At 34.6% G+C, this 72,089-nt stretch overlaps 3 protein-coding genes and 2 long non-coding RNA genes across 15 annotated transcripts; 2 read left to right on the top strand and 3 right to left on the bottom strand.

The window, feature by feature from the left end:
* Positions 1 to 31,161: 31,161 nt before the first annotated feature.
* LOC104902922 (uncharacterized) lies at positions 31,162 to 32,319 on the bottom strand. The gene has a single exon (XM_010690864.1). It carries the CDS (start codon positions 32,317 to 32,319, stop codon positions 31,162 to 31,164), a length of 1,158 nt encoding a protein of 385 aa, XP_010689166.1.
* A 1,855-nt stretch (positions 32,320 to 34,174) lies between these two features.
* On the top strand, positions 34,175 to 46,187 carry LOC104902875 (BEL1-like homeodomain protein 8). The gene is made up of 6 exons (XM_010690802.4): positions 34,175 to 34,574; positions 34,813 to 34,888; positions 34,982 to 36,000; positions 42,516 to 42,910; positions 43,000 to 43,060; positions 45,180 to 46,187. The coding sequence occupies exons 3-6, from the start codon at positions 35,041 to 35,043 to the stop codon at positions 45,669 to 45,671; spliced, it is 1,908 nt and encodes a 635-aa protein (XP_010689104.2). The 5' UTR covers positions 34,175 to 34,574; positions 34,813 to 34,888; positions 34,982 to 35,040; the 3' UTR covers positions 45,672 to 46,187.
* A 3,093-nt stretch (positions 46,188 to 49,280) lies between these two features.
* Positions 49,281 to 50,467, bottom strand: LOC104897818 (uncharacterized). Its single transcript, XM_048637310.1, has 2 exons — positions 49,867 to 50,467; positions 49,281 to 49,618 (listed from the first exon to the last, which is right to left on the bottom strand). Exons 1-2 carry the CDS (start codon positions 50,465 to 50,467, stop codon positions 49,281 to 49,283), a joined length of 939 nt encoding a protein of 312 aa, XP_048493267.1.
* Positions 50,468 to 55,718: 5,251 nt separating this feature from the next.
* Positions 55,719 to 58,579, bottom strand: LOC104896105 (uncharacterized). 11 transcript variants are annotated; one of them, XR_007269631.2, is made up of 5 exons: positions 58,205 to 58,576; positions 57,996 to 58,114; positions 56,908 to 57,900; positions 56,179 to 56,221; positions 55,719 to 56,011 (listed from the first exon to the last, which is right to left on the bottom strand). It is a non-coding gene; the product is annotated as an uncharacterized LOC104896105 (long non-coding RNA). The 11 variants fall into 11 exon arrangements; XR_007269630.2 differs by having other exon boundaries at positions 56,913 to 57,900; XR_007269626.2 differs by having other exon boundaries at positions 56,179 to 57,900; positions 58,205 to 58,579.
* Positions 58,580 to 65,802: 7,223 nt separating this feature from the next.
* On the top strand, positions 65,803 to 68,425 carry LOC109136115 (uncharacterized). Its single transcript, XR_002040953.3, has 2 exons — positions 65,803 to 66,489; positions 68,079 to 68,425. It is a non-coding gene; the product is annotated as an uncharacterized LOC109136115 (long non-coding RNA).
* The last annotated feature ends 3,664 nt before the right edge of the window (positions 68,426 to 72,089 follow it).

Genomic DNA, 72,089 nt, shown 5'->3' with positions numbered 1-72,089 from the left:
GTCCGAGTCCCGGGTCTTAAAATTTTGGACCCAGACCCGACCCTTAGACCCTAAATTATTTAATATATACATTTTAACTTTTTTAAAAAAAACAAACTGATTTTCTAAAAGACTAAAACCTTAAACAAACACCAAAACACCCATTCTGAACTCTCATGTAAGTTGTTTGTTTCTTTTTCAGTGTGTATGTTTGTATTTTGTTCGTTTTTTTTTTCAGTTTATATGTTTGTGATGTGTTTGTTTCGGTTTTTCCAGTTTATAAGTTATGTTGTGTTTATTTCGTTTTTTTTCAATTTATATGTTGTGTTTGTTTCATGCGGATTTCAGATGATTATTGATATTAATAATGCTGAAAATTTGGCAAAAAAAAATTTAGGCCTGACCTCCAGACCCTCTAGACCCTCCAGACCTAAGGGTCCGGGTCAGGGTCCAATTTTTTCAGACCCTTAGGGTCCGGGTCTGGGTCTGCAAAAATATTAGGGTCCGGTCTAGGGTCAGCTGGACCCGACCAGACACCTACCCTTGCCATCCTAATTCTAAGTAAAATTCGCAGCATTCCCTTCAGTTCTCCAAGTACACGATAAAGATAATTGTTTATTTATATGTACCCGGAGAACAAATTAGGAAATGACTAACCGTATTTCACTTAGAATCAAAGAATCAACACACATTCACCACCTAAGTGAGATGTGACGTTTAAGAACAGTCCAAAACGGGGACTATTCAAGACTACTCCTAATGATAAGTCTTGAACGGGTATCTAGGCAATATGATGTACATAAATACAATCGCATTCAACGATTCCAAATATTCACCAAACAATAATCGCATTCAAGCGATTTCAAGTTATCATCAAACAACAAGTACCAAACCATTCCTTAGATTTCCCTTCCCCTCCCACTGGTAAGTCTATCAATATAAAGGTCACTTTAAACAAAGAATTGCAAAAACATCACAATAACTTAAGCATAAACAATCACGTATAACATATTAGGGCATACAAAAACTAAAGCAAAATCATCACAAAATTAGTTTTTAATACTCAAATCTTATAACTAATCATATATACTTTATATATCATTTTAAACTACAATTTAAGCTAAAATTTTCATTAAAACACTTATTAAGAAAATTTTAAAAAAACTAACCTAAAATTGACAAACCCTCGCTAATTCGGAGGAGAAGCGCCAGTGGTGAAGTAGTGGCGCCGGAGGTGATTGACTGGCGCCGGTGAAGGAAATGCCGGAGTGTGAGGAGAGAGAGAGGCTCGCCCACCCAAATCGCTGGAGTGTGAGAGAGTGTGAGGAGAGAGAGACTCGCCCACCCAGACGCCGGATTGTGAGGGTAAAAAGCCGGCTGCAGTCGCCGGAAACTCGCCCACCCAAACTGGAACCAAACGTCGCCGGTAACAAATCGCCGGATTGTGTAAGAGTGTGAGAGTGTGAGAGTGTGAGAGTGTTAGAGTGTGAGAGAGAGTATCGATTTTTTTTCGTGTGTTTGCTTAAGGAAACCCGCCGCGTCTTTTTTTTTTGTGAGAGAAGACAATATTGCTACGGTTTTTGGCGAGAAACCGCGACAATATATTTAAAAACATTTTTTTATTATATTGCTGCGGTTTCCCGCCCAAAACCGCAGCAATATTAGCCTCTCAATGTCCCACATTTTTTTCAAAAAGTAGCCGTTGAACAATATTGTTGCGGTTTTGGGCGGGAACCGCAACAATATTGTTATTTTTTGTTTTTTATTTTCTTTTTGCGTGTAATATTGCTGCGTATAGGTAAAACTGCAGCAATATCAGCGCAGCAAATAGCATTTATTCTACTAGTGTGCCTCTCTTTGTTTCCATTTTATTATGTTTGTTTTGTTTAAATAAGTTAAGCCCAAACATAGGTCATGTTACTCACTCAACTTATTGGGCCAACAATCTGATTTTTGGTTTCAATTAAAACTAAGCAACAATATTCATCAACCTATTAAGCTTAATGGACTAATTAATTAGGTTATATCTTTAATTAGTTGTTCTAACCAAGCAATAAGAATTAAACTAAATTAGATAATTATATATCACCAATGATTCACCTTATTTTTGTAATACGAAATTTGTTAAATTTACTTAAATTTATAAATTAAATTATAAATTTATGACAACTATTTATGATTATATTAGATAAACGTATAATATTACGAATTAACGAGTGACCTTAGCAATAACATCACTTAGTAATAATAAATTATTAATAGTAACTAAAGGTCAGTTGTTAAAATAAATCGAATATTTATATTTTGTTGTGTCATTTCATGGGTAGATTAAACGGAAAGAATATTACAGCCTCCCCCAACTTTCAAGGTTATTAAGCAGGAATCGAGGTAACATCCATTGCTAACACCCACGGTCCCCAACGAAATGTGTTTGTAAAATGATGTTGATAATTACGTTAAGGATTTTGTGATGTGATTATTTATATGGATTCTGGGATACTCAAATTGTTTTCGATGAGTTTCGTAAATGACGATCTTATGAGTTATTGATGCTCAAGTATGATTCATGAAAGATCTATGGCTTATGCCGATGAATGCAAAACAAACAAAATATGATAAATAAAAGTCAAAGAGGTTCTGGCAATATAATGTTACACTTTATTTATGGTCGTCACACTCTTCGACCCGTCGTACACCCGAAAAGGGAGTTTGGCTCCTTGAGAGGTACCGCATGTTACGCTACTACTCTATTTTGGTGCGAGCGGTGTATCCAACAAGGGAGTTGGGCTCCTTGAGGATCATGCATGTTGGTGTATCCGACAAGGGAGTTGGGCTCCTTGAGGATCATCACATGATGGGAGACGTACCGCATGTCTGTACTTGCCAGTTACCAAGCTAAAAGATGAAAAGATAATGGAAACTTTTGAAGTTTCAAGACGCTACTTAAAATTGTTCCTTGTCATTATTTCATTATTTGATTTCTAATGTGTTTCACTATATTCTCTTCTCCCTGTTTGCAAATAAAATGAATTGAAATGAATTTATGTTGTTAGGGTAGTATGTTACTGAGCCTCGGCTCACGATGTTGCTTTTGGTTTTAGGTACCTATGAAGATGACGGGATGGTGTAGAAGTGAGGATGATCAAGTACTTTACGTTATGAAAAACTATATTGGTTATGTAATCTAAATTTATGATAACTAGAACACGAACTTAGTTTAACTATAACTACGTAAAATTAATGCTTAGCTATTTATATTTATATAATTAAGATGCTTGTTTTAATACTTATAATATGTTTAGTGTCATGAACGAATGTTTGCCTTGTATTTTCTCGAACGGAAAATACGGCAGTAGCGCACCGACCATCTAAGTTCCACTGCAACTAATGGATTAATTAACTTAAAACTGATGTTTAGAGGTCGGGGTGTTACACCAATGATCTTGCGCCTAAACATCTGGACTGTTTCGTTTGGCAAGAGAGTTAGGGACAACAAGATCTCCTTCTTTTGGTAATTGAAAGATGTCATAAACGTCATCTTCAGTTACATTGCATCCCTTAGTTGCATCAACTATAAACATGTTGATGGACCCATTGTACTGTTGTATATGCTACTCTACCACTCCTTGATAATATGCATGCATTTTCAGCATAAGCAATACTCCAAATCCCATAAATTTCACATGCACTATTTGTTCTGTAGTGAGTTTCTTATTCAACTTGAATAGTCCACTAGGGGAACCATATGTTGAAATCATAACTTTTTTAGCCCTATTAAAGAATTTGGAATAATAACAAAATCACAACCACATTGATCATCAGATAAATTAAACTGGTCAATAATTGAGGTAAAGTGGATACAAAATTACCAACTTTGACAACAGAATGACTTAATGTAGTGATAACCCTATTTCTATTCTGCAACTGATTTTTTCTAAGAGGTTCAAGTTTTAAAATTGAATAATGGACACAAAAATATAATTTAAACATAAAAGTTGAATGAGCCATAAGTATCATAGAAATATGTATAATTTAAACTGGTCATTAATTACGATAAAGTTGATACAAATGACCAATATTGACAACACAATGACTTAATGTAGTGATAACCCTATTTCTGTTTTGCAACTTATTTGTCTAAGAGGTTCAAGTTTTAGAATTAAATAATGGATACAAAAACATAAAACATAATTTAAACATAAAAGTTTAATGAGTCATTAATACCAGACAAATAGGTATAATTTAGTGGCATAAGTGGTGACCAATAGAATTAAACTATACTAAAGGAAGAAAAAAGCCAAGGGCAACTGTCAAAAGTGGTCTAAGTGCTGAGTTTTTCAACCACAACCCTTGACATAGCAGCCCTTAACAACTTTGAACGGTTGCAGTTATTGACCACATCCCTTACTATTAAGGTTAAGGGTTGCGGGTATTAAAAAAATCGCAACCCTTAATTGATAAAGGATTGAGGTTTTAACCAATAACCGCATCCCTTTATCAATTAAGGGATGCGTTTTTCACTAAAAACGCGGCCCTTAAGACCTAAAAAATTTGGTATTTTTATGCCAAAATGGCACATAAACAATTATATATAGATAAAAGTTAAAGTTTTTACACAAATTATGCTCATAATACTATGTAAACAAAGATATACAAAAGTATGAACAAAAGGGAAAAAAGCTCAAGGAGATAATAAATTTAAGCCTAGCTAGTTACTAAATGACATAAAATGTCAACTAATATTGTATTATAAAACATGAATGAAATACTTGTGCAAAGGAGACAATAAATTTAAACCTGGGTTTACGGATTTTTTTTTTACATAACCATCTTGTCATTCTCTATCACAGGTTGTTTTCCTTCTTTCTTTCCTTTTGCAAGGTGATTGAGGTATATCACTTTTTTTTAGCATTTTTAGTAGGTTGTTTCCTTCTTTTCCCTCCCTTTCTTTCATGTGATGTAGTGAATCCTTTGTAGAAGTGTCCAACTCAGTCCCTGGAGGAGTTTGCTTTCACATTTTTATTCTAATATCTTGAGGTGACTGTGGCGAATCCTTTGGAGAAGTGTCCATCTCTATCTCCAGAGGAGTTTGCTTTTGTGTCTTCATTATTTTTCCTTAAGCTGGCTGTGATGACTCATTTCACTAGTAGAATAATTGCTTATTGCTGCGGTTTTACCCATATGCAACAATATATCACGTAAAAAGAAACATAAAATGTAAAATAAAAAAAAAATTGCGGTTTCTGCCTAAAACTGCAGCAATATGGTATCAAGAGAAAAAATTTTGAAAAAAAATTTGACTATTTGACCAGACATATTGCTGCAATTTTTGTCAAGAACCGCAGCAATATATTAAAATAATATTTAAAAATATTATTTTAATATATTATTGCGGTTCTTATCAGAAACCGCAGCAATATCATTAAAAAAATATAAAAACCATCAATTAGGGTTTTTTTCCTCACTTTCCCTCTCTCAACCTCACACGTAACCTCTCAGCATTCTCTCTTTCAACCTCACATGCAGCCTCTCAACCTTCTCTCTCTCTCAACCTTGTCTCTCTCATCCTCTCAACCTTGTCTCTCTCAACCTCTCTTCATCTCTTCCTCTCAACCGTCACCACTCACCAGACCGTCGGCCGTTCTTCTTCGTCGTCCACCGTCCTCAACCGCCTCCCGTCAACCTTCGAACGGAGTGACACGGCAAAGCCGCCAAGCCCACCGCCCTCGACCAAAGTGTTCATTAATCCTCTACTCCATCGTTCGATCCAGATGGTTCGTCGACCGCAAGCGACGCCAATTTTCCGCCTCCGACGAGTTTCCTTCTTTGCTTTTTTTTCGTTTTTGTTTTTTGTTTCCTTTTTTCCTTTTTTTTCGTTTTTTAGATATGTTGGTAGATTATTTAGATCTGAATTTTTTTTCGTTTTTCTCGTCGTTCATCGTACCAGCGCCATCTCCGTCGACGATTCGTCGTTGTTGTTGCTATGTGACTCCGTTGTTGTGGACATATCTTTTTTTTGTGTGTAATTTCGTTTTTCATATACTTTTTTATTTTTTTGTAATTCCTCTTTTATTTCTGTTGTTGCTATGTAATTTTACAATATCGCTTGTTGCTACAGAATCGCTGTTGTTGCTATGTAATAGAAATTCGTTTTTCATAACACTATTTTTTTGTAATTCCTCTTTTAATTCTGTTATTTTTTTTGTAATTTTACCATATTTAGAATTTTTTTGTTGTTTTATGTAATTTCATATTCTGTTTTTTCATCTTTTAGTTTTTTTTTTTTGGATTATAAGTTATCGATTCATTTACATTTTTTGATAATATTTTCTAAAAAATGAAAATTTTCGACTTTGTTGTTGAGTATAAGATGTCACTTCATCTTTCGTTCGTCTATGAATTTGGTGGATAGTGGATGGATTAATTGTTTGGTTTTAATATTTCAAATTTGATTGCAAAATACAAATAAAAAAAAAAAATTAGCTATACCAGTAACTATTGTTGCGGTTTAGGCAACAACCGCAGCAATATGCATACTTTTCATTATTAAATACAACATATTGCTGTAGTTTTCTCTAGGAACCGCAGCAATATCCATTATTATTCTTATATAAAATACATATATTGTTGCGGTTTTACCCAGAAACCGCAGCAATATCTTCCGTCCAATGTTGATGCGGTTAAAAACTGCAACAATATATTATTTACCTATTATTGCACCCTTAATTGTTGTGCAGCCAAAACAGCCGCAATAGGCCACTTAATGACCGCAGCAATAAGCATTTATTCTACTAGTGTTTAGAGAAGTATTTTTCTTAATCTCTGGAGGAGTTTGTTTTTCCCTTGTTATTATTCTTCTTTGAGATGACTGTGGTGAAACCTTTAGAGGAGTTTTGTTTTTCCCATTTCATTGTTTTTCCTTGAGGTGACTCTTTTGGGGAGTGATCTTGTTCTTTTTTTATAGTAGGTTTTTTGCATCTTTTCCTTCCCTTTCCTTGAGGTAGTTCTTTGGATTTTTTTTCATCTGCCCCTTGTTTGGCTCACCTTCAACTTTTTCTTCTTCAGTTACTGGCTGAGAGGTTCTTGCCTCACTTTTCTTTGGTATCCTAGGTGGTTGCTGCCTTTTTTCCCTTGGCTACAGCTCTCCTATCCTTAGCTGCCTTTTTCTTCATATCAGCTAGCTTTTCTGCCACGGTCTTGTATGAATCTGCTTTTTTGTGTCTTGATTTTGTTGATTCGTTAAAAATAATGGTGATATTGTAAATTAGTCAGTCAATGACATCAACTAGTTACAATACAAATTTAATTGTTAGTAAATGAAATAAAATATTGCAATGTAGAATAGAGTCCATTAAGCAGAAAGATACAATGAGCATATTGGTGGTTGTTATAGATACAAGTTTTGAACATTTAGGGGATTGTTAACCTGGTTTATACTTTGCTTCTTTTTATCGTCTTTCTCTATGTTTTGTGTATGTTGGAGGTATGTGTCATATTTGACACTAATCACTAAACGACTAAAACTGATTACTTATACAAGTGTACTGGTCACTAAATTCAATGAAGTAGAAAATTAATGTTCTTAATAAGATATTGAAACCAAAAATTACACCAGTATTTATGTAATTAGTTCTATTATATGACCTAAACATCAGATGCAAAACTTTCCAATCAACACAAACAGAACAGTAGACACAAAATCATCTCAAACATTCAAAACCAACATCAATTTCATAAACACCAAATTCAAAACCTAATACTAAAATTTATATGTATCTTTAAGTTGATTAGTAGATGCCCTCTAAATAACACATGCATAGCAAAATTATGTAAGTGTGATCCGAATTCAAAACCTAATACTGAAATTTATACTGAAATTCAGAATATATGTTCTAAATACCTTCATCGGTGGACGATTTTTACTTGCGTCTTACCATATTTCGCTATTTGTCTCTGAAAATGAACACCAAATTTGTCGAAAGTTTGAAGATTCCAGATTAATTCTATGAACAAAGATCAAAAAATCGCAGGTGAAAAATTCAACAAATTAGTAGAAATTTACATATTAACGAACCACAAATTGAAGAAAATAAGATTCGAAATCCCAAACCTAAGTTGATGTAATTGATTTTTTGTATGAATTTTGCTCGTTTCCCTCGTTTTTTGAATTTCTTCAGTTGAAATTTTGTGAAGTTCAGCTTTTTTTTTTGGAGAAAGATAAGAGAGGATGAACAGTAACTATTAGGTGAAACACAATAAATATGTCGCTTTTTGAAAGTTGTGGTTAACTAGAATAATACAAACTTTTAGTCGTTCGCTCACAATAATACAAACTTTTGAATATTATGTAATATATCAAAAAAAAATTAAAAAAACTCCCCTAGTAGGTCAATACCGGTTGTTAATTTGTTGTAACAGGTCACTAGTTCCCCGACCCCTCCCCACCCAAAACTACTTCCCCAATACTGTCGCAAACTCTCCTCTTCTCAGTCGTTCTCCCCTCCGCCTCGCATTCCCGAATGCCGAAAAACCCTGGCCTAGTTGGTTAAGCATGAGTGATGATTTTCGCGATTTCAAGTGGTTGAGGGAGAGGAAGGAAAGAGAAAGAGGAGATGGGGATCATTGGAGGTGAGAATTCGTGGGAGGCAATAAGGGTGTGGGGTGGGGCTACTGGTGGTCAGGAAGAAGTTGCCTATTATGGTGGTCGCGAGGTGGGGGTGGTTTGTTGGTGGGAGGGGCTGGTGGGATCAGGGGTGGTTCAGTTGGTGGGGAAAGGGGGGGAAAAAGATGTTGGTGGCAGTGAAGAAGGGTGGTGATCGATGGGGTTAGGGAGGGGTCGTGAGGTACTGGCCGGGGTGGTTCAGGTGGCTTTGGGATTCGGGGTGGGGTTACGGTGGTTTTTCAAGTGGCTGGAGGATGGCTTTGGGATTCGGGGTTGCCTGTTATGTTAGTCGTGGGGTGGGGGAGGTTTCTTGGTGGGAGAGATTGGTGGGTTTGGGGTGGTCCAACTGGTTGGGGAGGGGAAGGAGAGAGGAAAAGATTTTGGTTAAATTCCTGTTTTACAGGTTACAAGTCACATTGACCTACTTTAGGAATTTTGATGTAAAGCTTGTTATATTCAATAATAATGAAAAGTTTGTATAATTATAAGCGCATGACCAAAAGTTTGTATTACTTTAGTTAAAAAATCCTTTTGTTTTTTGGGTTTCAATTTTGTTTTGGATTGTTTGGGTTTGTGGAGTGGGTTATAGGTGTTATTGGGCCTTTTGGGCTACGCCTAAATTTAGTCATAATTTTAAACCATCTCTTGCAAGACGAGCTGTTCGTGTGAAGTACATCACTAATATCTTGTTTTAGTTTAAACTAGTTATTAGCCCGGGCTATGCCTCGGGTAATAAAACATTTTCATTTATTAATATAAAATTTTAAAATAATAACACTAAATACAACTTAGCCTAGTGGTTAAAACTTTAGTATATGTACTTGAGGTCTTGGGATCAAACCCTATACTATGCAATTTCTTATTTTTTTTTATTGTACATGGATTACATGAATTAAAACTCCCTAGGGAGAGTGCCACATGACACATTTTCTTATTTTCGCACGCCTTTTAATATATTTGTATTGATATGTGTAGAATTATTATGACGTTAGTTAAAGTTTGTTAACTTAATATGTGTGAGAGGTTAAAATCATTTAAGTTTTGAATATCATATAAACCTCTTTATATGGTTTCAATATAGTTCGTATATAAACAAAAAGAACTTATTATGCATTATACACAGGTTTAAATTATATCTACATAAGATTTTTTGTGCATTTTTATACGGGTTAAAAACTAGTACCACTATGGCTCCATTCTTTTGGAATGAGAGAAATTAACTAAACTAAAATTGAACTAATAAAAGTAACTGAACTGAATTGAATTAAAAATAAATAAACTAAAGAACAGTTCTTATATCATAGGATAATACATGTTTTGCTTTACGACGTAACTAAATTTTTATCGGTTTTTTCACCAGGTACCCCTGTACTTTAACAAAATTCATGGGGTACCCCTAACTTTAAACTAATGCACTAGGTACCCCTGACAATTTAATAAACAGCAATAAATACCCTTACTCATTGACGGCGTTAATTGCCGTTAGTGGGTTATTACATTAATGCCCTCATTAAGGCGCTAGTAAACCCAATCCTTCGAAAAAAAACCCTCCAACTCCCATTCATCTTCCCTCTTCCTCTGTTCTTCTTCCTTCAAGTCGGTTAGCAAAAAATTTCCAAAAAAATCTGGGTTGAATTATTCTGCGAACAAATCAAAATCTTTGCACTTGGAAGTTGACGCGAAAAAGGGAATCGTGCTTGGGTAAGCTAAGGAAGTGAGTTCGCAAATTTTTAGGGTGATCTTTTCAAAATTCCACAAAGGTAAGATTTTGTAACTCTTTTTTTTGAAATTTTTGCATTATTTAGTTGTTAAATCTCACTGGGTGTGTTATTTATGTTCATCCATGCTATATTTCAGAGTTTCCTGTTTAGGGTTATTTGATATCACAAGTTCTTTCAGTTTTTGGTAATTTTGCTGTTTTAGCAATTTTTTTGCATGAATTCCGTATAATGTTGAATAGGGCCAATATTTATTTCTTCATGTATGCTGAAATTATGTAGTTTTTGGTTTAGGGTTCTCTGCATTCTCAAATTCTCTTCTATTTTGTTTGTTTGATTTCATTTTAGATGGAAGGGATGTGGTTGTTGTGTGATTATAAGGGTAAGCAGTTTGATGTTAGGGTGGAAGATGTAGACTTAACTAGTATTATTGATTTGTTCAATGAGATACATGATGAGTCTGTGAAGCAAGGTGTGTGGTTGCCTGAAAATTTTAGAGTCCATTACAAGCATCCAAGGACCAAAAAACTAGTGGAGTTGTATGATGATCCACATCTTTCAAATATGTGGGGTGGGTTTGTAGGATTGGATACTGTTGAGGTATTCATAGAGGATACACAGCAACCTCCTAGGTTTGTGATGAAATTAGTGAAGGACTTGAGGGAAGAAAAGAGAAAAGCTGAGGCTGAGAAACTAAGAAAGATTGCTGAAGAAAAGGAAAGAGAGAGGGAGGAAGAAAGAAAAAGACAGGAAGAAGAAGATGAATTGAGGGAGTTGGAGGAGCAAATGCCCCCTGTGGCAATTGAAATTCCAGTTTATAATCCTGATGATATGAGTGTGATGGAGTATTTAAGGATTTTTTCACAAGAAGAAGTGGTGATGGGAGAGTCACAACCTGAAGCAGAGTCACAAGCACACTCCCCTGCCCCCCCTCCACCACACACACAATCCCATGTCCACCCTTTCCAACCACCCCCATCTCCTCCACAACCCTCTCCTCCCCCATCCCCTCCCCAAGCTTCCCCTCCTCCATCCCCACCACCTGAAACACAACCACAAACACAATCCCCTCCCCAAGCTTCCCCTCCTCCATCCCCACCACCTGAAACACAACCACAAACACAATCCCCTCCCCAAGCTTCCCCTCCTCCATCCCCACCACCTGAAACACAACCACAAACACAATCACCTCCCCAAGCTTCCCCTCCTCCATCCCATCCAACTGAAAGACAAACACACTCAGATCCCCAATCTTCCAAACCTGCTGCTTCAAAGAAAGTAGGTGCTGCAAAGAAAAAGGGAGCAAAGAAGGGGTTTAAAGCTGCTAAAACCACTGCTAAGAGGGTTGGTACATATGTACCAAAGACTAGGAGATCAGAGAGGGGGTTAGGAAGCCTAGAATGCCTCCCCAACAACCTGAGCATCAACCTGAGCATAGGGAAGATGAACTGGAAGAAGAATCTGAGGATGATGAGGCTGATGATGATTATGTTTGGGAAGAAGGGAGTTCAGATGATGAGGTTTATGATTTTGAATTAGAGGGTGAAGTTGAGGATGAAGAAGTGGATGTATTGCTAGAGAAAGAATTTGAGGATTACTTGGATGGGGGGTCAATTTTAGACAAGTTGTACACAAATGGTACAGTTGTGGGAGAGATGCTTTTTGGGCAGGTGAAGCTTGATCAGTGGATGATCTTTTCAAACAAAGATCACTTCCTTGGAGTGTTCAAGGACTATTGTATTCAAGAGAGGTTTGCAGTGAGGGTTGAGAAGGCTGACAACCTTAGGTTCACTGCTAGGTGTATAATAGAGGACTGTGAGTGGAGAATTCATGCATCCAAACTGATGGATGGCATTAGTTGGGCCATAAAGTCTGTAACAGGTGAGCATAAGTTGTGTGGCAGAATGGAGGAGAACCCAATGGTTACCAGTGTTTGGTTAACAAGGCATTTGGGTGATGTAATTAGTGCAAACCCTGATGTACCTGTGCACTCATTACAGAAAATGTGTTTGGAAAGGTTTAGGATAAGGGTGAAGGAAAGGTTGTTATATAAGGTGAAGTGCATGACAAAGGAGCAGATGTATGGGGGCTTCTCTGAATCTTATGGGCTGCTACCAGCATATGCAGAGATGATAAAGAGGACTAACACTGGTAGCTATGCTTTGGTGACTTGGACAGCCAACTCTTCAAACAGCACACCAAAGTTCAAGGCATGTTTCTTCTCATTTGCAGCTCAGTTCAAGGGGTTTCTAAGAGGGTGCAGACCTCTTATTGGGTTTGATGGGACACATTTAAGTGGGTTCTATAAAGGAATCTTGTTGACTGTTGTGGCTATTGATGGAAATAATGAAATATTTCCAATAGCTTATGGGATAGTGGACACAGAGAGTAAAGATAGTTGGAGCTATTTTTTCAGAAACTTGAAATTGGTTTTCCAGTCACAAGGTGTTAACAAGGATGACTGGACATTATGAGGGTAACATTTCTTTCCTTCCATAATTCAATATCTAACTTATCTTTCCTTACATCCTTTTTTGTTCCAAACTAACTGATTTCATTTATTTTCTCTTCCATGTAGGGTGTTGAGGGAGCACTGTTGGAGGTGTTCCCTAAAGCTACTAGGAGGATTTGCTGTCAACAGCTATATTCCAATTGCAAGAATGCTGGATTCACTGGCCCTGCTTTCCACAAATCTTTTTGGATTACTGCTAATGCCTACAACCTTTATGTATACAACAAAGCCATGGAGAAGATAACAAAGGTTGATCCTAAAGCTACAGAATATCTGGACAAGGCAGAGGAGCAGTGGTCTAGGCATTTATTTGACCCTGTTGTGTGTTGTGATCACAACACAACAAATTTTGTTGAGTCTTTCAATGCGTGCACAAAACCTTTCAGAGATCTCCCTGTCCTCACTTTGTTGGAAGGTAAGGAAATTGTTTTGTTTTCTTGTTCTACATATGCCTCTTATTGGTGCTTATTTGTTGTTCTACATTTGCAGAAATTAGGGGTTGGTGTATGAAAAAGGTGGGGCTAGATTTGACAGAGCTGTTGACATGGAACCCACTGACCTCACTGACTATGCCACTAAGTTGTTGGAGGTCAGGGCTGATGAAAGCAGGTTCTGCCATGTTGTGGAAGCTGGTGGAGGGGAGTTTGAGGTGCTGGATGATCATGTGCACTTCCTATTAGGCTAGAAACTAGGACATGTGGCTGTGGCAAATGGCAGGGCACTGGTATACCCTGCAAACATGGTTTGAGGGTTATTTTTGACCAGAGGCTTAACCCACATGACTATGTCTCTGACTACTACAAGGGGGCTGCATATAAAGAGACCTATGCAAGCCACATACACCCCATGCCTGACTCCTCTCAATGGCCTGAGTTTGAACTCCCTATAATTGACCCTCCCCCATTCAAAAGATGTGCTGGAAGGCCTGCTAAACAGAGGAAGAGAGGTCCAAATGACAAGAAAAAAGGGAAGAGGAGCAGCACTATTAGGTGTGGCAAGTGCAAAGAAATAGGCCACAATTCAAGGACATGCAAGGGAGGGGCTACACAGAAGCAAAGGAAGGAATCTGGTGCATCAACATCCCAACCACAACAATCTGATGGGATACTCAGCATGGAAGGAAAGAAAGGCTGCTGCTGGTCCATCAACTTCCAAGGGTGGAACCAAAAAACAGAAGAAAGGCAAGGATGCAGTTTGAGTAATTAGGGGACTAATCTTTAATTTGCTAACTATTTTTTTGGGTACAAATTAGCATAAACAATATTTTGTGGATGAAATATGGTAAAGTGCAAACAATATACTCATCTTTTTTTGTAAAGTTACTTAAAGCTTAAATATTTTGTGGATGAAATATTGGGATCGTTTTTGTAAAGCTACTAATATTATTGCATATTGAATGTATTTGTTACAAATTTGGTGCTACATTACCATTCTTCCTTCATTTGTTCATTACAAAAATAAGTAACACAAACATAAATACGCCTATTTTTATTGCTCCTTGCATCCTTTTTTGTTGTTGTTTGATTCTCTTCTTAGTAGCTTCATTTCCTCCTTCAAGTTTACATTACTTGCCTCGTCTTCCTCTACTTGTCTCACAATGGAGTTATGGTCAATAATACCAACACACCACCTAAAAGTGTTGCAATCATCGCACTTGTAGTACAATCTTTCTGGATTCATTGAGGAATCCGAGCTCCGGATTGCAAATTTTTTCCTACATTTGCAAGTTCTATTAGGAACTCTAATGTATGAGGATTCTAAGTAACTAGAAGTGTGAGATTGTGAGCTCATGAGTATTATTTGAGTTGGATTGAAAAACTATACTTTGGATGAGGAGGGCAAAATACCAAGAGTAGGACTGCTTTTATAGCAATCCCAGGTATTGCAACGGTCAGAAAAAGTAATTCAGTTTAAAAAAACTAGCCGTTATCAAAATTTGAACATATTAGTAAAACCTCAGGGGTATTTCGTGAATTAAAGATTGAGGTTAACGGTCATGTAACGCCGTTCATCATTAATGGCATTCTGGTCATTGTTTGCAAACATCAGGGGTACCTAGTGCATTAGTTTAAAGTTAGGGGTACCCCATGAATTTTGTTAAAGTACAGGGGTACCTGGTGAAAAAACCGAATTTTTATTTAGAAAATTGTTAGCGGGTCCGTGTGTTAAAAAAAAAAATACAAAAGGATCAATGAGCATGATGTTAGTAGGAGCCAGTAGGCATCACTTGTCGTCAATCCCCCTGCATTTTTAGCTCATCAATAATTATCATAATCAGACGGCTGACATTAAGTACCAAAATAAATGTTCAAAGGTGGGGAATGATAAAAGTGACTTGCCTTTAATTCCTACTAATTTTGTTAATCATCCTAATACTGATGCGAGTTTTCAGCCTCATGGTCTATCTCTTTCATTGTCATCGAATGATATATGTGAATATTTCCAATATTCACATATTTCCAATATTATCCATGATTATTTCATGGTACTTCTGTGAATATTTGCTAAGGATGCTTTTAACTCCAAAAAAGCATGGTTACTTCTGTTAATATTTGTTTGGTAGATATACGAATTCCATATTTCCAATATTATCCACGGTTACTTCTGTGAATATTTGCCAAGGATGCTTTTAACTCCAAAAAAAGCATGGTTACTTCTGTTAATATTTGTTTGGGCAGATTTATGATCTATCTATTTAGAAGTGTTTATCTAGACATATATATCTAAAAATGTTTATTTAAATAATCGAAATTTTATATGGTGGCCTCCAAGTTTCACTTTTTCTACATGGTGGCAAAGCAAAAAAATTATTATACAAAGTGACTCCTAACTTGAGGAGATTCTACATACTGATCAATTTTTAGTAATTAATGGTTCAATAACTAAACTGTATCATTTCTCACTTAGCCCAACACCTTATCACTACCAACCAACCACCAGCCATGGCCACCACCTTCTTAGTCCATAACCATCCACCGCAGCCACCAATCTCTGCCACCGCCTTCTTCTTCCATGACCATCCACAGCCGCCACCTTCTTCTTCTTCCATGACCAGCCACTGCCACCACCTTTCTTTCTTCTCTCTCTTTGGATTCTCTCTGTTCGAATTCAGGTGAGTGGGTTTATGGGTTTGTGGCGAAACTGGATTTGTGGGCGGTGGGTTTTGGAAGGGTGGTGGGTTTCGAGGGTAAGGGGTTTCGGGGGTGGGTGAATATGATTTGGTTTCGTGAGTTTGTGAGGGTGGAGTTTCAAGGGGGTGGTTTTACGGGGTGGGTTTTCAGGTTGGTGAAGAAGCTGGATCTTTGGATGATGGTTTTCGGCAAGGTGGTGGGTTTCGTGGGTAGAGGGTTTGTTGGTGTGGGGTCTCGTCAGGGCGGGTTCGCCGGGGTGAGTTTCGTGGGTGGTGGGGTTTTGTGGGGGTTTTCAGGTGGTGGGGTTCGGTTGTGGTGGTCGGGTTTGGGTTAGGGTGGTGGGGTTTGGGTCAAGGTGGTGGGGTTTGTGGGTGAAGTTGGGTGCTTGGGTTTCGTGGGGGTTTTCGGGGAGGTGGGGTTTGGTTGTGTTGGTGGGGTTTGGGTGGGGTGGTGGTTCTTTGGGTGGGTAGGATAATGGTTGGGTGTTTGTGGTGATGGTTTGGTTGTTTTGTGGTTGAGGTTAGGATAGGTAAGCTCAATTATAAAGTCACTAGGTATAATTTCTCAAAGTTGAGGGTCACTTCGTATAATATTTTTTTTACCTACCACCATATAGAAAATTTAAGAATAGGAGGCCACCATATAGAATTTTCCTTTGAATAATAATGTTTATTTAAACCTTTTTCCCTTCAATCTATTTTGTCATGGTATCAAGAGCCAATTGAGATCTTGGGTCAAAACTTTAAAAAGTTTCTCTCCTGCCGGTGGGTTCAAAACTCCTTCAATCTATTTTGTCATGGAATCAAGAGCCAATTGAGATCTTGGGTCAAAACTCTTAAATATTTTCTCTATTGTCGGTGGGTTAAAAAATCGAACCCACCGACCGGCCGAATATATTCTCATAAAGTCGAGATTTTTTCCCTATTGATGAATATGGTTTCATGAGGGTTTTTTTAGCACACCACCACCATTGCGATCAAACATAACATTGAAAAACATACGATTCAAAGAGATGTCTTGAATCGCGGGAGGGAAACAGAAGAAACGTGACAGAAAGAGAGCGACATTTTTCATGGATTGATATATATATGTGATAAGAGGTTCGAAAAGAATGGCGACCCTCGTATACTTAACGGGTTTGAAAAGAATGGTGTTCTCGCTTTATTAAAATATTTGGTGAATTCAAAAAAAATGGCGTTCTCATCAAGAAGAAAAAATTTAGGTTCGAAAAGAATGGTATCTCTATTTGACTGATGATTAATGGATTCGAGAAGATTAATGTTTTCATCATCAAGAATAAGAAATAAAAATGTTGAAGTTGACATCACCGATTTTGTGCATCTCGACTTCAACAAAGAAGACGAAAAAGTTCCAGTTCATCCGAATCTGGTGCTAAAATATAAAATATTTTTTTGTTTCTCCAATCATAACGTTTGTGGTACTGCCGTTGCGATTGGGGAGGGTGTTAGGATAGTTTTAGGATTTATCTATCTAGAAGTGTTTACCTAGACATATACATCTAGAAGTGTTTATTTAGAGATGATATTTATTAGTATTATATTTAGTTTAAGATATATATTTTTAGTTCTACTTAAGTTAGGCATGATATGATGTAATATAAATAGCCTTTGGGGTAATAATGATTCAAACATTTTCCCTTCAATTTGTTTTATCAATATTAGTTAAGGATGCTTTTAACTTATGTGAATACTACTTCCGTATTTTTTTCATTCGCAACATTTCCTTTTGTTGCACTATTTATCAATCAACTTTGTTAAACTATCTCGCATCAGTATATAAGAAAAAACATAGTTAAGTGGGTCTTGTTAAATTCGTCTGAATGCGAGGATTTCAAATATCAAATTTTTATAAGTTTTACTTACACTCAATAAGAGATATTAACGTTCAAAGAAGTGTGTCGTCAAATGTGAAAAAACAAATTATTCAACTAAAAAAATACAGAAGTAGTACTCCCTCCGTCCCATTTTATAGCTCCCTTTTCACTTTGGATATGAGAATTAAGGAAATAATGATTACTATGTACTTATATTGGGAATTGTGTTTTTTGGAATTATTGTCATTGAAAAATGGAAAAAAAAAATAGAACATTAAATGGTTTGCATGTAAGAAGAAGAGAGAGAAACTAAAAAAAATATGTTTTATTATACCTAATCAATGAGATTGAAAGAACATTAAATAAAGGTGTCAAAAATCCATGTGAAAAGGTGAAGAGAAAGAGTAAAAAGTGACGTTCAAAAATGGAAACAAGAAAATGGGAGTAACATTTTGGGACAACAAAATGGAATAGGAAAACTATAAGTGGGACGGAGAGAGTATTACTTAAGGAATCTCTAATACTTTTATTCGTCATCACTTCTGTTGAATGGCGCATGCAGTGCTATATACTAAGCAAAGTGAGCATATAGGAGTAGTTTAGCTAGGAATGACAATCCAATCGACTCCGACAAAAAGATAATATGAATCCGACTCCGTTTAAAAAGTCCGACTCCGAGTCGTAGGAGGATCGGAGTCGGATCTCATAAAATAATTCGACATCCGAAAGTCAATTAATCTTTTATTTATGTTAATGTATTATTTACGTATAACCTGACTTCGATTTTCAGCCAATTATATTATATAAGATTTTTCCATTGAAGAAATGGTTGTTAAAAATAATAGTAATATTTAGATTATTTGTACTATGCTCCTATAAGATTTTCATATGATTATTAGATTAATTGTATTATAGAAGACTTTTCTATTAAAAAATGGACGGAAAAATAAGTGTGATCGGGACCAGAGTCAGATGTTCGGATTTTAAGTCGGATAATCGAATTCGAAGTTTGGTGTTCGAATTTTAAATCGAGTTAGATTCGAAGTTGGATATTCGGATTTTGAGTTGGATCAGAGACGAGTGTCGGAACCGGATTTAAAATCCTATAGAGTCAAGGTTGAATTATGCAGTCCAAATCTGGCCCGTTACCCTCCTAACTTTAGCAATTTCACCTGAGTTAATAACACAGGTACGTAGGAGTATAATGTACGCAGCTAGCTAGGGTTCCTTTAGGCTTAAGAGAGGGAAAGAGGGACTGTGAATCTGCAATGAGCAGCTTTTGTATTATCGATAATTGCTAAAATTTGCTACTGCCCATAAGCAAAAGATACGATCACTGTAAAAATTTAAGCTTAGATTTTTGGTCATGTGGAACTTAATTGGGCGAGGGAGTGACGTTAACTTCAGTTTCACTGATGAACCTATCCTGTACTGTTTCCACTCTGCCCAACCAAAATTGAATTCTTTTTCGCTGCTTTGATTTATTACTGTCTAATGTCTCTATCTCACGTTGGTAACGGTGAAAGGCTTTTGGCAATGTTCAAGTTCCTCACTTCTTTAATTGATTTTCCATTTCTTATTTTGACACTATTTAAAAATAATAAATTTTTCAAAAAAAAAAAATTCAATTAACAGAAAAAACAAATTATGTAGGAATTTTTTCCTAGACAAAATATAATTCTAACTTTACACCAAAGAGAAAATTAATTCTCTTTATACCGTCCACGTAGGACAAAACATGAGGGTTATTTTTTTAAAACAAAACCGCTAACTACATTAGCAATTATCGTAAGAAGGGTAATAAATTAGCAACTACTCCCTCCGTCCTCTATTAGTTACCCCGTATTCCTTTTAAGGGTGTCCCTTATTAGTTTACCCCTTTCTTTTTTTTGCTATTTTTGGAATGAGACCACAAATTTTTCATCAAATATACATTCAACTTTAATATAAAATAATAGTTTCTCTTTCTTTCTATGACCCATAACATTATTTCTCCCAAAACTCTGTGCAAAAGAAAGAGGTAAACTAATAAAGGACGGAGGGAGTAGTTATTATGCCCGAGCTATGCCCGGATAAGAAAAAATTTCATTTATTAATATAATACTTTATAATAATAACGCTAAATACAACTTAGCCTAGTGGTTAAAACTTTAGTATATGTACTTGAGGTCTCGGGATCAAACCCTATACTATGCAATTTCTTAATTTTTTTATTGTATATGAATTACATGAACTAAAAACTCCGATTACATAAACTAAAACTCCCTAAGAAGAGCGCTACGTGGCACAGTTTCTTACTTTCGCACGCCTTTTAATATATTTTATAGATTCAATGAAGCTTGACTGCTAATTAAAATAGCGATTCGGTCTCTTGAGTCTTGAGTTGACACTCACCTACTTTCTCCTCTACTCGTTTGTGCAAAGTTGGAAGTAATTTTTGTCCTAGCATTATCTAGGAAAAAATTCAATTATGTAGAGTCTTCTTTAATTCGTCTCATTGTATATATTACGAAAATCAAATTTTTACAATTTTTAGGATTTTTTATCCCAAACTACTTCTAACTTTCAGGTTTTTAAAAGAAGTGTTATGTTATATGCAGCCCTTAGAGTTGCATATAAGACAAAAATACACTAGTTAAAATGAAAGTAAGTTGTGAATTTATGGAAAATTTTTGCATCAACCGACGTAATAAATGATCAATTAATGTAACTTATTTTCATTTTTAACTTCATATATACAGCCCCTAAGGCTGCATATAGTTTTTCCCTTAAAAGGAACTATCTTATAAATTTATTTTTGTCTCAAACTGCCTTACTTTTACTATTTTGTTGTTGACAGCTACCTTATATCGGTTTCTGGCGTTGACTTTTTTTTTTTCTATTCATTTAATAGGGTCTTTGCTCCTGCACAATTTTAATCCACTTTAACTATGTGGCTCCATCAATTAGATGTTTCTTCTCAGCCTCTACAACTTCTCATCTTGCTTTCCACATAATTGAAGATCCTTTCTGTATTCAATTAGTTGATTAGAAACATCTCTCTACCAATCAAGGATACCACATAAGCAACTCATCTTAAGTATCGGCATCGATTACCATTAGCTTTCTTATAAGCGATATAACATTTGCATCGTACAAACCTCCTTTCAAGATTACTTAAAAGCCAAAATGAGTGACTTTAAAATAAAAATAATTTTAAACTTTAAACATGCCACATCTTTATAAATGAAATTGACCAATTTAGAGCAATAAAAAAGCACAAATCATCACTCATATTTCTCTTTAAAACCCCACCCATCACGAAAACCACCCCTGTTAGCTGGAATATGTAAAATGGCACAGAGCAAATTGCGGATGCCGACGACATTACATTTATAGCTGGGTAAGAAGTAAGAATTCATATTATGCTGAAGTTGTCGTTCTTCAAGAAGTTGAAGAAGAAAAAGGAGTGGTGGTTTCGGGTGCTTGGTGGTGGTTAAGAAACTATTAGTCTTATTATTTGAAGCTAGATGGCATCATATTTCAATTTGTCGTCATTTAGTAACAAACTACTGCAACAAAAAATTAATTTGTTGACACATAAACATTATATTACTACAATATTTGTTTCTAAAAAACATCATATTTTAAATTTGTTGTCGATTCGAAAAAAACTATGGTAATATGTATTTCTATTGAAAATTAAGTCATTTTATTATTTGATGCTAAACATAATATTTATTGTCCCACATTGCAGAAATAGTACTAGCACTAGTGGAAAGAACCTTATATGTCACTTAGTAACAAATTTGGTTTTTGTAAAACCACATCCGAAATTCAACATTAAAAATGGGAGGGAAAGTTGGGAGGACAAATTGATGCAGTCCTCTTGTGGACCACATCAGATTACAAAAATTGTTGCGGTTTGGTGGACCGCATCAGATTTTCTTACTTTTTCCTCGCGTGGCCCATATTCCTCGTGCGTTGCCCATGCTAACAAACCCTAAAACTCCTATCCCCTCTCTCTCATAACGGCGCCCTCTCATCAAACCCTAAAACTCCTCTCCTCTTCCCCACTCTCCTCTTCCCTTCTCATCAAACCCTAAAACTCCTCTCCCCTCTTCTCTCATAACGACACCCTCTCATCAACTCCCTCTCATAACAAATTCTTCATCAACTCCTTCGTTTTCATCATCAACAACCAGATCTCATCTCTCCTCTCATCGCTCATCAAAAATTCGTCTCTCCGTCGCTCGTTGCTGTCAACAACAACAACAACCGAGCGTCGCTCCTCTTTCCGTCGCTCGTTGTTGTCATCAACTCCTTCGCTGTCAACAACAACAATCGTCGCTCGTCTCTCCTCTCATCCCTCTTCGTGTTTTGTTTTTTTTCCAGATCTAGGGCTGGGTTTATTTTTTTTGTTTTTAATTTTCATGTCCGTTCCACTTTCTTATTTTCGTTTGTAATTAGCTTAGTTTTCATTTTGATTGTTATCTTGAGTTTTTTTTTCTAGATCTAGGTTTTACTTTATGTTTATTTCTTAATTTTCGTATTTTGTTTGATTTTTTTGGTTATATTCTTGTATAAGTTTTCGGTTGATTTCTTTTCTTTTTTTTAGTTTTATGTATAATTTCGTTTTTTAAATTTTGTATTTTTATTTGGTTATATTCTTGTATAATGTATTCCTTTTTTCCAATTCTATGTAAATGTATCAATTTCATATTTTTATTTTGTTGGTTTTTGTTATTAAGTTTGCATACAAATTGAGTCCATGACATAGTTAGGCTATGTTTAGTTCACCTGAAATTTTCTGATTTGAACTTATCTTATCTGATCTGAACTTATTCTTTCTAATCTGATTTAAACTTATTTTTTCTGATTTGATCAGATTTACAAGATCTTATCTTTTATAAAATATATTATTACTTTGTAATTCATTATTATGCAATACATTATAAGATCTTATTTATAGTATTACTATTATTATCAATATATTTCTAACCCAACTTTTACACAACTTTTCTTAATAATAATAATAAACATTATTATAATAACAACAACAATAAATAATTCTATAATCCAAGTCATTAATTTATAAGAGCACTTCTAAAATGTTTCACACTTTCCCTTAAAAAAGACATTTCACACTTGAGAAGTCGGCAGACTCAACTCATTTTTTTCATATAAAATAAAATAAGTTATACAAACAACTTGGAAACTTCACCTAAGTACTAGTAAAAAAGTTTGTAACAATTAAGATATCCCCCTTGCAACTATTTGGTAGATGTTGGATATCCAAATACTATTGGATACTTGAGTCCTTTAAAAAAATAAAAATATAAGATATCACATTCCCGAATTTCAAAATGCCCCCCCTCCAGAAGGCATGCTAGAAAACTTTAATTATCGTCACTCATCTCTCTGTACTATAATTGAAAGCTGTTTTGGAACCCTTAAAAAGAGATGAAAAATATTGTCAAACATGCCGAACATGGATGTCCCATATCAGTTGGCTATTATGGTTTCTGCATTCACACTCCACAAAATTTCATCCGATTGTATGAGTTGGATATACCAATTTCAAGGATCGTAAATATTGCACCAAGTAAAGCATATTGTGATATGTTCAATCACTTGCGCAAGAAAGAAATGGATAGGGTGCAACTTCAAATAGCTAAAGAGGTTTGAAATTCGGTAGGAAGAGGTATACCGGATCTAAATTTATAATTTGTATCTCACACTTAGCTTATTTTGAAATGTAATCCGAACTTAGTAGTTTCGTTGTCATGAATTTGAGCTATCGTATTTTATATTTTTCTTATTTTTGCGCCAATCTTATGTTCTTAACACGTGGCTTTTATTTTTCTATTATTTAATAACAACAAAATAACATAAAATAATGATAACAGTGACATTTATAATGATAAGAACGAGATTAATAATAATAGCCAATATTAATAGTTAATAAGTACAACAACAACAAATATAATCCTTTTGAACAAATGTACTAGTAAATAATAATATTAATAATAGTAATAATGAGTTTTTAAATATAAGCATGATCTGATATGAATTTATCTTGATTTGATCTGAACTTATTTTTTCTGATCTGATCTGATCTGAAATAAGCAAAAATAAGGTAAACTAAACATAGCCTAAATCGAACTTTTTTCTAGATATTGTCAAAGGGAGTTTTAATTCCCTCTATGCGCCAAAGTTACAATCTATCCTAATACATTAAAAGACATTCCTATTAAAGGAATGTGCCACGTGTCACTCTATTCAAGCTTCTAATAATACACATGTTTATAATCTCATTTTAAAATATTAACAATATGTAGTTAATAGTATTCGAATTTCGAACACATTACCATTGAAATAAAATGTGATAGTTTAATCACTAATCCACTATAATTTAAATGCTTAATATTCAAAGTAAAATATAATAAACTCTTATTATTATATGTAATCATAAAGACATAGACAAGTTTTTTTTTATCTCTAACACATTTATTAAGTAATAACATTCTCTTACCCTAATTCCATTGAAATTGTTATTTTTATCCCCAATTCTTTAGAAGTTTTTTAAAAAACAATTTGTCATGTCATCCATCTTTCAGTTTTGCATTCGATAGAATCTTAAAAAAACTAATAAATGATCAAGTATATTAGATTTATCAATAATAATATATTTGATAATTGTAAATGACCCAGAGAATCGATCAGGCCAAAATACTAGAACAACACGCCATACTTTTTTTTTTTAAAAAAAACTTTCGGCATAGCAAACCACTACCTAGATAGTGTTAAGTTTCAGGATTCTCGCTACATTGAGTAGCAGTTTACAAGGAGAAACCGCTACCTCTAATAGCAGTCTACAAGGACCATTGATGTATGGCCTGGGTTTTCTTATACGTTCAGTGCCTTATTTGTGTTTGGAGCGCGCGCCATATATAAACTGCTACCAAGAGTAGTGGTCATATTAAATGAATCACAACTTTTGTGTTCCAATTTTTTTCCCTTAACCGCTATTCAAATTTTGCATCTCATTACTTTGAGTAGCGAATTTACTTAAGTACATAAAAAAACACATTTATGGTGTGCTGTCCTACGTGGACGGTATGCAGGGAATTAATTCCAACTTTGGCGTATAGAGGGATTAAAACTTCCTTTGTCAATATTTAGGGAAAAAATCATATGGAAAAAACCTTTTAGCAACTATTCCATCCGTTTCTTATAATCTACACACTTTTCTTTTTGGTCCGTTTCTTTTTAGAATACACACTATTGCCTTTTCTATTCTTGGAAGCATGTCTCATTTACTTTACCCTCTTTTTCGACCCATGTCATCCCTTTTTAAATACTTAAATCAACATTTTAAATTAGTTTGTTTCTCACTTTTCAATTTCTCTCTTCGCCTTTTCAGTTTTTCTATCATATTTATCGATTTCCTCATTGCTGTTTCCCCCCAAAGTAAAGTTAGTAAATTAAAAGAAACTGGCGAAGTAATATTTTTCGTTTCTAATTTGTTGCCAACTCTAGTTGGCAACTTATTTCTTATGAATAACAACAAATTTTAACTTATTTTTGTAGTGGAAAGTTGGAAACTAAGTTTTAGAAAAAAAAAATTTAAATAAATTTCAATAAGTTATAAATAACTCCAATAATTTCAAAGGAGATGTAAATTTTAATAACTTCAATTCACAATTTTCGTGATGGCAAGGATTTTCATTGTACTCAAACATGGGATCCAATATAACAAGCCATAGGTGAAGGCTTGAAACAAGGTTATCCTTGCTTATTATAAGATGTTAGAAATATAATTATCTCTACAAATATAGTCGCCCTCTAATATAGAAAAATTATCATAACCTTATGATGAACTTCCTTTATATTTTAATAGATGCATTATATTTAGAGCTGACAATTATTCATGGGTGAGTGGATCATCAAAATGTTTTTAACAACTAATGGCGGTTAACTTTGTTAGTCATTAGCATTAATTACCCCTAAAAAAATCCTAATTGACTCTAAAAATCTTAAGTAAACCCTATTAACCCTAAAAACACTAACTATTCCTAACTCAAACCCATCCCCCACGCAGGCCCCCTACCCCTCCCGGGGAGCCCCCACCCAGGTCCCCCCTCGATCTCCCCCGCGCCCCCCTCCCTCACTCTCGCCAGCGCACAAGATCCAAAACTTGAGTTGTCGAAGAAATACGACGCCATTGTTGATGAAGAAATTCGAGTCATTCGAGCCACTGGGGAGCAACTATATTCGCGGGGGAGGGGATGCACCTGAGTTCGAAGGGGTGGGGTGGGGTGGAGGGCTCGGGATTCGAGGGGGTGGGGGAAGGAGAAAAGGGTTTCGGCCTGAGGGTGGAGGGGAGGGGGAGGCGTGAGGGGAGGGGGCTGGTGGGGATGGGGAGGCGTGCGGGGGAGGGGGATGGTGGGGCTGGGGTTGGGGTGGTGGTGGTGGTGGTGGTGGTGGTGGTGGTGGGGAGGGGGGGTTGTTTGGGGTGGTGGGTTAGAGGAGAAAAAGTGGGTTAGGGTTACTTAGGTTTCGCGGGTTTTTAGGTTTTTTAGGGTTAATTAGGATTTTTAGGGTTAATTAACGTTAATGACTAACGGAGTTAACCACTGTTAGTCATTAAGGATATTTGGATGTATTTTTTTTAGAAAGTCAAGGGTATATGATGAATTTGGAAAAAAGTTGGGGTATTTGGTGAATACAAAAATTATCAGGGGTATTTGGTGAAAAAACCATAAATACTAATATATATAATAGTTTAAAATATACTACTATATATATTACGGTTAGTATCAAATTTTGCCATGTATTAATAACAATAGACAATTGATATCTAGTTGTTTTGTTGTTAATCGATGGCTAAGCTTTCATTTATTAGTTTTTAAAAGTTGTTAAGTATACAAACAACTTTTTCTAGTATTATCCATTTCTCACCCGCTCCATACGCGATTGATGGATGGGCGAATATGGATGGAGCTTTTGACGGATGATAGATGGTGTTTATAGGGATTTGATTCACGGGAGATGGAGCGGGTTGGGATCCACCTGACCATCCCCAACCCATTGCCAACCCTAATCATATTACCTTTCTATATTATTTGAATAACAATTTTGACATATTTAATTATCAAATAACTTTTTTTTGGTAAGTAAATAAGTATATTTCCCCAAAAAATCACATACAACCTACATCCTATACAAAGGACAGAACACCACACAGGCCACCAGGCCTAAAACACCTCTAACACTACTTTACAAACTCTCAATCCATGCACAATCCGTGCTACTCCATTTATCAAATAATTAAGATAAATAATGTTTTTTTTAATTACCATTGGGTTTATCTTAACGTATATTTTTCAAGATATTATCTTTTCAAATTTTTTAACTATATTAATGATTAAAATTATGCATTGATAAATATGAACAATCCAAATGGTGGCATTTATTAAAAATTATAGAGGAAGTACTATTGTAGATATGTCTCACAGGCTCACAATTTGTCCATGTTTGAAAAATGGCTTTTGGCTTTCCGTTTTTCAATTTTCAATTTTTTGATTTTCGCTTTTTAAATTTTCAGTTTCTTAAATTTCGTTTTTTGAATTTTCATTTTTGGTTTTAAATTTTCAGTTTTTGAATTATCGCTTTTAAAATTTTTTGTTTTTGAATTTTTGTTTTCAATTTTCATTTTTGGATCTTCATTTTTAAATCTTCGTTTTCGCTGTTGTTTTGGTTTGGCTTTTTTGGATCTGTTGTTTTGGGTTCGCTATTGAACTAATCTAAACTTAAGGCTTTTTTTCATGCATTGTTCCTTACACACTTTCTCTCTCTTGCGTGGCATCCTCTGCGTTTTCTTTCACATCCTCCATACTTCCCAAAATCTTCCGTTTTCTCTCTCTTATTTGTCTTTCTCTTCGAATTCCTGATTTTTGAAAATTTTCAGGAATTTTTGTTTGTGAAATTAAGCTGAAGAAAGTAGAAATTCTAATTTCTGGATAATTTTTTGTTTTTTTGGATGTTAATTTGGTAAAAATATTGAGATCGAAGAAGTTTGTAACCTTGAATCGATGCTTTCTTCTACTATGGTTGCTCAAGTATGTTTTTTTTTATATAACTTTTTTTTACTTATTTTGGATAGTTTTAGTTGAAAATTTGAAGAGAGTTCAATTTTTTTTGTTGGATTAAGGAATTGTGTTTTATTTTATTGGCTGCGTTGATTTGTAATATGCTGATTAAAAGTTGTTGCAAATTTACTTTATTGTGAATAGGAGTAATTTAAGTAATTTAAGTAATTTAAGGTTGGATTAAATAGGTATAAGCTAACCTGAAAAAGGAATTGATTATTTTCACTTTTCAGATTGACTACTCTTTCGTTCATTTGAAAGCACAAATTCGAAATCGCTTTTTCATAAAGAGGAGTATAGGAATAAAATTGCTGTTAAAGAACTGTGCATAGTTGATTATGCTGAAAGAGTATGTTGAGGTGCTAAATTTTTAGTGTGAAATAAACCGTTCAGGAGTATTTTGTTTGGGATTATGCTAATTGTTGTGTACTCATGGTTATGGAAATGAAATTCTTTGGTAATTTCTTCGATTCGAACATTTTCTCGCTTGTAAAATTTAATTGGTGATCTAACTTTCGGTTATTATTAATTAGTTGAGAGTGTTAGGGATATAACAGTGGCTTCACATCATTGGTGATATGAGTGGCTCGACATTGGATGATCCATTATCAGACCGTTATAAGAAACTCAGATGCAAGATAACTCCCCAAGACAGAGAATCTGATGATTTTAAGATGATCATCAACTATCTGGAGAAGACCTATGAACCCATTAAAGTTGGCGAAATCGTAAGTACTACTGCAGAAGTAGCAGCACATAGTTGATAGATATTATATGTTTTGATTCTTGATATATAATTTGTTCAGAGTTATGATGTTTTTATGGAGAACATCCTTGTTGTTGATTTGAGCGCTGGACCGTCTTATGAGGAGATAAAGAAGTTGCCACACAAAGTCCTATTATGGTGTGGTATAGGAAGTTTTGTTCCATCATTTGCAAAAATATTCATGTAGTTAACTCTTTGTCAAGTAATTCATCCGTTGTGTGTATTAGTAGTTACTCTTTTGACGTTTCAGTCTCGAATGTAATATTGTCAAGTAACTCCCCATTTCATATGAGTTGTTAGTGTATTCACAGTCTTGAATGAACTCGTGCAGGAACCCGAAGTTCAAATCTGGTAAGACATGTGCAGAAGGGTTTCCTTCTCTCAATCTGTTCTCTTCCCGCAGCAGGCTACATGGTACTAATGCTACTTAACAGAAACTTATGTACTTGGATCTTTCAATCATCTCATCTAGGATTATACCATACTTGTAGTGAAATGCTTATGTGTATCATTTTGTTGTCGACTTTTGACAGTTTGGGAGCGCTATCGTATGTTCAGATGCCTCAACTGAAGCTGCAAGGTATGGATAAACAGCAATTGACAGGCCAGAAAGTTTCCTTGTACTTGCGGTTGCTTCTCTAGGGGATGAGATAATCGAAGTTACGAGCCCACCCGGGGATACAAAGTCCTTAGAGGAGAGAAAGGTTGGAGTGAAAGGGATAGGGAGGAAGAAGACTGATGAGTCTGAGCATTTTGGTATTAGATTGTAGTTGTTGTATTAGATTGAAGTTACAATGTAATTATACTATTATAGTACTAAATTTTGGTATTAGATTGTAATTATATATTTAATTTAAATAAAATTCTCATTTGTTTAATTCTCAATTTTTGTTATTCTGACATTGTTCATTTTTAAATAATAATTGAAAGTTAATAAAATGAATTAAATAAAAATAATAAAGTAAAATGAAAGCTGATAATGATGGGTCTGTTTGAGCATTTGGTTTCAACGTTTAGCGTCCGATTCTAATCATTAGCATCCGCCTAGAAGCTGGACGCTAATTAGCGTCCGATCCTAATAATCAGCGTCCGCCTATACGCGGACTCTAATTAGCGTCCGATTGCAATCGGACGCTAATTAGCGTCCGCTTAACTATTAGGATCGGACGTTAATTAGCGTCCAACCTTCTAGGCAGATGCTAACTCGGAAATTTCGGACGCTAAATGTTTAATTGGACAATTAGCAACCAGGGGTTTTTAGCGTCCGATTTTGGCGGACGGAAAAGAGTGACATTCTTGTTGTGTGATGACATACAAAGCTCCCTCAAATTACCTCCTCAATCCTTAATATGCCACCAATCCTTTCAAGGTCTAATTGAGGCTATTTGGGGTTCTGGTTGAGTGTGATGTTGGTTTAATCATGTTGTGTACTAATTCATGGGGACTTCTGAGTTTTTTTCCACTTTATTCCACTCTTATCTCTTTTTTAAAGCTTAATGATTCTTTCTCATTTACTTTAACTAATTCTTCTTCATTTCAAACCCTATTTTTTAAAAAAAGTTTATGATGAAACCTTCATTGAATGACATACAAAGCTCCCTCAAATTATCTCCGCAATCCTTAATATGCCACCAGTCCTTTTAGGGACTGATTGAGGCTATTTGGGGTTGTAGTTGAGTGTGATGTTGGTTTGAGCATTTTGTGTACTGATTCATGGGGACTTTTGAGTTTTGTTCACTTTATTTCACTCTTATCTTCTGGTTAATGTTTCACTTTTGAGCAAATGTTTTGTATATACTCCAATGCAAGTAAACTTGAAACAAATCTCTTCATTAAAACACAAAAACTGACCATTACAACATGATTTTTGTTCTCTTACAAAAACTAACCATTACAACATGATTTTTGTTCTCTTACAAAAACTGACCATTACAACTTGATTTTTGTTCTCTTACAAAAACTGACCATTACAACTTGATTTTTTTTCTCTTACAAAAACTGACCCTAAAACACATATCTAAAAAAAACACAAAAACAATAGTCTTTCCCCTCCAGTTGCTCTGTTTTGTTGCTCATGGTTGCTGTGATGTTGATGCTTGTCCATGGACTTTATCCCAAGCATCCATAACTGCCCACATTGGTGCTTTGACCTGATCTTTTAGAACTCCTTGTTTTTCCAATTTCTTCTTATTAACATGAGGCAAGTCATAATCATTGCCACCACCAACCTTGAGGATTTCATTCATCACACATTGTAATGACATCCACACATTGCTTAAAGTCTTGGGATCCAATTCATAAAATGCTTGGTTCACAGCTTCAAGCAATTTATCTACATCTGCTGGTATTTTTTTATGCATTAATGATTGAATGCTTCTGAAAAAACCAAGATCAAGGATGTTTAAATCAGGGCTGTTAGGAGGCTGTTAAATTAAAATAAAAGTGAATCCATCTTGTTCATGAATTAACTGCCATTCAGGATCTTCATGAGTGATATGTGCCTTAGCATTATCTTGTTGTAAGAAAATGGTCGTTGGACCTCCATCTCTTGGCCATTTCTCCTTTATAGCTGGAATTATTTCATTAATCAGCATGTCCCTTGTTACCTTTTGGTTTACACTCTCAATCACTTTGGTTATCATGGTTCCTTTTGCCCTGTTCTTCGATGTTCTCTTTGCTGCCTCTTGGTATGTGAATGGGAAGATTTCAATCTTCCCATCAAATGTGCATACCCCTTCTGAGTTATATCTTGGTCTTGCTACACATGCTGTAAACATCACCTTTGGAATGAACTTGCTGGAACTTGCTGCCCTATATCTACCCCTTTCGTTTTGTGCCAAATAGACCCCATGTGATTTGGTACTTAGATAGAACCATTTTTCATCCAAGTGGACGATATCATACATGGGGTAGTACTCTCTCATGGTTTCTGGTGTGTTTCCCATTAACAATTGGAAAATCCATTTCAGTCTTTCAATTTTGTTTGGTTCTTTTAAACCTGGATGAAGTGAATTAGTGTGTGGTTTTATTAGTCCCCTTTTAATCATTCTATGAACCGTGCTCTTACTCTTGTTAAGCATAGTTGCTAAGTCTCTAATACATGACCTCTCTCCCATTTTCAGTTTTGTAATTTCATCTAATTGCACTTGAATTCTCTTTCTTCCAGAAAAATGGAATTTAGTTGAGACATTATACCTTTGCATGGATGAACTCTGTTTTCTGGCTGTGTTCCAAATGCTGATAATGCATCTAACTGATAAGTTAAATACAGATGCTGCATCTTTGATTGAGCCCCTTTTTAGTTTACCTGCTTTTGCTTTATTGAGGAGCCAACAAAATATTTGAAGCTTGTCCTCACTGTTGAGTCTGCTGCGCTTGTGATGATTGACTGCAACCATGGTGTTATCATTGGCTTGGTGTTCCAAAACTTCAGTTGGTTGAATGAAGTTTGACTCATCTTCATGTGGCTCCAAGTTAAGATCAAAGTTCCCTTGCTCATTGTGAGCTGGAAAGTCATGCTCCTCATCATCAAGGCCCATATAATCTGGACACCAAGCAGCATTCAAGTCGAAATCTGAAGCCATAACAGTGGACAATGATGCAGATGAGTTGATAAGTTGTCTTAGTGATATTTTAGTTTTTTTTTTTTTTTTGGGTTTATGGTGGTGTGATTTTCTGGTTTCTCTAAGTGTTGTATATATAGTGAGGGTTAGAGAGTTTTTCCAGATTTTTGGAGGTAATTTTTTTTTACTCATTGAAGACTAGTAGATTAGTGGCAATTTGTGTGTCACTAATCTTTGTAATGTGATTGGATTAAAAAAACCAAGAACCCATTCTCATTGGTTAGTTTCCATATGTTAGGATTAGGTATTTACTTTTCTCTATTCAGTAAAGTTGTACGGTTCAGATGAAAGAAGCTACAAATACTTTGACGTTTTCAATAAAAACCTTACATATTCCTCACTTATCATCCGTGCCAAAATTTTTGTATGAAAATCAGTCATTAATTGTGTTCCTTATCTTGTTCCCTCCTCCTTAATTCCCGTGAAAAAAAAGAAGTAGGCACTATATTATGGGACGGAGGGAGTAGCTTTTTGGTTGAAAAGCTGACACATAAGCCAAAATGAAAAAGCTGCATAAAATAACTTTTTGGATTGACTTTTGACTTATTGACTCACAAACTCTCTAATAAACAGTCAATAACAACCACAATTAATTTTTCCAAATATTTTTTCAAACAGCTGGCTTAAACAACTAATTTAAGAAGCCAATACATACTGCCAATGCTTCCAGTTAGTCAAGCAAGCCAACTAAAAGCCAGCCAACAACCAACGACCGACTGCTAAGGGCTTGTTCAAATTTTACAGTGGTTTTCTGTTTTTTGGTTTTTTGATTTTCAAAGTCATATAATATATGTTCAATAATGAATAAAAAATTAGTCAAATTTATTGGGAACATGATGATTTTGAAAACTGACGACTGAAAAGTGAAAACCACTTTTTCTGATTTTCAGTTTTTGGTTTTTAGTTTTTATAAAAAGCGGAAAACTGAAAACAAAAAACGATAACAAACGGGGGCCTAAACAACCCCTTTGTAATCTTGTGGATCCAATATAAGAAGTAGAGAAAGCCGGAGTTGGAAAATATGGCATAGTTGTAATTAAGAGAAAAGAAGAGGGTAGAGGAGAAAAGAAAGCCAAAATTTCTATATTATTTTCGAGAGCATCACCTAGTTACTCTCTCTGCTTTTTTTTATTTGCTACATTTTTCAAAAAGGGTTGCTTTTTTTTATTTGCTACATTTCATTATTAGGAGGCTTGGCCCACCAAAAAGTAATAGTATTATATATATTTCTCCTCTTTTTCCACCAAAAAGTACCACTTTTTCCCCTTTTCCCACCCTATTTAATGCTAAAAGGGTCAAAAAGTACACTAAAAAAGAATGAAAATGACATCTCCTAAATTCTTGTGTAAACACAAATGTAGCAAAAAAAAAAAAAAGCGGAGGGAGTATAAAATGTTCCTCTCACATGTTTTATCCATTTTATATTTACATATTTTACATGTTCCTCATTTAATCAAAATATATACTACTACTAAATATACCCAAAAAAAATACTTCCTCCGTTTCTAAATAAGTGCAACATTTCTTGTTTGCACGTTTGCCAATGCATTATTTTAACCATTAATATCTTCAATTATCAATAAGTAAAAATTATAAAAAGTTGATATTAAAAAAATTCACATTCAGACGAATCTAACAAGATCCCACATGACTATGTTTTTCCTAAAATGTAAATCACCAAAGCTAATTAAAGTTTAAACTGTGAATAGTAAATACTATGCAAATGTTGCACTTATTTAGAAACGGAGGAAGTATGCTTTAAGAATGCATAATTTTAGGTGCTCCGGAGATTACCTAGCAATTTGCACAAAGTGTCGGCCTTACCTTTGTAACGCAAAGTTAGCGTAAGAACATTTCCATGCTGTCACTCACTATCACTCTCTCTCATCTGCCAAACTCCCCCCAATGCAAAAATCTTACCTTCTGCTTCTCCCTGTTGAAGGAAACGTGTGGGTGACACATTTCCTCATTCTTGAAAACCAAACCCCCCACAAATTTACCAACTGACACTTTCTTAAGTCTCAATATAACACTCAAACTTCCCAAACCTTACTATTTTACTAACGCCGTAGTAATAGTAATACTATCCTTTCCTTATTTCCATCCATCATCGTCTTCATTTCACGGCCGCAGTTCTCTCACTTAATGCTACTACGCCGTGTTCTTATTATATTACTCACTCGTAGCAAAAGTTCACTTCGTATATTATTTTGCAGGTAGTATTATATCAATTTTAGCCAATTTTCCTTATTTAAAATAACGTTGGAAGTAGATCTGGTTGTTATTTAAAAAAGAAGAAATAAAATAGAGCATGAAATTTTATTAGGGTTTTGACATGATGATGATAGTGAGCTAGTAGTACTACTTTCCTTTTTTTTTCTTTTTTAGCTGAAGCTTTTTGTTTATAATTTATCTTTCTTTTTTATGTTTATTTTGTGTGTGTGGTTGATTTAGGAACGTTAGCTTACCGACAGCAAAGCTGTACTATGTGGAGCATAGCTCTTGATGAAATGATATTTTCCTTCCAAAGGTTTTTCTCTCTCCATGCAAATAGGAAATTTTCTCTCTCCTCTTTTTTTGTTGTTGTATTTTTCTGAATTATTGTTGCAATTTTTTTATGAAGGTTTTGGTAAATAAAGTATTGTGGTTGATACATCATACATATAGTAGAGTAGAAAGGGGATGGAAATGAGCAATGATTTTTTCCCGGAGTTGCATGTGGCGCAACAAAGGCGACGAGATAAGCTTAGAGTTCAGCATTTAGAGGAATTACAAGCAAACAATTTCCACAACCACAACACTTCTCCGATGGTACTAGTACCACCGGATATGTTAAATTTTACGGGCTCGCAATCGTCGAGCCCGTTCCCTAACATCCACCCCACTCGCTTTATAGCCCCCGCGAGCTCGGATCCATGTGAAAATTGGGTACCCAATTATAACGGAAATGAAACTAGCCATGTTGAGCATGATGGTAGTAGGAGGCATCACTTATCGTCGATTATGCTCCCGCAGTTTTTAGCTCATCATAATGAGACTAGTGAAATTAATTACCAAAATAATGTTCAAAGTTGGGGGAATGGTGGGAATGAGTTGCCTTTACTTCCTGGTAATTTTGTGAGTCAGCCTAATAATGTTATTGATGCCAGTTCTCAATCTCATGTTCTATCTCTTTCGTTGTCGTCGAATCAAATATGTGAATACCAACATTTGGGTGATCCAAGGGAGTTAAAGCCGTTGGAGTCCGGAAGCATTGCTTCTGTTGTTAAGCAATCTATGAGTAACAGTGGTAATAATAATAAGTTGGAGTGTGGAAATAATCTGGTGCAAGATGTTGCTGGAAGCTCGATTCTTGTGCATCGAAATGTCGGTCCACTAGGGCCTTTTACTGGCTATGCCTCTATTTTAAAGAGCTCTAAGTTCTTAAAGCCAGCACAACTGCTATTGGATGAGTTCTTTGGTGCTGCTGGTTTATGGAGAGGGGGTGAAGAGGCGGAAGTTCGTGACATGGCCGAGTGTTCTAGTGCTGTCGCCTCGAAAATTCGTGAGTCGAATGATTTGAGTGCTAGGAATTCCTCTTGTGAATCTTACAGGCCTGACTGCCATGAAAGGAAAGCAAAGCTTCTTCACATGCAAGAAGAGGTTTGTTTCCTTTTTCTTATCATATACTCCTATTACTTTAGTTTTTCCAAGTGATATATTTTGTTTGTAATTGAAGAATCATTCTATGTTTAACCTTAGCTTGTGTGTTTATGTGTACCTCCATCCGTTCACAAATTTGAATTTAAAAAACTCTGGTAACTATATGACATGCAATAGTCTGCATTTCATTTTATGTGGTCGAAAATCCTGTTGGTTTTGACTATCAATCTCCTTTATGATATAATATATTTCTCCAATTCTTGGATTTTTCAATATAGCACAAAATTGTACTATATATAAAGAATCACAATCTTATGCAACAAAGTTTTGGTATAGAAAACATACTATATAAATATGTAATGTTAAACTCAATACACAATTTTGACAACGTAAATTGTTCAACCATTAAAATAAGATTCGAACTATTATATAGAAATGAAGACGATGTAGATTTATATGTCACATAAAATTTAATAATTCAATTTGGTCATGTAGTGTTGGGTTAAACGTTGGGTAGGTGGGTAGAGCAAATCATGTAATGTAGCTTATGTTGAGCATCTAGAAGAGCAACTCCGATGGTGCAAAAAAAGGACTTGCTAGCAATTTTGCAAAATACTTAGCTAGTTGCTTAACCATTGGAGTACAAATTGGAGTTTTGCTTTACTAAGCAAATTGGCTCTATAGAGCAAATTGGCTCAGCCAAAATGTTGGGTCCCACCCCACAAATAGCTTCTCAATAAGTGATATTTTATGTATTAAAAAAAAGGAAAAAGTGATTGTGGGACCTACCTAAGCAACAAAATAGTTTAGCTAAACCACTAAAGGGGAAGTTGGCTAAAGATAGAGTTAGCTAAGGAAAATGATGTGGCATCTTTAGCCAAGTATTGTTTTAGCTAACCATTGAAGTTGCTCGAATAGAAAGGATACCCATGACAAATAAAAAGTTATGATTATGTTAACCAATGACAGTCTGGTGATGTGTATATCTGGCTGATTCTGACATGCTGACAATTAAACTGTCAGTTTCATTGACGCTGATATATTACTTCCCTACTGTTTTTGCCTTCATCTTATAGGCTGATGAGTGATGACCAGCCTTAATTACTCCTACTTTTGAAGCTCGTAATAGATGATGATTTGCCATAGAATTTTTGTTATGTTGTGTTGAAAGAAGAGATATTCTTCGCATGTAAAAAAAAAAAGACATTTTCATTGTAAAATTTTCTTCTCATCAGCATGTCCAATCTAGAATACGCATGCCAAAGTATTGAATTTTTTGCTCAAATAGAATAACTTTATGGTTCAATTCAATAGTATCTTTGATTTCTTACTAAAACAAAAGAAAAACTTTATGCTACATTATTTAAGCTGTTATGGTTTTATTTGCTTGATGTTGGAGTATATCTCTAATGCAACTTCTCAAAACTAGAAAAAGTTCCAGCTTCATGAAGAATGACTTCCATTTTTCTTTGGTTGACGTCCAATTTTAGATCTAGAACTCTATTATCTTTCTTTTGGAGAAGCAAGTTTTCTATCTAACTTCCTGTCTTTGTAACAAGATAGTGCTATACCGGAGGGAAGCATATAAATTTCTTCACCATCTTAGGTGCTATTTTATGTAATGATCCAAACAACATAATTTACTATATTCTTCTAAGTAATATGTTTATATATGTAGATATTTACTTCTAAAGATCGTTAACTCCAATCCGTGCTTTTAGATATGCAACCTAGATATAATATATTTGTGAATATGGTTGTGGGTTCGCTTGAAAATTTTGCTCGGGAAAATGAAATAAATAGGTATAGATATAGATGTGTAGAACATGAATTATATGAATTCTTTTTCTGTTTGGTACTAAAAGAACATAGCATCATGTTTTTAGTTGCACAAGGTATTGAAAGTGATACGATAAACAAGAAAATATCAAAATTACAATCACAGTCACATTGACGAGCAAGCATCAGACATTTACTAAGTGAAGTTTTAATTAGTTTTTTTTTTTTACCTATCACTTGTCTGAAGAGATTTGCTATAACAAAACTGTGTTGATATTTTCATATTTAAATGCCACTTCCAAATTGCCAATACTAAAAAAGCATCTAACAAAGTTGTAAAATGGAAAGCTGGTGAGGTGCTTGATGGAAAAGTTTATTCGATGTATGCATTCTTTAACATGTTTCTGTTTTACAATTAGGTATGATTCACTATTAGCAATTGTCATTTCATTACACATTTAATCTGACGGATCCTGGTTCCTAGATGAGATAGAAAATTGCTCTCCTTTATATATTGGCAGATAGAAAATTTAATTTGAAATTAACCTCCTGTTCAACTTGTGAATGTTCAATTATTTCAATAATTAGAACTGTTAATCACTCTTACTAACTTTTCACTTACCACCATATTTTGGAACTACTACTAATATATTTGTATATTAGCTAAATCTTGTTTTCTTTTGTTTGTTGTCTTTGTCCTTCCCTTGCCTTGGCAGTGTTGCTGATGTGTAGAACTTGTAGCATTTGCTTACGTGCTAGAGGTGTTTTACAATTTCAACAATTTAAATAATTGTTGGAATATATTCAGCACTTAAAGAAACTTGATGTAGAATCCTTGTTTGGGTATGCATAATGCGTTAGAGCAAAACGGGTAAACTGTGGAATCATAACCCAATTCAGGTAAAGGCATAACTCAACTAATTACTTTTCGATTCAAAAGTATATGTCAGTACAACCAAAACTTTTTGACGAGAGCTAGTTTCTGCCTGTAATCTCCCCTTTACATCTGGGAAAATTTTCTTTGTTATTGTAGATGTTAATCTTAATTAAGGAGTTATTGTAGCCAAATGACTAGCTTACGAATGACTAGCTTACAAAAGCTTCCTGCTAATAGCTTCTCTCATATGATGAATAAATAGCTTCCTTTGATCTACATGCGCGGAGTTTTAGGTGCCTACTCCCTCTGTCCCTAATTTATTGCTCCATTTCCATTTTCAGGGTCAAAGTTCACAAACTTTGACTCTAAAATCTCATTGATTTGAAGGGGTCTTGTTAGATTCATCATAACCTTTACTATCATACTATAAACATTTTATAATTTTTACTAATGCGCAATAAAAGATAATAATGGTGAAACGACCAAGAAAAAGTAAATGGAGTAATGAATTAGGAGTATCATGTTAAATGATTTAGCATATGTTCACTTCACCTTAAACATAAATTTCTATTGAGATAAGTTCAAGTAAGTTCATATCCTTTTAACACCTTATATAATTTCTCCGTTTTATAATATTCGCTACACTTTCCATTGTGGGAAAGTTTCATATTACTTGCTACACTTCCTTTTTGGGCAATAAACTCTCTCTATCTCTCTCCTTTCACATGGGTCCCTTTTCTTTTTACTCTCTACCTATCTCTTCTAGGAGTCCGTGAAATGAAAAGTGTAGCGAGTAATATGAAACGGAGGAAGTATTAAGCTTTATTAAGTTCACACAAGTTTCACTAAGTTTAGATAAGTTTGAATAATATAAGGTGATGATACAACTACTGTTGGCTGCTCTTGTATATTCTAATATCCAACACAAGTAAAAAATTACATTTGTACAAAATTTATGAGAATATGATGTTTAGATGTGGTGTAATGTGAATTTAGCATATAGTGGCTACAAACACAAGCACCAAGTAGCGACTTTGCTTTGGCTTTAAGCTTCAACATCTTTAAAAATAATTAATATGATCACTAGAATCTTATTTCTGAGAAAATAATATCTTCAGTTATCATATCAAATGATTCAAAGCCAATTCGCCTACAAGAGGTGGATAGCTATTCAAAAAAGATTCCAAGCCAAGCTAAATCACGCTTGATTGTTTGGTCAAGTACATCAAAAACTGCATGTGAACATTTGGCTAGAACGGAGAAGTACTGAGAAATTAAAAAGAGTGGAGATTGCATAAATTTTATGATTATGAAGAGATTCATTGAGATCAATGGTATTGTCTTATAATTCATCTCTATGATGAAACCAATTATTCTAAGTACTATGGTAAATTCAGTATAATAATTAATTTGCTTGCAAGTGCAATTTGGGGATCAGATGAGCTTCTATCAAACAAAGAATGTGGATAATGGTGACTTACACATATGAAATATTCTATCAAGAAAAATTAAGGTTATAGTTTGTGAAAGTTTTCTACAACCTAGTGCTATTTTGAATTTATTCCTTATTTGTGGTTCTCGTAATTCATCTCTAGCTAGTGTGGAAAGTTGAGCTATACATTCAATTATCACTGTGAAGTTCTCCATATATATGAATTTTTATTGCATAATAGTGAAAAAACTGTGGTCTAGTTTCCTTAAGGGTTAAGACATGGTGAGTTTTTCTATTGCTCTAATAATAGGTCACTTTTGAAATTTGTACCTCTTTCCCTTTAACTAATATTATATTGGACATGAAGAAATCAGTATATACGTTTGTGTGTGTATATTGCATTGTGTCATTTAGATTTTACCATAAATTCTTTCACTCCTAAGTGCATTGGTCGGGATATTGGTAATTTTTAGTGTTGGATTATGATGTAGGAGCATGAATATTAAGTAAAGTAGCCAACCTATGCCTTAGAAAGTTGGACGTTTTAAATAAAACACCCTTCATCAAGCAACATGCAAGAGGCATTGTTGTATGTCAAGCGGTGGTGATATGGAAATGCACTCAGACCAACATTGGCAAGCATGATGATTTTAGTAATATACCACAAGTTTATGTATCATCTCTTTTATATAAGATTGTGGGATTTTTAATTATGATGACCATCTGCTCTCCTTGCAGTGGCTGTCTTAGCAGATGATACTTTTCATGAATTGATTGTTTTGTACCTTTGTTCCATAATGGCATCCCTCCTCTTTCTTGTTTGTGTTGTGCCATATTTATATTTCATTTTGTGTGATATCTAAAATTTGTTAGACTACTTGGGTTAAATAAAAGGTTTGAAATAATTGTTAACATTGACACTGTTATGTCATATATTTGTTAAACACAACATATGAGGAGGATCTAATATGACTACGAATATATTGTCTTTTAGTTATTAGTATATATTTTTTCGTGTGCATGGGTGCTTCATATTCATATTATTATGACTTGTGTGCCTTGCTTAGTTCAATATCTGTGATTTTAAGTACTCAATATTGGTAGTGATTGGCTAACTATGTTTTTAATGTTTATTTAATTGGTAATTTTATAATTCTTTAGTATTTCTCGAATTTGCAAAGATATAGTGAGTCTCTTTCTTGATTTATCTACTTCAACTTGAAAATGTTCTTCTAAGTTTTCTGAATGCCTGCAAATTGATTACACTTCATTGTGTAGTTGCACGTTCCCTCCCTCATGTCAAAATAAATGAATGAAGATCTATATTTTCCCTTATAAGTTACATGCAGTGTTACTTCGACACCTTCATTTACCTCAAAAACAAGGTGTCATGTCGTGTTCGACACAACATTTTACTCGGATACTTCATTTTAAACTAAAAACTCGATTTTTTCTACAAAATAGCCGAGTCGGACACTTGGACACCCGTATCCGAGTAGACACTCAATCCGTGTCTCAGTAACATAAGTTACGTGTGTTACACATCCAGCTGCTACTATAGATTTTGAAGCTGTTGCTTTTGTTCATGTTCTGGCAATAATTTTGCATGAAGGTCCCATTATTGTAGTGAAAAAGTTTTATGTCGTAGTGTTTGAATTACATGCTTTGAACTTTGAAGAGTTCTGGAGGCAAAAAGTTAATAATATCATGTAACAACTGTTGATTTGAATATACTTTTTGTGGGGTCTTTTGGCCCATGGATTGTTATCTTTGTGTTGGACATGTCTCAGGAATATTGATCTTTTAACTTAGTCCAAACTTCTGATGGTCTACATATCATTCTACTCCATTAAGTGTGGTTGATGATGGATCTTTATAAAAGTGTGGATCACTTCAGAAATCTTTAGGTTGTAGCATAAACTTTTTTTTGTACCGCAACTAGTTATTAGGCCCGAGCTATGTCTCGGGTTAGGAAATTTTTTATTTATTAATAATATATTTGAAATGATAACACCAAATATCACTTGGTAGTGGTTAATACTTTAGTATATAAACTTGAAGTCATAGGATCGAACCCTACTATGCAATTTCTAATATTTCTATTGTATGGCTGTATGCGGAGTACACATGCTAAGAGTGCCATGTGGCACCGTTCCTTGTTTATGAACACCTTTTAATATGAACATCTTTTAATATTAGTATAGATAGATATGTAAATAAAGTGAGGAGTAACCATCCTTTAACTCTTGTTCGAGTTGTTATTCTGGTGACAAGACATACAGCTTTCCTGGTGGCTTCTATAATAACTAGTTGTATCAAACATGTGAAATTAAGTTGTTGAAGCGATCTTTGTCTTCCATATTGTATGCTGTTGACCTACCATTACATTTTGAATGATTCCTTTTTTGTCTTTTGCAATGTTTTAAGGTTTGCAAACGACAAAAGCAATATCATCAACAAATGCAGATGGTTATTTCAGCATTTGATTCAGTACCAGGGCTCAGCAATGCGACTCCGTATATATCACGCTCACTTAAGACTATCTCGAGGCATTTCAGGTGTCTCAAGAATGCAATTGCGGACCAATTGAAGCACATAAAGAGAGCTCTAGGTGAGGACCTATCAAGTCCCACTAGCTTTCTGAAGGGTGATAGTAGCAGTAGTATGAGGTATGATCAGAGTTTTACAAAGGTCAAGTCTGGTGCTTGTGGTGGGACGGGTCATGTGGGTCACCAAAGCCATGTCTGGAGACCACAAAGAGGGCTTCCAGAGCGTGCAGTTTCTATTCTTAGAGCTTGGCTCTTTGACCATTTTCTTCATCCGTGAGTTTAGGCCTTACTATTGTTTTTCTTCATGACAAGCAGATGTTAACTGTGAAGTATTCTACTCAAGTGCGTTTACATGTTTGCAGGTATCCAACAGACAATGACAAGCAAATGCTTGCTACTCAAACAGGCTTGACACGAAATCAGGTAGATCACCTTCACTTAGAAATAGAACTGACAAACTGTTTTTGTTACTTGTTGTTTGGTCTGTAAGTTTGATGATGGTAACCATTTTCACCTAGTTATTAGTTCTTATCCTCCTCAACTCTATGGCAGCACATTATGTTAAGATCCTTGAGTTCATACTTGTCAAGTGTTTCCTTTTCATAGTGGAACAAAACATCCAATAAAGATAAAAGTTATTCGTTACATTTTCCCCTCTATCTAATTTCATTCCTGTTCCATTCCATGACTTGAACCAAACACGTAGTTGGTGTTTTTAATAGTTTACTCATGTTTCAGTGGTGTGTAGCAGGGAATTAAAACTCTCCCATTCCGTTACAGAACGGCCGTTCTGTAACGGATTTTGGATTTGCCGTTCCGCGAAATCCCGTTACGGAACGCCATAATTAAATTCACGTACTTCTCCCCGCGTTGTCCGTTCCGTAACGCGAACTCGCTGCGTTAGAACGATTTTATCCCCATTACATCCGTTCTTTTCAAACATTGGCCAAATTTTTTTATGATTTAATTATATAGTTGAGGAAACATGATATTCTATTAGATTTGATTATATTATGTTGTAATAATGCTTCATAAACTAAAAAAATGCAAATAAGGTTAAAACATATTAATGTGAATTTTTTAAAAAAATTCACGCCGCGACGGCCGCGAAACGTTCTATTTCGCCGTTACAAGCCGTTCCCGCGACAACGCGACCGTTCCCGCGAACGCGACCGCGAGCGCGTTTTTTTTCCCTGGTGTGTAGCATACTCAGCCGTTCAAAATTGATTTTACTTTTTTGTTATCCCTTTTAATTTGTCCTTATTAACCTTATTTTGATGTTCTACTCATGATTCTCAAATATGACATCTAAACTTAACCTGCCTATTGAATAAAGACATTATGGCTGGTTTGGTAGAGTTATTGCATTACGAGGACGGAGACGTGATGTCGACACATGTGGAGTATGAGCAGTAAAGAGGAAGTAGGTGTAAAAGTATACATGCACTCTTTGCTTTTACCTCAATGAAAGGACAATACAAAATTTATGGCTGGATTCATAACTTTTTTTCCGAATACACTCAATATGCTATTGTTTTTGAAGTTTTATCCAACCCTTTCTCTTCCATTTCCAATGTGTTATGTGTTTGGATATTCACCTTCGGCCTTCTACCCCCTTGGAAGTTAAAGCCAACTCTTGTAAGTAGGACAAAATCATGAGAGGCTCGAGCAACATACATACATCTACTTTATATCTAAACTCCATGTGATTGCAATCTTTATACGTAGCGTACAGTTGCATGATATTGAAGTGATGTTCTTCTTCATGATCCGATCTATATAGATTTGTGTTAGTTTATTTGTCCACATAGGCATGGAACAGAATACTTAAATTTGACAGTTTGTAGCAAACAATTAACTATGAAGATCCCATTGCATCTTAACATTATTGACTTGGTAGGAAAAACACTGGTTGAAGCTTTCAAAACAGAATAAGATAGGGGGTTACAGAACATGTCTTGGAGACATGAGATTGAGAAACCTAATTATTTGCTTGTTACATGACTTACATCATTACTACTGTTGAGTACAATGCTTCAAAACAGTGGAATTAGGTTTATGTTTTCTTGTTAATTAATTTTTTGACTAATAGTTGGCAGTAGTGGCCTAGTGGCCAGTAGGTTTGTGTTTCTTTATCTTTTAACTTAAGGCTGATATCCATTGTTGAAGCATGATTTTGTAGCGGGCCATGTCTCCCACTTCCCAATATTTGTCTTTTTTTTCTCTGGCACTTGGTTTATTGATAGAAAGAATATTTTACAAGGAGAACTTTCCGCGGTCGGCGGTTACCATAAATAATGTTCTAGAGTGTCCATCAAAGTTCAGGGTTATTTAGAAAATGCGCAACAAGTGAGGTTCATTTTAGAACGAAGCCTACAGTTCATGGCTACTTTATATAATTTCCCATAATGCAATGGCATTCTGTAATTCGTACAAATAATATGCAGCAGTAAGCTTAAAATTAATATCAGAATGCCTTTCTTAATTCTTGTTAACCTCCAAATAATTAAGTAAATGTTTGATCATGCAAAAATGGATGCAGGTGTCAAATTGGTTCATTAATGCGCGAGTACGGTTGTGGAAGCCTATGGTGGAAGAAATTCATACACTTGAAACCAAAGGTTCATCACGTTCTGAACTCAATTCAAACAACAGTGTAATGTCAGTCATTGCTAAAAATCAACAGGCAGCAGTCGCCAATGAACCAGATTGCAAACTACCTCAGAATCTGGCGTGTGATAAGCAGTTGGTACCATCAAGTTCCTTGGAACGATCAAGAGGTGACACAAAGACGGAGCATCTATTTCAAAAGTGTTCGAGGATTGAAAATAATCATCAGGTCCCCTCCAACATGGATAGTTCGTACATTGATTTTTTGCCTTACCAAAGGTGGAGGCTTGAACAAGGAGGGATTGGTGCTGTTTCACTAACTTTAGGCCTAAGGCATGGTTCAGAGACAACTAACCCGCAACTGCAACACCAATTCCTTCCCCAAGGCCCAAGGGATGCCTTTTGGAGGTCATGTTATTCATGATTTTTCAGGCCAAGCCACCTCTGAATAAAATTGTAATGACGGTGCACTTTGGAAATTAGCACTTCTAGAGGGTGGAGGTATAGTGTGTTTCAAGGTCAGTAGTCTACTAGTCTATAGAACTGCTTGTGCATAATGTTAGGATTTGTAAGATAATGAAGATACAATGCAAGTTTCGAAAGTGGTAGACGCCTTGAGGAGGAAAAACAAATGGAGTTCTACTTTGGAGTCGGTACACTAACTTCAAGGTAGATGCACTATGGAGATTTCAGTCTTACCTTGTGAAGAAATTCCCTTAGAAAGGGATAAAGATGTTCAGAAGGATCTGTATTTAGTTTCCATGTTAGGTTCTGTAGTTGTAAAAGTGGAAGGTGTCAAATTTATGTCAAAGTAATAGGAGGTTGCTCCTCCCGAAAAAAGGAAAGAAAGAAAAGTAAATGAGGTTGGTGATTAATTTTTTATTTATAGTCCTCAGATGAGTAAATTGTATCCTTGGAAATGGATTTTTTTTGCTCGACACATTCGTTTCTCGAATACGAGAAGGTTACTTGCATGTTGTGGGCTAAGTGGTTAATTGTTAGGAGGAATGATAAATATCTAACAGTTAGATGTGTTAGATATAAGTTTTCGTGTAACAAATGTTGTTTGTTTATATCACATATGTTGTTTGTATTATGTAAATGTATTGTTTGTGTTCTCCTTATATTTGTTATAAGAAAAACAAACAATATATTCACATATACAATAACACGAACAACATATGTGATATACACAAACAATATTTGTTACACGAAAGCTTATATCTAACACATCTAATTGTTAGATGTTTATCATTTCTCTAATTGTTAGTATCTAAGAGGCTATTTGATCAGATAAATAATAGTAGTAGTCTAGGACTTTGGAGCAGTGGTGTAGAAATCAGTAATTTGTTTTTTGACTCATTGTAGATGTTGTCATGTTGGTATTACGTGTGACCTTTATACACGCGGTTGTACTCTGTATATGGTGCTTTCAGAACTACTTTTTGCTCCTTCGGAGCTCTCTTCACTGTTCTTTTTGTTTTTGACAATGGTTCAAACAATATACTTCCTCCGTTTCTTAATAACTGCAACATAGAGAAAGTGGGGGAATACCAAAGAATGTAGAGAGAGAAAATTGGGATCACAATAAAGTAGAGTAATTCAAGTGATGAAACAAAAAAGTTGTGGTCCTCTCTTGCTTTTTGGTGGCATATTTGTAATAATATTGAACTTTTTTTGCCATTTTGAGCTTGGTTGCACTTATTGTGACTATTCCAAAAAGGAAAATGTTACATTTATTAAGAAATGGAGGTATTATTATTAATTGGAAATTGAAATACAAGCGAAGACACTATATCCACTGAATCTTACTGTAACATGTAGATCATGGCTTGTCAAACACAACTTTTACTAGCATTATTATAGCAAAAGACTAAGAAACATGAATCAACACAATTGTTAATGATATTCTTTTGGCTTGGAGAACTTGAGTGTGGATTTATCTCAGGTTAGTTCCTGAGTATTATTGGGCAGGGAAAATATATGTAAAAAGAGTCCTTAATACACATAATACACATAAGAGATTTAATAAAATATGCGCGTATATAGGATAGAAACTAATTATTTACCTGCAATTGGTTATTAGAAAAAAGAACTTTTTTCATTTTTATATAACTAATATATCTAATTCTCTCTCCATCCTTCAAAAATATGAACACTTGTTAATCTGAACATTTGTTGGTTCACGTAATTTAAGGTGATAAGTTGTAATGTGGTTATCACATGTTATTTTTATTAAAAAAATAGATGTAATATGAATTAATGGGTATCTTTTATTGAAAAAGAGAGAAATCACATAATAATAGTGAGATCATGTCAAAAATAAAATTGTTCAAACTAAAATGGAACAAAAAAAAGTCATCAGACTATTATGGGACGAATGGAGTAGTCTATAATAAAGAAATAAACAAATAAACAAATAACTTGAGAATAAAATTGGAATATCGAATTATAGAAGTTGATATATGCTAGATGCTATAATGTTCAACTAAGATGTGAATCAACATGAAGTTGATATACAGTTATTACAATGTGTATTAATGTTTTTTTTTCTAAGTGCAGCGGTGCCAGGATTTCAAAATCGAGGGGTCACAAAAAAAGACAAAGGATATTCAATATTGAAATTTTTCAATGGAAAGGCACATTGTCTAATATTCATTGTCATACATTCCAAACTAAGAAAAAATTACATAAACAAAAACAAAAAAAAATTACAAGTGCATTCGACGGGTCTTCATTTTTTGGAAACGATCAATAATATCATCATCGGAAACTTGAAGAAACACATCTTTTTCAAGAAAAGTAACCAAACAATCATTCAAAAATTGATCACCCATGCTATTTCGCAACTTACTTTTCATGTAAGTCATTCCCGAAAACACTCTTTCCACACTTGACGTAGCAACCGGAAGAATCAACATCAACTTGATGAGCAAAAATACAAGTGGATAAGCTTCATTTCTATTTGTTTCAACAAACTTCATTGCAAGGGAAGAAAGATCATTGACATCTTGGAATTCACCACTGTCATCTCACATATCTTCCATGAATATATCAAGTTGACAATCAAGAGTATCTAAATCATTAGTTGTAAGTTCGGAAGGATAAAGAGTGGCAAGTTTAAGTACCTTTTCCTTGTTGAAAGAATAGAATCCATCTTTGGGACATAAGCAAGTCATGCATTTAAGCAACTCCATATTAACCTCATCAAAGCGATTGTTAAGTTCTTGAAGTTGTAGATCAATTACTCCTATAAACACTTCCACCCGAAAATGATGAAGATATGTCGCTTCTTTATCAAAACGCCTTGATCTTCCTTGAGGAATGTAATTATCCTCCATGTTGGGAACAACAATGTCATGTTTATTTAAAAATGAGGTAACCTTACTCAAATGAATCTCCCGCCCACCATCCCTCATTTTTTGCAATACTTTTTTAGTCAAAGAAACAAGTCTCATGACATTAACAATGTCTTGATCTTTTCTTTGTAAAGCATTACACAAGTCATTAGTGTATCCAAATATTGTAGACACTAATTGTGCCATAAAAAACAAAATCAAACGATTCTAGTAAGAGCACAACAGCTTGAGCTTTTGCCTTATCATCCACATTTGAACCATTTTTTCCAATCATCACAAGTACATCAACAAGTGTAGGAAACAAGTTCATGACATTTTGTAGAGTTTTGTAGTGAGACCCCCAACGAGTGTCATCCGGTCTTTTCAAACCAAGTTCTTGATTTAACCCCGATCCCGTTTCAAGTTCACCCACTTCTAAGGATCGGCAACATTTTGAGCTTGGATGTCTCGAATCCTCTTCTTTTACAAGAATTTCCAACCACATTCAACAAGGTTCCAAGTGTATCAAAAAGCCAACCACACTCTTTATTCTTTTTAGCAACGACAACAAGAGTTAATTGAAGTTGATGAGCAAAACAATGAACATAGTATGCATTTGGAGTATCATCCATAATCAAAGTCTTGAGGCCATTAATCTCACCTTTCATGTTACTAGCCCCATCATAACCTTGCCCTCAAATCTTAGAAGGACTTAATGAATGATCAACAAGCAAAAATATAATTGCACTTCTAAGAGACAAAGCGGTGGTATCCCCAACATGAACAAGTCCAAGAAATCGCTTTACTACCTTTCCCGTTTTCTTTTCAACATAACACAAACAAAGAGCTAATTGTTCCTTTTGGGATACATCACTAGATTCATCGGCCAAGATATCAAAGTAATCATCACCAATTTCCTCTATAATCCGCTTAGTTGTTTCTTTATCACAACAATTTATGATATCTTTTTGAATCATGGGAGATGTCAATTGACAATTTCCGGGAGCATTTTCAAAAATGACCTTTGAAACAACTTCATTATGTGACTTTAACCATTTCAAAAGCTCAATGAAATTTCCCCTATTAAGAGATTCTTCATCTTCTTTATGTCACCCTTGCCGCAATAGATAAGACAAACAAGAAACCGAAGCTCTCAAGCGAGTTTCATACTCACTTTTAATCACATCACTTACATCATCAAAAGTTTCAATTATTGATTTTTTTTTCTTATCTTTGAAGTTATGTATTTCTCATAAGCAAGATTGTGAGCACTTTTTACACCTCCAACATGTGTCTTAAACCTTTCCGATTTATTCCATGACCTAAATCCTCCCTCTACAAATGCATCTCCTCCCACATTAACTTCAATATCATTCTTAAACAAGTAACAAACAAAACAAAATGCCGCATTTTTCTCGATACTATATTCAAGCCAATCCCACTTATCAAACCAAGAAGCAACAAATCGACGCGGACGCGGCCCACCAAGATCTCTTTGAGGAAAGTTATGAGTTTTTGGTTGACAAGGTTTTTTAAGGATATATGCCCTCCTAATCGCATTACGTTGATTTGAAGGATAATCCATTATGTTTATTCTTTTTCCCGGGTCATGAGGAAGAAGTTCAACATCATAAACCAACTCTTCATTCTCTAATGGCACATTATCCGTATTTGAACCACCCAAATTCATATCATTTTCGTTAATTTGAGGAGAATCATAAGATGGAGATGCACTAGCATTAGATGATGGAGTACCACTATCTACCGGTGGCGTTGAAGAACATGAATTATCTTGAGATTTCATTTTCTTGAATATAAATTGTCGAAGATCGGGTTGTTTTCCCATTACCTTTGATTTTTTTGATCTAGGTGTATCACTCATCGTTTCCTATATTCATTATTTAATGCAAATTAACACATATGAAATTATGAACTAACTATTAAATTATATGAAAATCAATCAATAAATTACCATCATAAAGAAACCAAATCATCATAGAAAATTATACCATAAATTAATTAACACTACCTAATTTATACAAATTTACATCTCATAATTTCAACATTCACAAAAAAAAAAAAACAACAAACTAACTAAATGCATCAATCACTTATCACACATTACAAATTCAAAAATTCACATATATATGCAAGTATTACAATTAATATCAACCAAATAAGATTTTAAATATAAAATTTAGGAATTAGAAAATAAATAATGTAAAAGAATTAAAATTTAAATTCTATAAATAGTTTTACAAAATTACAATAAATCAATAATACCTGTCGGCTGACTGACGCGTGACCGGTGACGACTGACGACCTGCGGTGTCGGTGCGGCGGTGCCGGTGCAGCGGTGCCTGATTGCCTGTGGCAGATTGCAGTGGGCTGGGCAGCAATGAGAGTGTGAGTAAAAAAAAAAATTGAGCGTGAGAATTGGAATTTGGAAAGGAAGGAGAGAGAAATTGATATTTTTTAAAATTAAATGATTGTTAATAATTTTAATTTAATTTAAAACCTGATAAGAGTTGGGAGTTGGGAAATTGGGGACCACTATCATTAATTATTAATATATGCAAGTGCCAAGTGGCCAAGTGGGCCAAAAAGAATTAAAGAAACATCAGAAAAATCTTTAATATAGGCATATAGCCGTTTGACTACTACAGCACGCTGCACGCCTGTCGCTGAAATGCTCATTTCTTTTTGTTTTGTTTTTTTTTTTACGAAAAATCTTTAATTTTTTTTTTGATTTGCGGGGTCACGTGACCCCACGTGACCCATGCTGCTTCCGCCTCTATCTAAGTGAGACACAATATATTACGACAAAGGCAAATTACAACTTAAACAACTTGAAGAACAGACCCAATAGGAGAAACACAAGAGTGCCATCAGCACATTTCACACAATAGACCCAAGCCTTAATGTAGGCGTGTTTTTTTATTTCGGCTACGCGGTGTGAGTTCATATTTGATTTAACTAACCCATTATAAAGGTTTTATTAAAAGATATGTTTTGAAAGAAATCGCCAACAATTCTTTTTAAGAAGAGTAATAAACCTAATTGGATAAAGGAAAACCGTAGGGACAAATTAGAGACCTATCCAATGTAGATTTTTCTGTCATGACTCCGTAGATGGTTAAAATGAACCAAAGATTGAGTTCGGCGGTGAGGGTACAATAAAGTCAGGAACTATATTGCCCATAGTTGGCCGTTACTAAATAGTCGATTCATCACAGATTATATACCAAAGAGTAATCAAATAATATTTTTAAACTCCCTAAAAATATTTAGTCTGGATTGGTTCTGGAAACACATAAAAAGACTAATTTTAGTGATGTGTTATTATGCAATCAATTTACAGGGAACCTAGCAGGTTGTCCAAATTAATCTGATTAATGTTAGAACAGTTCTTTAGGTCTTTGATTAACAAAAATAACATGTGGGTGATAACAATCATGCAGGACAATTATATAATATTCATAGAATAATCAGGCAGGCATATGATATACAAAGGCATGAATAAATATAATATGAAATAAAGAAGAGAAAAGGGATTAGAATATACAAAGGTACGATTTTTATATTAAAGATCTACATCATGAAAGAAACGATTAGTAACTTCAATATAAAAATAGAGAATTTATTCAAGGATCCTCAGAATTATACTTATGCGGTTTAGATTGAAAAGCACAACGATCTTTAGGTGGAGCAATCGTGGAACCAAGAATGCAATGTGATTAAGAATAGATTGAAAATATTAGAGTACTTTAGAAGTCGAAGTGTATCCGTAAGTATTATTTTTTGTATTCGTAAATAATAATGAAAAGTCGTCCCGTAATTCGGGAAACGAGTATTTATAGGTAGAACGACAATGCGCCTCACTCGCCTACTGTGCCGGGCGCAGCTGACGTGTCAAGCGCATGACGCGACATGCCCAGTAAAAAGCGTACATGTGCACAGTTTAAAAAAGACAAAAAAGAAACTTTGCGTCTCACGCAGAGACATGCGCTTGACGAAGGAATCGAAATGAGTTAAGAATCCACGTGCCGGGTGCCGATTAGTGCACCTGACACAGATGGACAGACCTGCGCCAGGGGTAAGGCCCTACACCAGAAGTAGGTTGGTGCGCACCAATCTGGCTCCTGGCGACCCTTTGTCAACTTTATTTGAAACACGTTTTAAAAGATCTTTTTAATATTTTGACCATGGATATCTAATTTTACGGGATAAAATCTTATAAAAAATATCTTTTGAAAATATTTATTAATTAAAATAAATTAATTAATTATCAATTAATTGGGCTTTTCAAAGAAATGAGTTCAAATACAATTAATTATCATGAATAATTGGGCTTTAGAATATTATTTCGAAACACAATTTTGAAGTGTTATTTAGATTGTTCTTCCGTTGGGTCGCACCAACTAATACCGCGGTATGTTTCATCATCTGGATCCTTAATAGGGAGAGACACAATTATGTTTCTACAGAAGCCCCCACTTTAACCGAGGTTCAGACAACCAAAGAGAATGATTCTAAACGCTTTGCAGTTTAGAGCTGATCTATAATCGTCAGTCTCTGCAAAACCAAGTTAGTATGCAGGACAATAACTACAAACAATCTGATTACCTGCAGGGAAAGATGTTAGCAGATAGGTGCAAACAACTCAGATAAGGCACATAATGATGCGATAATGCGAACTTAGATTCTCTAAGGATGCATGAGACGCTATGCAAGGATTAAGTTTATGCAAAGCTTGGGGCTGACACGACATGCAAGGATAGGGTTATGCAAGACTAGAATGTATGTAATGCAATGCAAAGCCAGGATTTCGCAAGGTTGCAATGCAAGGTCATGATTTTGCAAGTGTAGAAGATGTGGATATGTAGAATGATCAAAATGTTCAAAAATGAATAGAATGATTTTTGAATATCGTTTTTAGTAAATGATCGGGGTCCCAAAATGAGGTCCGCGGATTACAACTTTTCGAGAGTTTGATCCGACTTGGAGGCACCACCACATATATAGGAAGCCCCCACTTTGGGTGAGCTTGCCTTATTGAAATGCACTTGCTATGATATTGCAATGTAGTTGATTTGTGGTTGAATCGTTGAAAGTTGTTCACTGTGGATTCTTCTTTGGGGAGTTGATACAGGCAAAGTCAGATATCGCCAGAATCCATGGAATTGCCAGAGAGTCCTTCAGGGAAAAGGAGAGTTTGGATCAAAAAATAAAAAGGTTTAAATTTATGACTCAAATGAAAGCAGGTGGGAAAAGGCTTTGACGAGGCTTAGTTCAAACTCGAGTCTATTTCGGGATCTAGAAGAGATTATGCTCATGAACTCTAGAAAATCAAATCATTAGAACTTGATTAATTTTATTTTATTGAAGCGGTCGGACCTCGAGATGAGGATTCCTACGTATCCTTGTGGAATCAGACCATTCGTAGTTTTAGATCTGACTTCTTTTTTTTGTTATATTTTTTATGGCCTAATTTTTGCTTAGGCCGTCCTTTTGGGTTTTCAACCTAGCGAGCTTGGACATACCTTGGAAAAGGAGTTAGGGTTGATGAGAGGTTGAAAGGTTGAGGTTTTAATGAAGGTTGAATTGGTTATTATAAGGTAAGAATTGTGGATTTGAAATACGGGGATTTAGGTTTGATGGTGAAAGGATTGAATGAGGGGTAGACTTGTGTGCAAGCCCCCTAGCTTGACTTTTTATTTCTTTTTTCTTTTTTTGCCTTTGGCTCTTTCTTTTAGCACTTTTTTCTTTTTGTCTTGTGCGTTTTCTTTTGCTTTTGTCTTCTTCCTTTTTCGCACTTCGAATTTTTTTTCACTTTTTTATTTTTCGCTTTTTGCTTGGCATTTATGTTTTTTTTTTTATGTAATAAGGCTTACACACAAGCTATTGGTTATAGGTGGTGAAAGGTTTGAATGTTCTTTGCAAAGCTTTGCTTGAAGATGATGGTTTAAAGGATTTTTGCGTTTCCTTGGTTGTATTTGGATGGCCTATGAAGGTTAATGGAAAGGAGAGGGAAATAACTCCTGATCGAAAGTATGTCCTATTTTTTTTTATCATTTTTTTAAATTTTGGATCTCTTTAATTTTATGATTATTAGTCAAGTACTACAATAGGTGATTTAAGTTCCATCATGAATTAGAAGCTTAAATTGATTTTTCTCATTTCGCCCGCAAGGATGTTTTAGGTTGGTCCTCCTGTTTGAAGGATCTTCCTAAGTTTTCTCTCCTTATCAAAAACAAACAAAAAAAAAGTTGTATAAGAATACTGTATAATATGATGTCTTAGTACATTTTTAAAAAAAAAATACACTTCCCTCTAAAAATATACTTACTAAAAATAAAATAGCTAAATATATTAAAAAGTGTGTAATTTCACATTTGGGTAAAGTTATGGGGGTTAATCACCACAAGTGAAATTTAAGGGGAATAATTTCACTTTTGAACAAACTTAGGAGGGTTATTCCCCACTTTTGCATTTTATAAGTAGATAGTTTTGGGTTTAAACATTTACGTAAAAGCTTTACTTATATATTTAAGGAGGAGTAAGTATCTAATTATTAAGGGCCTTAATTATTCTTTTGGTATTGTAAGAATTGAATTGAGGAGTTTATTTGTTTACTTGAGGTAATGCAGAGTACACTAGTGCATAATTGGCCTAAAATATTACCCCAAAAGTGTTACTTAAAGGCCTAAAAGTGTTGCTTTAGGCAATAGGTAACACTTTTATAAGTGAAACATCTGCCCGTGCTACCTATTATCAAAGGTAACATTTTCCAATGCTAATGTTTCACTTTCTCAAGTGTTACCCAAAATTCTCTAATGTATCACTTTTTAAAACTAATGTAACATTTTTACGGTCTTACTTGTAATTTTTTATGTAACACTTTTTCATCTATAATAGCATTTTTTATGTTATCTCTTGAATTATAGTAACACTTCATTAGATGTTATGTATCATTTTAGGTCAACATATGTAACACTTTGTTAGATATTAGGCAACACTTATTATTAGCTAGATTTAAAGTCACTTCTATTTCACACGTCTTATATATAGTAACACTCTTTAATTTATCGGCACATATACAATAATAATAATACTAAAACTTACAAACGTAATAAACGAAGAGGAATTAAAATGATATTATAGATATTGAGTTCACTCAACGGTCATTGTAAAAAAAGAGCCAATGAGTAGTATTCATCAATTAAAAACATACCATTGCTTTCAACATATAAATAGTTGATCTAAGAACCCAGTCATAATACATATAACTCTCCCCAACCCTAAATTAATCTTCAGATCGTGTCTTTCTTCATCTTCAATTCCATGTGTCGCCCTATTCATGCATGCATGTTTCCAGAAGCATCATGCCTACCTGCTACTCTAATTCATTATCTCCATCATCATCCTGCAGTAATGAGAACAAATGAAAAAGAATGTTCAAAGTCTTTATGATAACACGACTAATTATATACTAGTAAAAAATAAAACAAGTATATTAAATATATGAGGCATAACAAAACTCCTCTTTTTTTGTAAAATGTGATACAAGGAAAGACCCTCCTGCACACCCACCTTGCAAAACAACACCGTGCACACCCTCTTGCACAACAACCCTCTGCATAAATCGAAAAGAAATAGAAAACGAAAAATAATTGTAGTAATCATTTCCTCCAAAAATAAAAGTTGTTCGATGTAACAATCAGCAGGTCTCCTTTTTCTTTTTATGCACAAGTGTTTCACATTATGTCATATATGTAATTATTCATGCAGGTCTCCTTTTTCTTTTTATGCATCAAGAGGTTTACATTGGTTTACATCCAACCTATAGTTCGAGAAATATATTCTTAAACACGGTTAATGTAAGAACAAGTTTTCTTTTGAATGCTTTCTGCTCATAAGAACTTCTATCCACCATTAAATCTCTAAAATATGGAAGTTATAAAAAATGTAATTTTCCTGATCATATATATATAGGATGCACAACAACCCCCTACACAACCCACCCTACACAGCCCCCCTACACAATGGCTTAGCAAAAGTATATGGAAGCTTATAAAATGCAACTATGCAAGTGGTCTATATTCATTATTCAGTAATACATGTCACATTTTAACAAAGCATAACGCACAAAATCTAAAACTTAGCGAAAGAAAAGAACATAGCTAGTTTAGTTTAACTATGAAGAAAAGGTTAACATTAACAACAATTAGGAAAAAAAAAAAGGAAGAGCAAACAGTTTCATAACATAGCTCAAAAAGTGAAAAAGTAATCAGACAACCAAATACAAGGATCTAGGGAAACCTTACTGTCAATTCTTAAACGCTCCAATCTCAAGTTCTCTTTCTATCGTAAAATTCAATCAGCCTAAAAGTATAAGATATAACAATAGTAATAAGTAACTTTGGGAGCATTGCTGCTTGTTCTTTTGCGTGGTGAAATTGCAAAATCTTCTACGCTGGAGATTCGATAAACATTTTGAAAAGCAGGCCCAAGTGCTTCTCACATTAAACATGTCTCCCTTTCTCTTCTATCTCTCGTACCTGAGCTATGAAGGCATCACATGATATAAATTTAACAGCAACCTCATTGAGTTCATTCAATTTAGTTTAAAAGCACTTAAGAAAGTATTATCATCATAAAACTGCCAATTGTCGGAACTCATAACTCATGTCCAAAACACATATAACTTAAATTTGGTTATCAGATTCGAAAACTCAATTTCTTACTTAAGTTTATACTTGAGTCTTTTCTAAACATCAATGAGATTTGATTGCACCAAGAACTTACACCTTTCAAGTATTTCAACATAATCTGGAGTTGATATAGCTCAATCAACAACGTTATGATATAGCTGAATCAAATTCCTGGTTGCATGATTGAACGGGCTTATATTTCCAAAACTTGAAGATGCACAGAAGAAAGTAGCTAGAATCAGGATTATTTCAATCGAGTAGCACCAATAATAAATCAACCATGAACATTAGCAACCCCATCATTTTTATGTTTCAATCATATTTTCAGAACTCATTTCTCAACATCCATGTAATAAATCAATCGAAATACTTGCAATTATACCTATAATTTGCAATGAAGTTGATGATAATATCCTGTACTGAAGATGAAAATAAGTGCAATTAAAAGAGAGATCAGAAAGGGTAGTACCAATAGGGACAGCAACATAAGAGAGAGGAATAAAGCATAGGGCAGGGCCGCTAGCTTGCGGCGGCCGACGAACAATACGATTAGTTACAAACATTTTGATGCGATCAGCGTATCATGTACACTAGAATCTGTCTTCAAAATGGAATAAAGACATAATTCAATGGTAATTCGAAAAATCAGATTGAATACAAAATTCATTGGAAAAAAGACAATAATTTGAGACAGACCTGCTGATCATAAGACTTGTAATGAAAATTTTCAATTTTCGTTGTCAAATTGTCTAAATTCGCAGCTTCCCAATTGCGTTGAAACTGATGGGAGGTTGAACATGAACGATTCTTTGGAACTTCGAACAAAAAAATTGATGAAGATTGACAAATAAAACACTAAAATCGAAAAACAAGATTTAAACAAACCGAGTAAATTCTCTAATCACCTGGAAGAACGATGAGGATTGAACACCGAGGGGAATGGACAAATTAAGGAGCGAGCGGCACCAACGCGACAACCCTAGCAGCGACCTCGAGCAATAACCACACACAACAACACCACCACGATGAGGAGAGAGAAGACGCGAGCAGGGGACAGAAGCACGTCAGAAACACCGCGCGAGGGGGAAAACGACAACACGACAAGCACCAGGGAAAACGGGAACCCGCAAGGGGTGGCTGACGGGGCAGCAGCGCAAGGGATCAAAGAAAGAGAGAGAGGGCTCGGGTTTGGGTTTTCACGGGGAAGGAAAGGAGTTGGGGTGAGAGAAATAGAGATGGGTTTGGGGTTTTTGTTTCCCAAACTAACCGACTAGGAAAAGAAAATAAAGGAGTAAACGACTTTGACTTTCTATTTTGGTAAAATACTGCTCAACCAATTGCACACGAAATTAAAAATATAAAATAATATTAATAACTTCATAGAATTTGTATGTAAATATATTATAACCACCACAAAAATAAATATTTATACGCTAACCCAAATAAAATAAGAATATTTAAAATATAATTAGCTTAATAATTATAATTAACGCTAAATAAAATGCTGTTAAGAATAGGGGTATTACACCTACAGAGCGCCTTACGTAATTTGTCAATATACCAATGCTTTAAGTTTTGGATTTATTGTGTTTGGCGACTAATAAAGTGCCAAACATAAAATTTGGGATTACTCCCCCAAAATAAATTAATAATAAAAACTTTACTTTACTAATTTTCAAAAAGAAAAATACTTATACTCTTAAAGGAAACCTATTCTAAAGTGTTACTTTAAATGTGTTACAAATATCAAAGTGTTACTTCAAAGTGTTACATTTTATAAAGTGTTACATCGAAATGTTACTCAATTTTAAAAATGCTACATGAAAATGTTACTTATAGAAAAAGTGTTACATTAGGTGTTACATATTAATAAAGTGCTACCAAGGTATTACATACATATTCGAGAAACTTGAATTTTAAAAAGTGTTACATGTTACCTTAGACCAACTTTGTACTAGTGGTAATTTGTGAATTTGATAATTTATTGAAGGATATGTAAGAGTACTATTATTTGGTTATAATTTCAATTAGAATTATTTGAGGTTATTAGTAAGGTTACTTTATGGGAATTAAGTAAGAAATAGTACATTATGGATTTTTGGATTGAGTTGGTTGAATAACTTATTTATTTTAGAATTTAGAAGAAATAATTGAGGAATAAAGATAATTCTTGTGAGTAAATTAGGGTGGAAAATATCTTACTCAGAGTGAGAAAATTATTTGGGAATGTTGAAGTTGATTCAAGCTAGAATTCAATCTGTCCAAGATAAGTAGAAAAGTTAAGCTGATTTGAAGAGAAGGGAAGATGAATTCGCTGTTGGTGATAAGGTGTTCTTGAAGGTATCATCGATGAAAGGTGTGATGAGATTTAGTAAGAAGAGCAAACTAAGTGCCAAGTACGTTACCCTAAATGAGATTTTGCAAAAAGTTGAAAAGGTAGCCTATAAGTTGGCTTTACAAATGGAATTTGAGAACATGTATGATGTATTTCACATTTCTCAACTTAAGAGATATATACCTAATGAGAATCATTTTCTGGAACCTGAAAGAATCCACATAGATAGTAGCCTCACGTATGAGGAAAGTCCTGTAAAAATCTTGGATAGAGTACACACAATAAGGATCTGAGTATCGTGAAAGTGCTTTGGTCTAACCATGAGTCCGAAGAGGTAACTTGGAAGCCGAATATGAAATGAAGAAGAAGTTTCCGGAATTCTTCATTGAGGTGAGTTACGGGGGCGTAACTCATATCTTTAAGAGGGGTAGAATGCGATAGAATTTTGCGCTTTTTGCCTTATTTTATGGTGTTTTTATGTATTTTTATGCTTTTTTTGGTAAATTAAATTGGTTTTCTGCTTCGAAAAATGTGTCCTGTAGTGAAACAAGTGGTTTTAGGATCGTTAAAGTGGGCACATGTCTTGACACAAGTACTTTCAAATGGAGGATTTGAGTAAAATTTTTGAAACTGTAAGAGTTCTCACGCCAAGTTTCGGGATGAAACTTCTTTTAAGAGGGGTAGATTGTAATCCCCACAATTTTAGCAATTTTAAAATATATTTAAATTATATTTATAAGTATTTTTAGTACTGAAATAATTAAATTCTTGAGTATTGACTATTTTAGAGTTAATGATTATTTAATGTTTTAAATAGTCAAACTATTTAAATTATTTTTAAGATGGACTTTAAGAGTCACCAATTAATTTAAATAAGTTTGAGTAGTAGTATAAATGAATTTAATATTGGATTAGAGGAGCCCAAACCTTTTGTATTATTTTCATGTTATCACCTTTTATTATAACTAAACAAGCAAGCCCATTAGCCTTTGGACTCTAATGGAAACCTATAAATACACTACTCCCTCACAAATTTTTCTAAGCCCTAGACCCTAATTTTCTCTCTTCTCTCACACAACCCTCCCCTTGCTCTCTCTCTCTTCCTCTCGACTGCCGCCTTGCTTGGTTGGGTTATGTGTTTTATGTTAGGTTATGTATTTTATTCATTATCTAGGTACACAACTTTGTTGATTACGTGCTTTTTAGTGTGTCGTCGATCATTGTTGTGCCTTATTGATCCAACAATGATCCTATTTGGTGAGAAGTCTTTCAAGATCAATATAATATTGACCATTTCAGGTTTGAAGATGATGCATTCATTGGGACTTTGGGAAGACAATTCGGAGTGTTGATGTTTTGGTCTCTTTTTAATACTCTTTATAATTTTGATTTAATTATGTTTCATTGGTTTACCTTTTATGTTTGGTTTGATTTCGGAGTTGACTTTATGGTTGACTTAGTTGAGGACATTATGGTTCTTAGACATTAAATTATCTTTTAAGCTTAATTAATGATTTCAAGTACATTATTTATTTTCCGCTGCAAAGAGTAAGCCGATACGTTATCACACGGGCGATAATACCTTGGTAATTCTTCTATGTTTTGTGGGAAAAAGGTATTTTATAAAGTAGAGAATGGTTGGATGTTACATGTCACTTTTATCGTCTACATCAATGTATTCTACTCTAGTAAATTCTCCATTAATAAATAATTTTACACTTCAATTGAGTTACTAAGATCGATGTCTTGTTTCCATAGGCAAATTGGCCCCTTGGCAAAATTTTTCCAAAACAATTTGGCACTCACCCTGGGGTCTTCGATCTAATAATAATCGATTTCATACACATTATTCTAACGATTTCCAAAAAACAGATGTGATAGCATTCCAACTATTGTTGTGGAAGGTTTGCAGGAATGATGACAAGCCAATAGTATCATCGAAGTGATTCAAGGCGTTGGTGGACGTCTTGGTCGTCGTGTCCAATACGAACATCGTGACAGTCATGCCTAGGGGTGTGCATTGGTCTAGGACCGACCGAACCGATTGAACCGAAATTTGAAATTTTTTGGGACGGATACGGACTAGAATTTGAATTTTTTTTCATTAAGAAAAATCTTTTTTTGCTTAGGTTTAAACATGTTTATAAATTCGATAGATTAAAGACTAATAATTTTAAAAGCAATAATTTTAAAGGCAATAAAAATGAGGTTTTAACTTTCTAGCTTTTCTAGGTTTTAAACTTTTTCTTAACCTTTAAAGCTATTTTTACAAAAAATAAAAAATCTGGTCCATTTTGGCCCGAGACGGAAAATTCATGTTTTGAAACCGGATCGGAAACCCAGAATTCCAAGTTTTCATGGTCCGTTCCGTTATGGTTCCGATCCGAAATCTGGTCCCAGTCCAAATGTGCACAACCCTAGTCATGCCTAGATGACAATGTGAATTTCTTAGTTGATAACATATTTATTTCCAATCACCTTTTCTTGTCTCCTCTCCCATGACATGTAGAAGGCTTTCACTTGTAGGTGCAGTTCCACACTATCGATTGTTCTTTTTTATCTAACAATATCAATTTGGACATGCCTTTAAAACATAGATGAAAATGGTCTTGTCCACTCAAGGAAATGACATTGTAAGGGTCTAATAAGGAGCCGATGTCCGGACATGTAGATGAAGTCAGAGCGTCTACATGACATCAATCTGAACAAGATTTGGATTTTAATTTCCCAATCCGAATCCGAACCACAAAGTTTGACTCCAAACCAATCAAATCCGTATTTTCAGACACTAGATTGGATCCAATCCGATATATCCAAAATTTAAACTCTAACCTTTTGATGAAATAATTAAGGCGCAAGTGTCAAAATTAAATATCCGATAATAGAAGTAATTTGTAAGACCCTGTAAAAATTCAGTTCAACTAATATTTAATGCAAACCCAAACATTATCAAAAGCATTTAAGCCTAAAGCTATTTATACAAATATATAATATTGAGCTTATTTGTTATTCGATTATATTAGAATTCTGGAACCAATCACCCACCATGCAAAACAATACGAAAATCCAAAATTTTAGAAAAACTCGATCTAAATGTAAAATGAATATAGTTTAAGTATAATGCAAATGATTAATTCGGTTTGCATTGTTATAGATTTAAATTGTTATCCGAATAATTTTCACCTCTATTCATGGCTTCATCTAAAGATCCTTCACCAAGGGAGTCATATTAAATGCATAAGTGATGATTTATCAATTAAACATCCATTAAGAAATCAAGTGAATCTCTCAATTTTTACCAATGCAAAATCCCTAAGCTTGACCTAAAGGTTCAAACCAATAGTACATTATTAATATTGAATTATTGCGGTATTTTGGAGCCATGTTGTTGCAGATTTGACAATTAGGTGTATCTATGGACATCAATAGATTTCTAAGAAAACAATAGCAATAAATCCATTATTATTGGAAAAAGAGGTAATTTACTAAATCAAACAATAATAAGAAGATACCAAATAAATAACCATAAAAATGAAAAAGCAAGAGAATCATTCAAAAATCAATGGAAAAGTAAGAACTTTTCATTAAAATTTTGAAATTGTATCTATCAAAACTTCAAGATCTAGTTAATATGTCCTAGGTTTGTAAGCTTTAAGACTAAGCATAAATTATTGAAGACTAAGTATAGATTAAAAAAAAGTTTGTGAAGAATAATGTCCCTAATAATGACAAAAAATCCTGATTAAATAGTACAATCAATGTCTAAGCATAATTACATGAAAGCCCCCGACAAAATAAAGCAACAAAATAAGGGTTTTTGTAAACCAGACCAAACTCGGGAGTCAGGTTGAGAATTACTTGTCCGTCCGATAAATCTCATGAATTGCCCTGCATAGATTATCCGGACGAGTTGGACTAGCCCGTCCTTCGATTATTCTTTCTTCTCATTGATCCTTGGCCAAAATCTCTTCGTTTGTTTCTTGATGTCTCTCGCTCATACCTCCTTGCATCTTTACTTGCTTATACCTACACAAGTGTAGGCAGATAATCGTGTCTCCCCATTTAAGGATCCAATTATGAAACATATCGCAGTATTAGTCGGCACGATCCAACGGAAGAGCAAGCTAAAGAACCACTCCAAAATTGTGTTACGAAATAATATTCTAAAGTCCAATTGATTATTCATGATAATTAATTATATTTGAGCCCACTTCTTTGAAAAGCCCACTTAGTTGATAATTAATTAATTTATTTTAATAAATAAATATTTTCAAAAGATATTTTTTATAAGTTAAAATCAGATTGTATCTCGTAAGATCAGATGTATATCCATACTCAAAAGATAAAATAAATCTTTTAAAACGTGTTTCAAATAAAGCTGGCAAAGGCTCGCCAGGAGCCAGGTTGGTGCGCCTAGTGCACCAACCCGCGCCTAGCACAGCTCTGTCCGCATGTGCCAGGTGCACTAATTTGCACCTGACACGTGGATTTCTGACTCATTCAGAGTCCTGCGTCAAGCGCATGCGCAATTTTGTTCTTCTTATAAATACTCATGACTTTCCGAATCAAAGATGACTTTTTCATTATTATTTTTCGAATACAAAAATTCTTTTGAATACCTGCGAATACACTTCGACTTCCAAAATACTCAAATACTCTAATACTTCCAATCAAATCCTAATCACCGCGTTCTTGGTTGCACGACTGCTCCGCCTAAAGATCGTTGCTCTCTTCAATCTTAACCGTATAGGTATAATCCTAAGGATCCTTAAATAAATTCTCTAATTTTATATTGAAGTTACTAACAGTTTTTTTCATGATGTAGATATTTAATATAAAAATCGCGCCTTTATACATTCTAATCTCATTTTTATACTTCATTTTATGTTCATATTATTCATGCCTTTTGTATATTATATGCCTGCCTGGTCATTCTATTCATATTATATAATTGTCCTGCATGGTTTTTATCATCCATATGTTATTTTTGCTAATCAAAGACCTAAAGAATTGCCCTATCATTAATCAAATTAATTTGGACAACCTGTTAGCTTCCCTGCAAATTGATTGTATAATAACTTATCACTGAAATTAGTCTTTTTATGTGTACCCTGAATAATTTAGACTAAATAATTTTAGGGTATATAAAATATTATATGATTATTCTTCGGCATAAAATCTGTAATGAATCGATTATATAATAGAGGTCGGTAATGGGCAATATAGTTCCTGACTATATTTGTATCTTCACCCCCGAACTGAATCTTTGGTTCACTTTGACCATCCATGGAGTCATGACGTGGAAATCTACATTGGATAAGACCCTAATTTGTCCCTACATTTTCATATATCCAATTAGGTTTATGATTATTCCTAAAAAGAATTGTTGGCAACTTCTTTCAAAATAATTTTCAATAAAACCTTAACAATAGGGTAGTCAAATATAATACGCGCTCATACCGTGTAGGCGCAATAACAATACGTCTACAATTTGGCGACTTCACTGGGGAGGATTTTTAAAAAATTAATTTTTTTAATTAAGTGTGTGAAACTTGAAAAACATGATTCATTCTTATTTTTATGCCTTTGAATAATATGCAGTTTTGCATGTGCATGACTTTTGATAAGCCACCATAAGGACAATCTATCTTGCCTCATTAGCACATGTTCTATGTGTGAGGTCATCCCTAGGGGGGTTTGCGCTTTGTCCTTACAAAATGCTTTCGGAGCGATAGTGTTGGATCGTAGTCATAAGCAAACCTACCCAACCATGACATTGTTCTCTTATTCCTAACTTGAGACTAAAGTGCGTCTTACACATGACCACCTCTTTAAGCAGGGGTATTGTAATATCCTAACAACTTAAACGTGTTTAAGTAATTAAATAATTAACTATAATAAGTAGTTAAAAAATATATTTTATTTTATCGTTTCACTAATTAAGCAAAATACAATCTAACGAATACAAAATTTACCAACTTAAATTATGTTAATAACTAAGTGACAATAATTTATATTTTACGATTTCACGAATTAAACAAGAAGGTTAGTTTTGTTGTTAAATCACTAAAGCACTAAATACCAACATTTCACCAAAATTTTGCAAAGCCACGTGAAGTGGAAGAAGAGTAGAGTAAATTTTCTGATTTTTGGTTACAAAATAAAAAGGAAAAAGAGAAAAAGCTTCCATGGTCAACTACGTCATTACTTTTGCCTTCTTCCTCCCTCTTCGATGGGCACTTGGAAAACATGCCACCACCCTCCATCCTTTTTCCTCTACTAAAAACCTGTCATCCTACCATCTCCTTCCCCAAGTCAGAAATTCAAAATATTTACTCCTTCCTTCCCAACTACTGAATTAGTGTTCCTAATTCCCCGATAAATGGCCATAAAATCCATCACCAAGAACACAACAATTTTACAAACTTCATCCTCTCACCTCTCACTTCACCACCATCTACGAACCACCTTACTAACACCACAAATTTCAGTCAACAATTCGCCGGAAAACGTGACCCAAAGAAACCCAAAAAGAAAACTCCTTTCTCTCTCCCTCCTCTGTTTCGGATTTCAAACACCACCACCACTGTCTGCCGACCGGCTCGCATGACGCCAAGTCAGCCGCCAGTCACTTGTACGACACTTGCCAGCCACCCGCAGCTCGCCAGAGCTCCACTCGCACTTTCGCGTCCTCTCCTCTGTCTCGTCGCTCCTCTACACGGGTGGATGTATCGCGGGACACCACCGATGCCGGGGACCGACGTCGTTCCTCGCCGCCATTGCCGCTCGTCGCCGTCGTTTGCCGGAGCCACCCTCTCGTCTCGATCGTTGTCGCCCTTGCTCTTAGTAGCAGAGGTAATGGCCCCCTTCTTCTTGCAAAGAAATTCTGATTTGTTTTAAGTTTATTAATCCAGCCCAATTACCTCTGCTAGTTAGAATTTGTGTTGGGCCTAGGATAAACCTATGGTAAACTAAACTTAAGTGACAAAAAAAATTGATTTATTATGTTGTTGGGCTAAAAGGATGTTTTGAACTTGTTTTACAGACTGAAGTAGTTTGTTTAATTAGACCACTTGACTTAATTCCTAAAAACTATTATTGGCCTATATTTCATGATTACTAAACTAGTTGAGTTAATTAAAACTAATTCAATAAGCTTGTTAATTATATTTTGAGTATAAGTTCTTATTACTTCACTAATACTTAAGTTCACTTATAATAACAAGATAGCTTGATTTATTAGTTTTAAGTGATTAAATAATAGGAAAATTTGTCAGAAACCACCTTTTATAATCACTTTTTTGTGAGAAACCACCTTTTAAAAAAATTTGGTTAATTAACCACCTTTTTGGGTCTTTTTTTTGTTGGAAGCCACCACTTGCCGGAATCCGGCGTTGACCTTGATTTTCCGGCGTTGACCATCAGATTTTCGCCATTTTTCCTCCTTTATCTTTCTCCCACCTCCCCCCTCGCATCCCCGGCAACCCCCCCTCCCCCCTCGCATCCCCGACAACCACCACCTCCCTCACAACCCGCCGGAAAACACCCCCACGACCATCCTACCCTCCCAAACCTAAGTCCATCACTCCCTCGCATCCCCTGACATCTTAGGTGGAAAAAATGGCGAAAATCTGGAAAAAAAAATGGCGAAAATCCGATGGTCAACGCCGGAAAATCAAGGTCAATGCCGGATTCCGACAAGTGGTGGCTTCCAACAAAAAAAAGAACCAAAAAGGTGGCTAATTAACCAATTTTTTTTAAAAGGTGGTTTCTCACAAAAAAGTGATTATAAAAGGTGGTTTTTGACAAATTTTCCTAAATAATATTATAATAATGTTAGTGGTTCTAGTATAGTAAGAAACTTGCTTAGTTTAATAATAAGACGATTAATTGATGATTAATTATGAACTCTTATAATAATAATATACTTTCAAATGGTTATATGATATGTATTAATATAACTTTAAGTATAATGCTTCGATAATTCGAAAAGTATAACTAAAGGAGTTATTTCACCTAATTAGTTGTTTAAAGCGTCATCTTAAAAAGTTGTTAACGACTAAGTTAATAATGACCTTTACTGAGACCTTTATGACAAAATAATGAGCGTTACGACCTTAATAAGCTCTAACTAATGTTTAGGCTTAAAAGCTAAATAATGAAACATTCATTAATAAAACTATTCTTGATTAGATTAAAGAAGATAAAGGATATCACAAGCCTCCCCTGGCTATCAAGGTTGTTAAGCAGGAATTCATGTAACGTCTACTGCTAACACCCGTTCCCCTTCGAAGTATGTTTTATGATCATGATTAATAGCTTGGATTGCAATGCTAGGCAAACTCAAGACTATGGATAGACTGAAAAAAGGTTGGTGTGTGTTCAGATGATCTTTGTTTACTCTGCAGATAAGAAGCTGAAACATGCTCTCACTTGTTTTTCAGATGCCCAGTTAGCAGTAGTGTTTTTCAGGGCATCATGAATTGTATTGGACTAAAGAAGTATACACATGAACATCTATAAACTAGCTGGAAAAGATGGGGAAGAAAGTTTAGACAGAAGAAGAAACAAAAGGTGGATTATGCTATTCATTCTGCCCTTGTGTATCACATCTGGAGATGCAGAAATCATGCTCTTTGGCATGAAGCAGTTAGAAGGCTTGAATTTGTTGTGAAAGATATTCAAATTGATGTCCTGTGTAGAATTCAGACAAGTGTTGATGTAAAATGGACTATATAAGAAAGGTGTTAGCTGCAATAGTTGAATGTGTAAGGTCTGCTGTTTGTAGTTATGCTTTGGAGTGTTGCTAGAGCTATATACTAGCTCACTTGAATGTTGTTGGTGTGCCCTATATTTGGGCTTCTTTTTTGGTAATACACAAGCTTACATTTTTACCAAAAAAAAATAACCTACCGTTATTAGAAGTCAATAAAAATATAAAATAACACATAGAAGACAACTATAAGACTTACTCTAGGGACCAAAAATATAGACATATATGCACTTGCCAGTGCATAGGAGTATTTCCAAGAGATTTCAATCCTAAGTTTTCAGCAGCTACTTTAACCACATAACTTCATGGAGAGTGAGGGCCATAGACATGTATTTTGCTTCTGCACTACTCCTATCCATCACATATTATCTCTTGGATTTCCAAGAGATAGGTGACTTGCCAAGAAGGATTTGATATCCATTATTTGATTTTCTAGTGGATGCACAACCACCTAGTCACTATATATCAGATAATGCCTCCAACTAAGCACTAGAAGTGTTGGCAAGAAGGATTCCTTGAGTAGGAGATCTGACTAGGTATCTCAATACCCTTTTAGCTGCTTAGAGATGAATGTCAGCAGGATGATGCATAAATTTTCTTAATACATGCACGGTATAGGCTATATTAGGTCTAGTCAAGGTCAAGTAGATAAGCTTCCTAACAATCAATTGGTAGATCACATGATGAGGAATATGTTCTCCTAAGTGAGTAGTGAGCTTGTTGTGGCTATCCATAGGCAACTCTAAGGTCGAAGCATACCATATTCAGACAACAAATCTTCAATATACTTTCTCTCAGATATAAATATCCCCTCCTTGCAGTAATCTACTTCAATTCCAAGAAAATACCTAAGTATTCTCATATCCTTCATAAGAAAATGTTGTCCTTAGTCTCATGTATTCCTTCAAGGTATTCCTGCAAGAAAAGGTCATCCACAGGGCCGGCCCAATACCGGTACACCCGGTTCTGTGGAACAGGGCCTCACAAATTTGGGGCCCAATTTTGGTTGACTAATGAAAGGAGAAAAGGAAAAAAAAAAAAAAAAATTTACAACTGTACAATCTACACGCATGCAGCAAGTTTCAAGAAGAGAAAGATTACTTTCCATCTTCATTCTTCTGATCTTCTCCACCGTTCTCTCTCCTCTTCAATCTTCATAAATCAAAATCTCTAAAATATTGCTGAAATTATTCTAACTTGCCAAATTATAATTAAAATACACTCTCTTTACTCTGAAAATATCTCATTTCCATAATTTTAGCAAAAAAATTCTGAATTTCATTACTCCTTCCATCAAGAACACCACCTAAAATGGAGATATCTAACGGGAAGAATTTTTTTTGCTATTTATTTGCGATTCATATTCAAACCCACTCAACTCATATCCAAGAATTCAATTTCTTTTATCCTCAAAAAAAAAAAAATTCGAACAAAGTCGCGAATTTGATAGTGGGAGTTCGTTAGTTCGAAGGTGAAAAATCAAGAATTTGTGGGCTAATTTATCATCAAAGTCTTCACTTTTAAGGTAAATTAACTTTTTTTTATGCCATTTTCGATTTCATGATTTATGTGCTTTGTTTGCAATTCTGATTTCTGCTTGCATTATGTAATTTTCTGGTTCATTATGTAATTCTATAATGCGTAGGACCTCAATTCTGTAGACTGTAATTCAATTCTGCCACATTTGATTTAGCAATTCTGAATTTTTATAATTTAAAATTAAAATTTATAATATGTACTTCTTAATGTTCTTATAATTTTAATTTTCTGCAATTTCCGATTTCATGATTGTGTGCTTTGTTTGCAATTCTGATTTCTGCGTACATTATATAACTTTCTGGTTCATTATATACTTCTATAATGCGTAGGACCTTAATTGTGTAGACTGTAATTCAATTCTGCCAAATTTGATTTAGCAATTCTGAATTTTTATAATTAAAATCAAAATTAATAATATGTACTTCTTAATGTTCTTATAATTTTAATTTTCTGCAATTTTCGATTTCATGATTTGCGTGTTTTGTTTGCAATAATTCTGTAATTTTCTGGTTCATTGTGTGATTCTATAATGCATAGGACTTTAATTCTGTAGACTGTAATTCAATTCTGCCAGATTTGATTTTCGGTAGACTGCATTGTGTATATTCTGTTATCGGTAGACTGTAATTCAATTATGTGTATCAGCGTATTGCCGTATATTTTTCTGTATTGCCGTACATTCTATTATTCTATAATGTGTAAGACTTTAATAATTTCAATACAATCTGAAATTAGTTTGCTTGGTTTTTCTTGCTAAACCAGATTTTTTTTCCAATAATGAGATTGCAAAAAGGAAATTGAAAAGATTGGAGTACAGGTTGTTTCTTTCTTTCTTGTCGCATATCATTTAATTTAATTATTTCTATCATGCCTCCAAAATTAGGAAGTATGATTGTGGCTATGAAAAACGTAAAAAGAAAAAGAGAATTGAAGAGCTTACTCAATCACAAAGAGGAGCTCTTGATAAGTTTGTTGTGAAAGAATCACATGTAGGTACTCAAAGTAATAATAATGTGGTTGTGAATGATGAAGTAGCCTTGGATGATTGTGTTATTCCTAATGATAATGTGCCTTTAAATAGAGATAATGTACCTTTTGATGCTAATGTGCCGAATGAGAATGATATTGGTGGTAATGAAAATGATGTTCATGCTAAAAGTGATAATGGTCCGAATAAAGATAATCCCATTGAAACTGATAATGTTGTGAATGAAAATAATCATGGCTTCAATGAAAGTAATGACAATCAATTTGGCCTTGATGTATTCGATCCACGAAATTGGGATGCTCTTAATTCTAAAATGATCGAAGTGTTAGTAGAAAAAGGACCCAAAAGAGACTTGTCTATTATAAAAGGTCCTAAAGATAAGTTATCTAAGCGATTTTCTATGACTTTATATACTAGAATCTTGTCCAATGGAGAAAGATGTAATAGAGAATGGCTTGTTTATTCAAAAGAGCTTGACAAAGTTTTTTGTTTTTGCTGTAAAATTTTTAAAAAGGGTCATGGAAGAGGTCAATTAATTAATGAAGGTTTTGGTGATTGGTCTCATATTAGTACAAGACTTAAAGAGCATGAGACAAGTATGGAACATTTTAAGAATATGGCAACTTGGTATGATTTGCGTGTAAGACTTCAAAAAAATGAGACTATTGACAAAGTGACTCAAAAACAGATTAAAAAAGAGAAAGAGCATTGGAAAAAAGTTTTAGTAAGAATAATTTCAGTTGTAAAATTTCTTGCAAAACATAACTTAGCCTTTCGTGGTTCAAATGAGAAAATATACCAAAAGAGTAATGGTAATTTCTTGGGCTTAATTGAAATGCTGACAGAGTTTGATCTAGTTGTTAATGAACATGTTAGCGCATTAGCAATGATGAAATACATATTCACTATCTTGGTCATAACATTCAAAATGAGATTATACATTTGCTTGGTTCTGCCATTAAAACTGAAATCATTAAGAAAATAAAAACAAGCAAAGTATTTCTCCGTAATCCTTGATTGCACTCCTGATATTAGTCACCAAGAACAAATGTCATTAATATTAAGATATGTTGATTTGCTTCGAGTTCTATTATAATTGAAGAGTCTTTTTTAGGTTTTTGAATGTGAATGATACAAGTGGTCAAGGACTTTTTG

Source organism: Beta vulgaris, chromosome 9 (genome assembly GCF_026745355.1).
Source record: "Beta vulgaris subsp. vulgaris cultivar EL10 chromosome 9, EL10.2, whole genome shotgun sequence".
Taxonomy (NCBI): Eukaryota; Viridiplantae; Streptophyta; class Magnoliopsida; order Caryophyllales; family Amaranthaceae; genus Beta; species Beta vulgaris.
The sequence above is the reverse complement of the archived record's forward strand: the minus strand, read 5'-3'. Positions and strand labels throughout refer to the sequence as shown.

Bases quoted from the DNA above. Each gene is read 5' to 3' on its own strand.
- LOC104902875 (XM_010690802.4), top strand. From the start codon at position 35,041: ATGGAAATGAGCAATGATTTTTTCCCGGAGTTGCATGTGGCGCAACAA. The intron at 36,001-42,515 runs GTTTGTTTCCTT...CAATGTTTTAAG, and splicing joins TTCTTCACATGCAAGAAGAG to GTTTGCAAACGACAAAAGCA. The intron at 43,061-45,179 runs GTAGATCACCTT...AAATGGATGCAG, and splicing joins CAGGCTTGACACGAAATCAG to GTGTCAAATTGGTTCATTAA.
- LOC104902922 (XM_010690864.1), bottom strand. From the start codon at position 32,319: ATGGCTTCAGATTTCGACTTGAATGCTGCTTGGTGTCCAGATTATATG.
- LOC104897818 (XM_048637310.1), bottom strand. From the start codon at position 50,467: ATGAGTGATACACCTAGATCAAAAAAATCAAAGGTAATGGGAAAACAA. The intron at 49,619-49,866 runs GTGTAAAAAGTG...CACATAATGAAG, and splicing joins GTTTAAGACACATGTTGGAG to TTGTTTCAAAGGTCATTTTT.